This window comes from Xyrauchen texanus, chromosome 33 (assembly GCF_025860055.1).
Source record: "Xyrauchen texanus isolate HMW12.3.18 chromosome 33, RBS_HiC_50CHRs, whole genome shotgun sequence".
Lineage (NCBI taxonomy): Eukaryota > Metazoa > Chordata > Actinopteri > Cypriniformes > Catostomidae > Xyrauchen > Xyrauchen texanus.
Genome location: NC_068308.1, coordinates 11422473 through 11494561, shown reverse-complemented (window position 1 = coordinate 11494561; position 72089 = coordinate 11422473). Strand labels below are relative to the sequence as shown.

General features: G+C 40.7%; 2 protein-coding genes and 1 pseudogene across 2 annotated transcripts; 2 read left to right on the top strand and 1 right to left on the bottom strand.

Annotated features, from left to right (window-relative positions):
• Positions 1 to 15460: 15460 nt before the first annotated feature.
• LOC127627236 (mitogen-activated protein kinase 7-like) lies at positions 15461 to 24115 on the top strand (annotated as a pseudogene).
• A 2604-nt stretch (positions 24116 to 26719) lies between these two features.
• LOC127626938 (serine protease 33-like) lies at positions 26720 to 35913 on the bottom strand. Its single transcript, XM_052103079.1, has 7 exons — positions 35681 to 35913; positions 35526 to 35549; positions 35016 to 35101; positions 30669 to 30748; positions 30066 to 30337; positions 28050 to 28210; positions 26720 to 27596 (listed from the first exon to the last, which is right to left on the bottom strand). The coding sequence occupies exons 1-7, from the start codon at positions 35727 to 35729 to the stop codon at positions 27339 to 27341; spliced, it is 930 nt and encodes a 309-aa protein (XP_051959039.1). The 5' UTR covers positions 35730 to 35913; the 3' UTR covers positions 26720 to 27338.
• Positions 35914 to 57706: 21793 nt separating this feature from the next.
• Positions 57707 to 69256, top strand: LOC127627154 (paired box protein Pax-6-like). The gene is made up of 7 exons (XM_052103412.1): positions 57707 to 57830; positions 62136 to 62297; positions 65973 to 66055; positions 66195 to 66351; positions 66439 to 66509; positions 67083 to 67212; positions 68865 to 69256. The coding sequence occupies exons 1-7, from the start codon at positions 57722 to 57724 to the stop codon at positions 68945 to 68947; spliced, it is 795 nt and encodes a 264-aa protein (XP_051959372.1). The 5' UTR covers positions 57707 to 57721; the 3' UTR covers positions 68948 to 69256.
• Positions 69257 to 72089: the final 2833 nt, after the last annotated feature.

Below are 72089 nucleotides of genomic sequence, written 5' to 3'. Positions count from 1 at the left end.
GTGTCGCACTGATTTTATTACGTTACTCAAAAAATTACGTTACTCAGCACATTAAATCACAACGGCACAATTTGTATGTATTTAGCCTGCCTCTGCCATCCAGCACCCCACTTCCCCTCTCCCGGATTTGTGTACCCAAATGTTGACAGATAACAGGCTGCGTGTGTGACATGACACGAGATTAAACAACTCTGGCAACGCGACGTCGGAAAATAACCACCTACTCTGTATCAAGGAAATGTATTCGATTTCTGAAGCCTCGGTCCTCAACTATGGAGAACTGCTGGTCATCCAGGGCCATGAATTCCATAATTTTCCTCGTAACTGCTTTGGTCTTTTCGCTGCTCATTCCAAGGAATGATAGGAGAGGCTGCTGACTTGTGGCTGGCTCTGAGCTCTGGCTAGCTTTAGCCGCTTTCACTTTTTAGCTTCTTTTTTAAAATGGGCATTTTCAGCTGGGTGATGGTGTTATAAATGTCTAATTAGGTTTGTTGATCCGAAAGTTATTGTGGTGGTTCCCCCACGGTTTACTTTGGCCTTACAATTATTACACATTTCGAACTTTATGTATTCTTCACTCACAGTGAAGATCTTCCACGCCAGTGACATGTTTACATGCGGCTGTGACGTTATTGCCTGCGCCGCTGGCAACAAAACGGACCGGCTTGGAATCGGAAAGACGTGAGGCTGACCGGCCGGTCACCGGTGCATCTCTATGAAATACCTTTTTACTCCTATGCTTTTTATCCTTGTCTTGCTGCATAATCCAGTTGCACTTGAGCTTCAAATCACTGTCTGCTGACTGGAAGTTTTCCATTTGGATCTTCTGGTAGAGAGCAGAATTCATATTTCCCTCAATTATTGCAAGTCACCCTGGCTCTGAAGCAGCGAAGCATCCCCAAACCATCAAACTACCACCACATTGCTTGACTGTAGGTATGAGGTTCTTTTTGTGGAATTTTGTGTTTGATTTACATCAGATGCAATGGGACACCTGTTTTCCCAAACAGTTCCACTTTTGACTCATCAGTCCACAGAACATACTCCCAAATGGTTTGAGGATCATGAAGGTTTGTTTTGGCAAAACTCAGACAAACCTTAATGTTCTTCTGGGTTAGCAGTGGTTTTCAACTCACCACTCTTCCATGGATGGCATTTTTGACCAGTGTCTTTCTGATAGTGGAGCCATGAACAGCGACCTTTATTGATGCGAGAGGGACATACAGTTCCTTGGAGTCGTTGCTGTGCTCTTGGAGGAATTTTTGAAGGTTGGACACTTCTGGCAAGGTTCACTACTGTGCTAAGTTTTCTCCATTTGGAGATAATGTCTCTCACTGTGGATCTTTGGAGTCCCAGACCCTTTGAAATAGCTTTGTAATCCTTCCCAGACTGATGTATTTCAATCACCTTTTTCCTCATTTTTTCTGGAACTTCAGAATTAGAATGAGTTTTATTGGCAAGTATGCTTACACCCAAGGAATTTGTCATGGTGACAGAAGTTACCAGTGCAAAGAGAATACCAAAAAATATAATTATACAACAAATACATACAGTCAGGTCCATAAATATTGGGACATCGACACAATTCTAATCTTTTTGGCTCTGGAATGAAATGAAGATGTGCTTTAACTGCAGTCTTTCAGCTTTAATTTGAGGGTATTTACATCCATATCAGGTGAACGGTGTAGGAATTACAACAGTTTGTATATGTGCCTCCCACTTTTTAAGGGACCAAAAGTAATGGGACAGAATAACAATCATAAACCAAACTTTCACTTTTTAATACTTGGTTGCAAATCCTTTGCAGTCAATTACAGCCTGAAGTCTGGAACGCATAGACATCACCAGACGCTGGGTTTCATCCATGGTGATGCTCTACCAGGCCTCTACTGCAACTGTCTTCAGTTCCTGCTTGTTCTTGGGGCATTTTCCCTTCAGTTTTGCATTTCAAATCCATTGTGTATAGAGCCAAAAAGATTAGAATTGTGTCGATGTCCCAATATTTATGGACCTGACTGTATGTTTATTTCAAATGTTAGTATGTATTTGTACTATATGTAAACAATGAAATAGGAATAAAAAGTAAGACACAACAGATAAATACATAGAGGAAACTGCAAAGAATGCAAAAGAAGTGCTGCACAGGGTGTAAAATCTCGGTGCTTTTTGGTTGCTTGGGATAATTAAGCTCAAAATCAAAAAATAAAATATTCCAAGGCACTCGAATTGTGTAGAAAAGTTAAAAAGCCTTTATTAAATTATGGCTTTTAAAAGTAAAATTGGTGACAGATACACCTACGCGTTGCGGCTTATGCCTTTGTCAGGGTGTGTGAAACTAGTTGGGAAATAATGCTGTTCAAATATGTTATACGGATATATGTGTAAGGTAATTTAATGTATTGTGCAGAAGACCGGGTACCCGCAGGTCCTTAAAATTTAAGGCCATAAAAAGTCTTAAATTTAATTTGCTTTAGCTTAAATTTAGGAGACGCTTAAAACAGCATAATCATCCCTCTCTCTCTCTCTTGCATCCATCATTTAGCAACTGATGCTTGAGTTTAGTGTGAGCACGCACAGAGAAGTGCATTTTTACTGAGCTTACGATGTTAAACATTCATAAACCTGTTAATCAGAAATGCGTCTCTGTAAGCGAGCAATGCGCTAACACTATCGCTTCTGCTTTTAATTGACAATTATAATTGGTTGCAATTTGCAAGTGCTTGAGGTTGGAGCAGTCTTTTGATGCCTTTCAAATCATGGTGCTTATTTCATGGCGCTTATCCTTATTTTACATTACCTTTGACAAGAATTGCAAATCTAACAGTACACAGCTGCAAAGGTACACCCGTTATATCTCTCATCTCCATCTCTATAGATCTGACATATACAGGCATTTTCTCTGCTATCTGAATCAGTCAGTTTTACAACTTTTGTAATAATATACACGGCAATAATAATATAATTATATAAATATTATAATATCTATATTTAGTATATAATCTGTTTTCAGTATACATCATAACTAATTATGCAGCACAATTCTCTTTCATAATTTAATCTGTTAATATTTTCAATACATATTGTCAACTTTAAACTGCAATTTTTAAGGTAACTGATGAGTTTTTATTTAAGATATTTCACACAAAAATGAAAATTGTCATCACTTACATTCATGCTGTTGCAAACCTGTATGACTTTCTTATTTCGGTGGATAATAAAAGGAGATATTAGGGAATTTCAGTCACCATTCACTTACATTGAATGAAAAACAAGATGCAGAGAGAGTGAATGGTGACTGAGACTAAACGTTTTGCTTAACATCTCTTTTTTGTTCCATTTTGTTGCCAAAATTCACACAGACTCAAGGGTGAGCAGTGATGACAGAAATTTCATTTTTAAATTAACTGCCATTTAACTGAATGTTAAAGTATTTGTTAAATGTATCTGCCAAGAAGAAATATATCATTGTTATTCAGCACATGCTAGACCTTATTCACATCAGCGCCATATTCAATTTATTACGAGAATGACAACGAGGCTGTGATGGATAGATGTACAGTCTCTTCAATAGGCTGTACTGCAGTTTACTGTAAAGAGTTTTTGGATCGTTCCTAAGACAAAACATTGGAAGAATATCTTTTCAAGAACACTCAGTAGACCAAAAACTCCAGACAACACAAGTTGTGGAAAACCAGATGGGATCTAGGAGCTTTTTACAGCTTTATACCGTGCATGCCATTGAAGAGATGGTAAGTCTATCCCTCACAGCTTTGTTTCCATTCCCATAAAAAATCAAACATGGCGCTACTGTGAATAAGGTCTATAGACCAATCCTTTTGTTTACAAATATGTCAACGCATGACGAGTAAATGGTGGCAGAAAGCCGACTGTTGTGTTAGATTTGAGATTAGATGATTAAATGAAAGTATGACACAAAACCATCATAAATACAAACATATTCTTAGCAATACAATTATAATAATGAAATTAGTTAATAACAAATGTGTAATCATGTTCCCTACACATTTTTGCTGCAAAGTTGTGAGATGAAATTATCTCCTCAGTCCAGTCAGCTCTGTTGATGGCTTGAAGCCAACAGCAGTCTATGAGAGCCCTCTGAATAATTTTTCAACAATGTAATCCGAAAAAAAGTTTACTTTTTGCACATGGCTTTTGCCACCACTTCAGTGTTTGACATAAGTGGTGATGTTGCCAAAGCATTGTTCTATTGTGTTACGTATTGCTGGAAAGCAAGTGACTAAAGAGAAGGGTCACAATATAGGCTGCATACTTTAGGATACATGCATTCGTAATGACTACATTTAGAGTTTTGATGTTGTATTAACTAAATCAAAACACATAAATGCACAATAAAATATAAAAAAAACATGTCCAGAGACATCAAAGTAGCCTCAGTGGTTTTGTATTCCAGCTAATGAATTATTTAATGTGTTTATTTTAATATTATTATTGCGAAAGTGGTCTTAAATGTTTCTTTTATTTGGCCTTAAAAAGTCTTGAATTTAATTCCTTTGAACCTGCAGAAACCCTGAGAATAAGTAGGATGTCAAATAAATATGAATGAATAGTTAAATATGCACATGATTGTATTGTCACAATGGAGAGTATTGGGAGCAGTTTTAACTGTTCATAAGTTGAATGGTCTGAGGGAAGAAACTAGGGTTGCAGCGGTATACCGGTTTCACGATATACCACGATAAAAAATTGCTTATCTACGGTATTGAGAAAAAAAGAGGAGAATCTCACATGCGTGTGCGTATAATGTGGCCCGTGGCTCATTTATCGTAAAAGCGTTTTTATTTTTCATTGGATATTTCAGTTAACTTGCATTGGGACCTAACGCGTCTCCACAAGCGTTTACCATGCTCATGGTTTTCAGATAAGAGAAACACTCCCAGTTTGAGATTTATACTTGTGCAAATTGGAAATATTCCTCAATATTCTGTGCAATCTGGTAACCATGCACGCGAGTGCGCTATTTCTGTCTCGCTTTCCCCTTTGAACAAACTTAGCGATCTGTAGTTAAATATTCTGCTCAATGAAAAGTGTTATACGGCTACTCTGTGTCCATTCTTGAGGCTGCTTGTGATGTTTGGTTCTACTTTGCAGGTAAACCTTCTCAGTGATTAAATTAAATATAAAAGTACATCTCGGCATCATTGACACACGGAGGGGTAATCACTGACATGCGAAAAGCAAGCCAGAGACAAATATGTAAATTTATTTTTTATTTGTGCAATTTAGAAATGTTTAGAAAAGTCCCTTCGCACCTGTATGTTAATCTAACTCTTGCAGTAATCATTGATCATAGTCATGCAGTTGTGTTATTCAGTTGTGTGCTGAAAATCAATCAATCGAGGAGACCCACATCATGAATCTTGTAGCATGTAAACGCAGTGGCGGTTCTACATTGAATTGCACCCTGGGCGAGACCACCTTTGAGCACCCCCCAAAAAAAAACACACACACACACAAAATTATCCACAAACAGTCATATTTTATTATAACAACATTTCTCTTAAAGAGAAATTTATATTTCTCAATTGCACAAATCCTTCCTAACATCCGACATTGTGCAGAATTGTGTTCATTGTCTTTTGGCAAACTATGACAGTTATCAGAACTTAAATATACACTATATACATAAATGTGCCAAACATATATACAATCAGATATATAAAAAATGTAACAAGTGCAGAGAGCAACAATAATATAACACATTAAGAATAATATACAAATAAAATATAGAATAGAATATATATATTATATATTACACACAAATGTGAAAACACACTAAAGAGAATCTAATTATTACACTATTGCACTAAGAACAGAAAACACAAACTAAAACTAAAACCTGACTTTTCTGGCTTTCCTTGATGCAAAATCATCAATGATATCATTGTATGAAATCTGCTCCCCTATTGAGTGATTGATACTGATGACGGCAAGGCCAGTGAGCCGTTCCTGGGACATGGTCTCAGGTATGACTTGATCAACTTTAGTTTTGAAAAGCTCCTCTCTGCTTGAGCCACAGTGACTGGCAGAGTAAGTGCAATCCTGATAGCAGTCCAAAAATTGGAGTAGATCTCCGATAGATCCTTATCATGCAAAAAAGTGATAAGCTCAAGGAGGCTCATGGTCTTTGATGGCAGTTCAGGGAAGTTCTTAATTTCCTGCACAAGCTCTCTACTGTCCACATCAGAGTGCCCCTTAAAGTGCAGTGTGCTGCCTAGTGCCTTGCATTGCTCTGCCAGCTCCTCACCTGCAAGACTTGAGAAATTTGTCAAAACCCCGAATTTCTTTCTCACATTTTCCAATGTGGAAAATCTCTCCTTGATGGCTGACGTGGCTGCATCAACGACAACGTTGACACTTAATGTGACACTTAATGACAGTTGTCATAAACATGCATAAAAAACCTCCTTCATATTCATGGCATGTGTCATGTAGCAAATAAGTAGTAAATAAATAGCAAATGTCGTCTCTTTGAAACTACCTACAGATTTAAAAAAAAAAAATCCATTGCCTAATTACAGGGCCTAACGTAACCCAACTGATGGAAATAAATAATAACTGAACTTGTAACAGTTTGGTTGCAAAGCACAATATTATGGTGAAATTAGATCTTGTGTTTGTTGACTTAAAACCGAATTATTGTTGTATAAGCATAGCAAGCATCATAGCAAATAGGCTAACAAACGTAAGAGTTGCCAACAATTAACATTAGCCCTTCATTCATGACAACATGGATACCGTAATCATATAACAGAGAGAACATAGTTGCATACCTTTATCTTTTGCTCGTTTCTCCTCTTCTTCTTTTCTTTTTTTTCTAAATTGTGCACCTGATGGCTTTGACCTTTTCCTATCCATCCCTGTTTATTTGGCACTCGACAATCAACAGATTTCCCATCCCCCGCCCCCCAACACTGTCACTCACGTTACGAGTCACGGCCAGAAGTCAAGACTAAACCAATTCACCTTGGTGAGGTGACCACATAATAGTTTTGTATTACTTATTTTTATTAGCCATTTCACACAGAAAAACAAAAATGTGCAGGAACTATAGGCCTGTATTTATAATATTATGAATAAAATGTGCGTTATTTGGAAGAAAGGCGAGCGTGACTGACTTTAGCCCACTAATTTCATTAGAGTATTGCTCTGTTATACAGTGGACCCCCCCCGCCCCCCCCAGTCAGTCACCCAGAGGTGAACTATCCCCTGCCTGCTGCGCCCCCCTCCCCTTTCCCCTTCTCACACACGGCACCTTCTCAGCACGCAGGGGCGCCAATTTCCCAATTCCCCACACAGCGAAATGATAGATAATAGAAAACCTCTATGTAGAAAACCGCTTCGCGGCGCAGAGGATTTTTTTTTATTTACTTTTTTATTATTTTTTTTTAACTGCTCGTGCCGCCCCCCATGTGACATGAAAAAATTCAGCCCCGGGCGAATGCCCGGTTCGCCCGTGCCTAAAACCGCTACTGTGTAAACGGGTCAAGTTTTAGAAAAAAAATTATTAATTTGCGACAAACTTTAAAAGTTCTATAAAAAATATATTATTCAGTTTTAATCATAATAAAAAATAAAACATTTATCTTTGTAGAACAATACAATACTTTAGGCAATTGCAGAATAGTCTCACTAGTCACAGATACACTTCAGAAAATTGAGTACACAACTATTTCTGGGCTTAAAAGATACAAAAACCAAATCAATGCAGAACATTGTATCTCAAAAGCAATACAATGTGGCCCCCTATGCTAAACTTACAGTCCGATATGGCCCCTTTACCAAAATACTTAAAAATATTAATAATTACACACCATCACCTTTACAAATTTGTTTCAGGATTTTACACGAGTAAAAGTAACTGTTATATTTTGACAAAATGTTATAGTTTCATATGAAATAATCTAAAGGTAGAATCTATTAGACCTCATTTTATATCAACAGTGACAGTTGTAGTTAAACTTTCAAGATGTGTTTCAGCTAGTATTTATTTTTCATAAATACATTAATTTATTATTATTATTACAATTATTTATGACTAGCACACTGACCTAACCATGGTAATGAGGAGCCTTTCCTTCTGTGTAATATGTGTATAAATATGTAATATTAGGTAACAAACGGGATAATAATGGGCTCATATAAGTAAATATGTAGATTTTGTTGTTGACATCATCAACAAAAATAATGTCACTTGATGCATGTCCTTGCACTGGAAAACCATGAACAAAACTGTGCAACATAAAAGAAAATGCAACCCAGGATACATTCAATACAGGTTATGTTTAATCTATGGCAGGTCGACACTTGATTTCCAATGTAAAATCTGTCCTGAAGCAAAACCAGTTGAGAACCTCTGAGTTAAAGTTACAGACAGTAGCTGAGCCGTCTGGCCTCACTGTCGCGCACCTACAGTATATGTTAACTGTTAATAATCACAGGACATTACTTCAAAAGCTCACACAGCTGATGTTATTTTTCATGTAGTAGTTCATTTAACATGCTATAATAACATGTAAACTAACATGCTTTAGTTATATAACCATGGTATAGTTACATGATATTTTTTATCATGTTTATAATTCTGTTTATTATAATTCTGTTAGCTTTCTTATTTTTTCTATTTATTTATTTTCAAAAGGGAGACTTTTTCCACACAAATGTACAAAGAGTGGATGCCGCATCATTCTTAAAAATGTAACACATACTTCAATAAAATAAATGGTTTCAAGTTTCAATTATAATAAAGTGTTTGCTCAAAAATAAATAAATCAATAAAATAACCATTCTGTTTTCACTAATAATAGTAATTGTGTAATATCGTGAAACCATGATATTTTCTGAGATGGTTATCATACCGTGAAAATCTCAAACAATTGCAACCCTAGAAGAAACTGTTCTTTTGTCTCACTGTTATGGTGCTCAGGGCTCTGTAGCGATGGCCAGAGGGCAACTGTTCAAAAAGGTAGTGTGCTGGGTGAATGGGGTCCAAAGCGATTTTTCCTGCCCTTTTCCTCATTCTGGAGGTGTATAGTTCTTGGAGGGTGGAAAGGTGAGAACCAATAATCCACTCAGCAGTCCGGACTATCTTTTTGAAGTCTTCTGATATCTGACTTAGTAACTGAACCAAATCAGACAATTACTGTATTGAAGAGCAGAGGACAGACTCAACTGCTGAGTAGAATTGGATCAGCAGCACCTGTGGCAGCTTGAAATTTCTCAGCTGGCAATGGAAGGACAACCTTTGCTAGGCCTTTTTCACAATGGAGTCAATGTGGGTCTCCAACTTAAGATCCTGTGAGATGGTAGTGCCCAGGAACCTTAATGACTCCACTGCTGCCACAGTGCTGTTTAGAATGGTGAGTGAAGTCAATGCTGGGGTGTTCCTCCTAAAGTCCACTATCATCTCCGCTGTTTTGTGCGTGTTCAGCTCCAGGTTGCTTTGACTGCACCAGTGAGCCAGCCGTTCAACCTACCTTCTGTGTGCAGAATCATTGTCATCTTGGATAGAGCAGATGATTTTAGTGTCATCCATAAACTTCAGGAGCTTTGCGGTGCAGTCATTTGTGTTCCGGGAGAAGAGTAGTGGGCAGAGCACACATTTCTTGGGGGCAGTGTTGTTTGTACATGTGCTGGAAGTGAATTTCCCCAGTCTCACTAACTGCACCCTATCTGTCAGAAAGCTGGTGATCCACTGACAGATAGAGGTGGGAACTTAGATCTGGGTTAATTAATTCCATAGGAGAGCAGGGATGATGGTGTTGAAAGCCAAACTGAAGTACACAAATATGATCCTTGCATAAGTCCCTGGTCTGTCTAGATGTTGCAGTATGTAGTGCAGTCCCATATTGACTGCATCATCCACAGACCTGTTAGCTCGATAGGCAAACTGCTGGGGACCCAGAAGGGGTCCAGTGAGGTCCTTCAGGTGGGCCATCACCAGTCTCTCAAATGACTTGACATCCAGGGTGACAGGTCTGTAGTCATTAATTCTTGCAATCTTGGGTGGAGTGCTGGGAAATTCACAGTGCTCCAGTTATGTGTTGAAGATCTATGTGAAGGTGGGGGCCAGCTAGTTAGCACAGGCTTTTAGACATGTGGGTGAAAAACCATCTGGGCCCTTTGCTTTCCTTGTCTTTTGTTTTTGGCACACATCCGCTTCACAGATCTTAAGTGCAGGTTGAGCAGCAGGAGGGGGAGAAGGGGAGTTTCAGGTGGTGAAGGTCAGAGCAGGCGTGGGGTGTAAGACTGTGCTTTTCAAATCTAAAGAAAATGCTTTCAGGTCATCAGTCAGTTGATTCCCTAGTGTTGGGGGATGGTGTCTTGTAGTTGGTCATATATTTCAGGCCACTCCACACTGATGAAAGGTCATTAGCTCAACATGTTTTCCAGCTGTTCAGAGTAGCTTCTTTTAGCTGATCTAATCTCCTTTGTGTGTTTTTCTTTAGACCTTGGCATAGTGTGCTACTGGTTGAGACATTTTAGCCAAATTCATGCTGCTGAAAAAGTTCTATTTAGGTATTGATTTGATTGAACAGCAGTAATCAGGGCTGGGTGTGTCTAGTCCAGCTGAACCCCATTATGAATAGAGTTTCATAGATTTGAGGATTTAATAACTAAGGCGGTAATTGCTTCTTCACACAGGCTCAGTTGGTATTGGATAATTTTTTTGGTTCAATAAATAACATTATCATTAAAAAAAAAATTACACTTTACTCAGTGTTAGGAGGTTCAAGCAGGAAGGACAAGGGGGGCAGTTCAAAGTCTACTTTTAAGTGTCTTCATATCTCAACAAATTATCTGCTTTCAGCTTCACAATAACAGATCAGATTTTCAGCTTCTCAGCCTCACAACATCAAGCACCCAGGTAGCAACTCTAGACTCTCTCTCCCTCTTGTTGCTGGCGTGGTCCCTTTTATACCGCTCTCCCCAAGCTTGCTGCAATTGGAAACAGGTATTAGTCATTATCTGGCTCAGATGTATGCACCCTTACCGCTTTCTCTTTCTCCGGACGAACAATTGACCATGCCCCCACCGCCCGACTCCGGCCTGCCTACCACCCCCCATTTCTGGAAAGGATGTAGGCGACAGCCATCTGCGCTCCCGGTCTTTGGACCACCTTAAACTTAAATGGCTGAAGAGCCATATACCAATGGGTGATCTGAACTTTGGTATCGTTCATGTGGTGGAGCCATTGAAGTGGGGTGTGATCTGAGCAGAGAGTGAAGACCCGCCTCAACAGGTAGTACCAGAGAGTGAAGATGGCTCACTAGATGGCAAGACACTCCTTTTCAATGGTGTTGTACTTAGTCTCCCTCAGTGAGAGCTTGCAACTTATATACGGCACTGGCCATTCCTCCCCCTTCTATACCTGCAAGAGCACTGCCCCCAGCCCCCTGTCTGAAGCGTCCGTCTGTAAAACAAAAGAGAGAGAGAAATCAGGTGAGTGTAAAAGCGGCCCCCCACAAAGTGCGGCTTTAACTTACATAAATGCCTGTTGACTGTGCATTATCCACTGGACCGGGTCTGGAGCTCCCTTTTTAGTGAGATCAGTCAGCGGGCTGGTGATGTCTGAATAACTAGGCACAAACCTCCTATAATAGCCAGCCAGCCCCAGGAACTGTCTCACCCCCCTCTTTGGTCTTGGGTCTCTGGCAGGTCGCAATCACCGCAGTTTTGTGAATTTGGGGACGCACCTGCCCGTGGCCCATGTGGAACCCCAGATACTCTTCTTGGGGTTTGCTGTGAGTCCCTCATGCTGCAATGATCTCAGAACTGCCCTCAGATTCTGCATGTGCCCCTGCCAATTTTACAGTAAATTATGTAATCCAGATTAGGCGTAAACTGAAAATGGTCTGAGGATTCGGTACATGAGTCCTTAAACATAGCTGGGGCCCCAAACAAACCGATTGGAAGAGTCACAAATTGGTGTAATCATACGGTGTGGAGAAGGCCATTTTTTCACTGGATATTGGTTTCAAGGGGATCTGCCAATAACCCTTTGTCAAATCCAGTGTCCAACTGATTGAGCAACTCCTCAATACGAGGCATTGGGTACATGTCAAATTTAGACACCATGTTGACTTTTCTATAATCCACACAGAACCGTACAGACTCATCGCTCTTTGGAACCAGATCAGCCAGGCTGGACCAATCGCTGTGGGACTCCTCAATTACCCCAATCTCAAGCATTGCATCTATTTCTTCCCGGACTACTTTTGCTTGTGTTCAGGTAGTTGGTAGGGACAGATACGTACCACTAACCCTGGCTCAGTCTTGTCATGGTGCTGTATGCGGTTTGTATGACCCGGCAGAGGAGAAAACGTATCTGCAAATTGTTCCTGCATCTTGACCATCTCTGTGACTTGATACGGTGAGAGGTGGTCTCCACAAGTGACCGGGGCGATATGATTGGGTTTTGTGATGGTCCAAAATCCACCCTCTCCAGAACTATCATAGCCAACGTCACAGAGACTGCCTCCCTCCATAATTTCAGGAGGTTAAGGTGTTATATTTAACGTGCGCCCCTTCTATCGGTTCGTTTCACCTCATAATCGAGATCCCCCACTCGTCAAAAGGTCCTTGCCACTTGGCGAGTAATTTGGAGCTCGATGTGGGAAGTAATACGAGCACTTTGTCTCCCGAGCACTGTGCAAATTCCTGTAGCAGAGTTGTTATACAATTGGTATACTTTGACATTCCTGAGCTTGGAGCAAATTCTCTTGTGTTAGTTGCCCCAAAGTGTGGAGTTTTGCTCTAAAATCAATTACGTATTGAATTTTATTCTTACTGTTTGAAGCTTCCCATATGACACTGAGCACGCTTTACTGGTGCCGTCCATACAGCAGCTCGAATGGGGAAAACCCTGTGGAGGCTTACGGGACCTCTCTCACTGCGAATAACAGGGGAACAGCCATTTATGCCAATTTCTAGCATCCACGCATACAAACTTACGAATCATATTTTTTAGGGTTTTATTAAATCGCTCCACCAACCCATCTGTTTGCGGATGGGTTGGTGTTTGAACACTGTGTAAACACTGGTGCAAATCGATTTAATACCCAACAATTTGTAAAGTTCGTGGAGTGTTGTGACATAAATTTAGTGCCTTGATCAGTGACGATTTCTTTCGGATTCCCCACCCGGGAGATTACTACAACACTGCATACTGAGATGTTGCACAGAGGCATTGCTTCCAGATATCACTTTGCATAGTCCATCAGGACTAATACAATACAACCACTCTTTAATATGGCAAAATAAAGATATGAAAGTGCGACGTTTGGCTGGAGTCACTGACCATCAATTACTTTCACTTGGTCAAGGGCATGCCTAAGGGTTTCATCTTTCGACTGCACTAGAGTTAAACCCCCAAATGCCGTCCTCCCTCACGTCATCCTGATATGGAGCTGACGTAGACGGCCCCGGCCCCGCCTCCAAAGCATTGCACGTTTCACATCTAGCCTCTTTTTTGCAGGACCCATCTGCACATTATTCCCTTTAACACATTTTCAAACTAATTTCAAGCCAATTAGTTCCCAGAATTAGTGGATGGGTGAGGCGGGAACAAACTGCCACCTCCACTCATGCACACACTTCACCCGCACCCTTTTGTTTGTGCCCAAAGCCTTGTGTTTAACCAAACATTGGTGGATAATGGTCTGGTTGCAACCCGTATCACCAAGGCTTGATGAGTACTCCCCTTGACAATTACCGGTATCCTGTACGCTCCGGCCCGATCAGGGGCGGCCCAAGGAGTGTCTGGGATCCGCACCACAGTTCCCAGCTCCATAACAGGGCATTAATCCCAGAAGTTCCTTGTATCCCCGTTACTCCAGCAGGCGTGCCCAGGCGCTACACCCACACCTGCGTCGGGGGGCACATCCACCTTAGGGGGAGAGCGATTGTTCCTAGCCCACCCACTGGGCACACGGCCAACCCCAGATCTCGCCGGTTCACTCAATGAGGTCCAGCAAGGCTTCTGGATCATCTACCACCCCCATCTTCATGAGTGTGGCCGGGGGCATGGGGGCTGCTGTGTCTGGGGTCACAGACAGGGCTTTATCCTGCCTCAGGAGGCTCCAGATCACATGCCGGTCCTCTGCTTCAAGCAGGGCCTGATGGTGGGTGTTGTATAGGCCGACGAGTGACTTGAGGACTTCTGCCAACTGAAAGGACTCCATGTGGCATACTTCCTCCAACCTTCCCAGGTGTTGGCACCAGTGTAATGAGGTTCAAGTAGGAAGGACATGGGAGGCGTACGTGAGTCAACTGTTTGAACAAACTGATTCACTAAAATGAATTAGAGTTCCCATTCCCATGAGAGAGAGAGGGCAGTTTTGATGCCTCTGTTTTCTTGGGTGCTGTGTGAGCAAATGCAATGTGACACAAAGCAATGTAGTGTTTTTTTTTTTTTTTTTCAAATAGCATGTTACAGGAACAACTTATGCTATTGTAAAAAGTTAGAAGCTGCCTTTAGTTAGTACTTCTCAACACTAGTTGGGTTTCCATCCAGCTATTTTTATGTGCATTGTGAAATTGTGCATAAGAAATTCTAAATGGAAACACTTGATATGTGAATAAACGTTCTAATTTTGCTTAAAATGTAATGCAGTAGGTGGAGGAGGTGGATCTTCTTGAGTTTTGCATTAGTTAAAATGCGCATTAAGGTGATGGAAACGGTTTATTTGCAAAATGATGACGTGTTTTGACCATTCGTGCATGTGTTATGAGTGTGTTATAGCTTGATATGACTAGCCCACCAAAAGGTCGGAACTTGGCACACAATTCTATAAACACAGCGCTTGTCATTTGGAAGTGTTTAACCCACAGCTGGTCGATAAAGTGTGTCCTTACACTCCGCCAGAACTGTTTTGAGAGTGGGCGCTCCCAGGTATGTGGAGACTGGCGGTGTGTGGGCATTGCAGCTATTTCAGCCCACATTATATCTTATATTACACTTATTCTGCTGTGTCTCATGGATGCATTTAATAAAATTAGATACTTGCTCAAATCTTGCAAATAAAACTGTCCCCAAAGCAGGGAGAGGTCATTCAGCTACTCCATCAGGATGAGGCGGCTCCCTAATGATAATGCACACTACATAGTGGATGGAAACATGCAACAATTCATATTTTTAGAAATGCCCTTAAAAAGTCGAAACATTTTCAATGTAATCCCAGCTGATGTGCGGTTAGGGTCTCAGGGGGGCCCCAGAGAATGTTGCCACCTTAGGCAACTGCCTATGCCAAGATCCACCACTGCTCTCATTGATTGTATAGATTGAAACATTTAAGTACAAGAATTTAATTGTGTCTCCATTAGACACCATACTGTTTTTTTATTTGTTAATAGAATTCTTTTTTATTTTAAGTATATCTATTGATTCAGAATTTAGCAGTCTTTGAATCTGAAGTAATTTATGCATACAGGCCAGCAGGTGGCAATAAAGAAGATCCCTAATGCTTTTGAGGTTGTGACAAATGCCAATTGTACACTCTGAGAGCTGAAGATGCTGAAGCACTTCAAACATGACAACATCATTGCCATTAAAGATATTCTTCAGCCTGTGGTCCCTTACTCAGCTTGTAAATCAGTGTAAGCTGGAGTTGTACAGAGTAGGACACACTCTCTCTTTTAGCTAGAGTATTTAAAGTGATGGAAGTGCCTCTACATTTTTCTTATCCCTCTCATTTCAGTTATGTGGTTCTTGACCTCATGGAGAGTGACCTGCATCAAATTCTCTACTCCCGGCAACGTTTGACCCCAGAACACACACGCTATTTCCTATATCAGCAGTTAAGAGGCCTGAAGTACATTCATTCTGCCAGTGTCATTCACCATGATTTCAAGCCATCTAGCCTTCTAGTCAATGAAAACTGTGATCTAAAGATTGGTGACTTTGGTATGGCACCAGGATTAAGTGCCGCCCACTCCGAAGAGTCATGTTCTTTCATGACAGAATATGTGGCCACCCACTGGTATCGTGCTCCTGAGCTCATGTTGTCCATTCACCACTACAGCTTGGCCATTGACCTCTGGTCTGTGGGCTGCATCATTGGCGAGATGCTTGGCAGGAAACAGATGTTTCCAGCGAAAAACTATGTGCATCAACTGCAGTTGATTCTTTCTGTTTTGGGCACTCCACCTGCGAGTATCATAGGGTCTATAGGATCCTACCGGGTGCGTGAAGAGCCTACCCTCAAAAGCACCAGTACCCCTTGCTATATTGTATCTGCAGGCTGAACCTGCAGCAGTGGACTTGTTTGGTGCCATGCTCCGCTTTGATCCTTGTGAAAGAACCAGTGCATGTCAAGCACTAGAGCACCCCTATCTCGCTAAGTATCATGACTCGGATGATAAGTCGGTTTGTGTGCCTGGCTTTGATTTTGAGTTTGATCGGCATCCTATGGGCAAAGGACATTTAAAAGCCTCTTTTATCAGAAAATAAATACGAGGAACAAGACACACAATGTACCGGTTATTTAATTCCTCCTGTAAGACGTGTCTTTCCATCCATCTTTAGTTTAATAATAATTTTTTTATTTGAGATATTTCAGAAATATGAATCACCAATCACATATCCCATACAGAGATTGCAGTGTCACAGTGCTGGGAATATTTAAAACATGATATTAGAAATAAAAAAAATCAACAATTTAGGAGAGAACAAACATCACGGTTGTTTAAGCCAGGCATCAAGCTGTATAATCAGCAAGTCATTTCTCATCGCGCTTGCAGTTCAAAAGAAACCACGCCACCTGCTTTCTACAATTGCGGCCGCCTGGCTCTTGCAGGATTTTTTTTTTTACATATGTCATGACATCACAGCAAGTCGACAAATTTCTAACCGGCATGCACCTGCCGGTGATCAGTTCTGCACAGAACTTGCTCATCTCAAACAAGCCTATTCTTACCCCGAAGCACAATAATCTCTCACAGATTAACATTTTGAACAAATGCTTCTTTGATGTTACAACAGTAAAATATGCACCTCAGCTAAGGAATAGTTGATGGACTATTAGTAAGTGTGTCAATTATTTTCAGGTATTAGCATTGACCTAGCAATGTCATTGCTGATGTTTTCAGGTTCAGTACTGTTTGTTCATGTAATGTTTTATGCACTTAAAATTAACTAGATATGTTTAATATATAATATATATTATTTATTATTACCTCACCAGTGGTGTCCAGCTCACACATTGAACTTAATTGCCTTCATTAATGTTCATTATGCTGCTAGTGTTTTATGCACTTAAAATGAACTTGATGTCTCAGTGTTTTGAATTGGCCATAACTTTGGTGTTAGATGTAATGTTTATTTCAGTCATGTTATGTTTAATGCACTTTTTGAAAATGTCATGTGAGGCTCTTTTTGTTAGTAATAAATAGGGATGCACCGATACCACTTTTTTGGAAACGAGTACGAGTATGAGTACTTGCATTTCAGTACTCGCCGATACCGATACAGAGTACTTAATAAAAAAAACATGATTTAAATTTACAGGTAACAGCTTTAGTCATATAATTTAATCATGTTTTTGGCATTGTCACGAAGCACAACATGTACTGATGTTTTAGGTATACCCCATGTCTGGAGCATTTCCTCAAACACATGCACTATAGCCTGGCCGGTGTGCAAGCCGCGGAATTGTTTCGCATGTAATATGGCTCGTTGCGGCGTGAAACTCTCGTCTATCCACTGGCAGGTTAGGCTAATTAGCGACACGGGGCTAACACTGCTTGTCCAAATATCCGTGGTGAAACTAAACGCAGAGAAGGCTTGCAGTAGGCTGTGGATATGTTTTTGCACGGAGTCGTGTAGTTTAGGCAGCTCCGTGTCAGTCATGTAGCGGTGGCTTGGGACATCATATCTGGGCTCCAGAACATGGAGGAGACGCAGGAATCCCACATTTTCTACCTCCGAGAGTAGCTGGTCACTCAATGCAATGTACTCGATAATTGCCTGTGTTATTTTCACAGCACGTGGATTGTCTCTGGACATTTTATCTCGTCTTGCAAGAGTTTGCTGCAGCATGGGTTGTGTTGGTTTAGAAGCGAGGGTAAACTCTTTGTACTCGTTGTCATGTTGGGATTTTAGGTGCTTGATTAAATTACTTGTGTTCAATGCGCTACCTTTTGAGCCTCCTCTGGACAATTTCGCTGAGCACAATTTGCAGTCCGCCTTTGTTTTGTCGTCTTCATTCACTTTGAAATAGTTCCACACGGCTGACATGTCTCGTCTCGCCTCGCCTTCTCCCCCCTCTGAACTGCAGCCGGGGCCTGGGGGCGGGCACTCGGCGCCTGTGATTAACCCCTTACACGCCGCTCAAACATAGACATTTCTCAGACCGTGGTATCGGTCCCTGGTATCGGGGGACTTTTAACGAGTACGAGTACTTTAGAAAATGTGGTATCGAGGCCGATACCAGATACCGGTATCGGTGCATCCCTAGTAATAAAGAAAGTAATACATTTTCTTCCTTTTGTACTTTTATATTAAAATTATTATCCTACTCAAATGCATGTGACATAAAATAGAATTAGGTGGAAAGTAATCAGGTTAGATTACCCCAAACTGTAATCTATGAGATTAACATGTAATCATCCCAAGTTTAGAATTATTTTTGCTGTTATTTGGAATAACACATTTTGCTGTTTTGGAAGGAAATTGGTACTTTAATTTAGTGTCATTCAACTGATCACAAAGTATAGTTATGACATTAATGATGTAAGAAACAGCACCATCACTATTTGAAAAAAGTCATTTTTGATAAAATTTATACAGGCCTCATTTCCAGCAGCCATCACTCCATCACCTTATCCTTGAGTAATCATGCTAAATTGCTAATTTGGTACTAGAAAATCACTTGTCATTATATCAAACACAGTTGAAAGCTATTTGGTTCATTAAATTAAGCTTAACATTGTCTTTGTGTTTGCCACAGTATGCAATAGACTGGCATGTCTTAAGGTCAATATTAGGTTAAAAATTGCAAAAAAGAAATGGCTTTCTCTAGAAACTTGTCAGTCAATCATTGTTTGTAGGACTGAAGGCTATTCAATGCTTGAAATTGCCAAAAAACTGAAGATTGCATACAAAAGTGTACACTACAGTCTTCAAAGACAAAGGACAACTGGCTCTAACAAGGACAGAAAGAGATGTGGAAGGCCAGATGTACAACTAAAAAAGAGGATAAGTACATCAGAGTCTCTAGTTTGAGAAATAGACGCCTCACATGTCCTCAGCTGACAGCTTCATTGAATTCTACCTGCTCAACCCCAGTTTCATGTACAATAGTAAAGAGAAGACTCAGGGGTGCAGGCCTTCTGGGAAGAATTGCAAAGAAAAAGCCACCTTTGAAGCAGAAAAACCAAAAGAAAAGGTTAGAGTGGGCAAAGACACAGACACTTGACAACAGATCATTGGAAAAAGTGTTATGGATCTTAACCCCATTGAGCTTTTGTGGGATCAGCATGACTGTAAGGTGCGTGAGAAGTGCTCGACAAGACAGCCACATCTATGGCAAGTGATACAGGAAGTGTGGGGTGAAATGTCACCTGAGTATCTGGACAAACTGACAGCTAGAATACCAAGGATCTGCAAAGCTGTCATTGCTGCACAAGGAGGATTTTTTGATGAGAACTCTTTGAAGTAGTTTAAGAAGTTCAGAATTTGACTGCACGTTGTGATGAGTTGAATGCCACTTTGGTGGATACAAGTTCTTATTTCTTTCCATAAGAGCAAAATCTGTACATTATTCCAAACTTCTGGCCGCCAGTGTATAGATAATTTGTACAATTTACAGGTATTGACAGAGTTTACATTGATATGTCTTAACAAACACTAAAATGGTACTGTCTCCTAAGATGGCTGTTCCTCAAGCAATCTTAATGTGTGTTGGGCAAACATTAACGAGAGAGAAGTTGCACGGTTGTTTTTACATCATCCGTGCAATATGTGATTAGTATTAATGTTTATTTTTATCAACAGGTGACTGTAAACAACATAAAGGATATTAAAATAGACTTGGAATGAAAGTGGATGGATCTCATCTTTTAACACATGTTGGAACTTTACTCGCATAATGTGTATTGACTTTCGTGTACAAATTCAAGTTCAACAAGATTTCAAGTTTTGCAAAACTTTTACCTTCTAACTCGCATCCAATAGGTACATTACACTGGTCTGCAGCCATTCTGTATAACAAAGAATGTTGTGAAAAACAGAAAAAGTTAAACCAACATCAGAGTTGACGTTGTTTAATGCAATGTAAATATGGTATTTAACGGCTCAACTTTGCGCTAAAGTTGGAATTTTCTGAACTTGTCACTCGCAACTGCGATCTCTCATCAATGGTCATGGCAGCTCGTCAAAACAACATGCTAAAATCCCAAACACAGTTTCTAAGTGTTGAAACAATGTTCACTGAAAACTGGTCAGGAACCCAGGCTGGTGTGGGAATGTCTCAGCACCAGCAACCAATACCATACCATCCACAGAAATCAGACTTCCCCCAGACTTGAATCATCCTGCTCACACATAATTTCTTCAACAGACTCACACACATCCTCAAACCCAGAGTCATTTACGAATACAATCTCAACCCCTCATACACACACAATCACAGTCAAATTCTCACATCCTGCTATTGCCAATGGAAACATTTATCACCAAACCATCATCCCTGAATCCAAGCAGTGTTTCCAGCATTAGGGTCTCGGACACCAGCACATCTCCCTCTAATCCAGAGACTGTCAATGGTGCTCAAGCCCTGGATAAACTTTGTGGTTTAGGGGAGCATCAAAATGTCTCTGATTCACATGGCCCTTCTGTTAAAAACAAAGAAGAAGCTAAGTGTGTTGCTTCCCCATGCAAATCTCTCCTGCTACGATGTTGGCCTGACAGCCTCCCTAGCATTTGCTAAGGTGACTTGCTAAGTTGTTGCTTATTGGCCCAAGACAAATGAGCCCTACTCCAAGTCTCTAAGTTCTGGTCCCTAGATATGTTTGTGGACCCTCTGTCAGAGTAAGCCGTGCAAAAATCTAAATCAGACCACTTAGGAAAGTATAAGCACGCCTCTCCTCAACAGGACGTATTTGAGGAATCAGTTATGTCTGAGCATTAATGGTTACATGCTGAATTATAAGACTTGGGGTTAGAGGTTTTTCAAAAACCCCCCTAAAAGAAAATAGTGTTTCCAGACATACAGAAGCCCCATTTATATATTGCAGTTCTGTTATGTGCCACAGAAATTTCACACCACCATAAGTCAGCATAGTTTGAACAGCTGAACTAGATCAAATACACAGTTTTTTTCAATGCTGGTTGAAATATAGTTTTAGCGTCTCTTTCTTTTGTTCTATTATATATCATTGTGGCAGGGCAGGGGAGAACCGCTGCCAGTTGCGGGGGAGACCCCTTCTGTTCCCTGAGAACGCGGCGGGGCGTTCCGTCCGCCAGGGGCTGGAGGACTGCCTCCGATCCACCCGGAGAGGCACGGCTGTCGTCTGTTAGAGGGTGGAGGAGTGGCCGAGGAACAAGCTACGGCGTATCAGAGAACTGGCGAGTAAGTGGTTTTTTTTTTTCATCTCTCTCTCTCTCTCTCACTGCCACTCCGTAAATTTTACAGTGTTTTTTTGGGGGGGTACTACACTGTTACAGGAAGTACCCCCACTTTTTTATTATTTCTGTTTCCCTCCCCTTGTCCCCTCCCTCATCCAGGTAGACGGGGATGACCTGCCGGCAGACAGGGCGAAAGGCACGGCCCTCCCCAAGGAAAGGTGGGGGGGGGTGTACGTCATGCCGGGGGCTCCCCAGCCTGAGAGAACGAGAGAGAAATGTGGCAGGGCGGAGGGCAGGGCCGGGTTGTGATTCTACACACCCGGTCCCTTATCAGGCTAATCAAGCCTCCGAGAGGGATAAAGGCCAACTGCGGAGGATGGTGCGGTAGAGAGAGATAGTTTACGGACATGTCCGTCGTGTGTGTGTTTGTCTTTTGTTTAAGTTTCTCATTAAACTATTATTTATGTCGTCAAGCCGGTTCTCGCCTCCTCCTTTCCATTGAACTGCGTTACAATCATACACACTTTACAAATTTTCCTTCCTAGGTTGAGGACATTTTTCCCCCAGTTTTCTCAGTGACACCTAAAGGCAGTGGAGCTGGGTATGGTGTTGGATTTGACCTTGATGACCTACTCACACAGTCTCTTACAGAGCTCCAGCACCCTAACTTCAGGCAAAGGTTAGTCAAAAGTCCTGGGGCCTGATGTATAGAAGTTGCATACGCACAAAATTGATTTTGAAATGAGCGTACACAGTCTCCCCAAACACAAATAGAGATTTATAATAAATAAACTTGCCGTTAATATGTGCGCACCATCTGCACACTCTTGACCTTGCTTATGCACTCTATTACTGGTGTGTGCAAATTGCCGAACAAACTGAATAGACTGATTCTAACCTTTTTCGTTTAATACACCACGTTTAGTATAAAAAGTATGGAGTTAAGCACTTTTTATCACACACATTTTTCATTACTAACTGAAAAAGCATTACAGTCTGTCTAAAATATTGGTTATGATGCACTTCTTTTTAAAGACTGTTCCCATTGTATTATACAGAGGAAGTGTGCTTTTAAATGAGATTGAGGATTTGTTTGGCTTGTGATATTTTCAATTCCCAAAGGCCATCTGCTTGGAATTGTTTAATTACAGAAAACACGTTCTGAGATAAATGACAACATTAAAATAAAGATAAATCTTTTATGCACATTTGACACTGACTGAAGTGGAATGGCCTGGTAAAACAGCCGGGACCATGTCAGAAACATTTAGTAGTTGAACGGACCATTAGGAAATCTGGTAGTATGCTGTCGGTTTAGGTCTTATCAACACAGGTGCAGCACTGCACAGCATATGCATAAAATGTGCTGCCTTCCTCACATAATCCTGACCTGAAGTGCAATAACTCTGTCCATAGTTTTCTTATGAAAAACATGATGCACATAAAAATATACCTTTGCCATTCAGCATTGTTTTTCTAATATAAAACAAAAGATAAGCTGGCACGTTTTATTTTTTAAAAGCTCTTCAAGTCAATATCAGACAAAATATTTTTACACTGCAAAGATAATTTTCTTAATCTTTTTGTTTCTCCAGTCAAGACATTTTTTAAAAAAAACATATCTGACAAAATTACCTTTTTAAAAATGATTAAAGCATTATCGAAGAAGCAAAATGCATGTTACATGAGATCAATAGATTAAAACAATCAGCCAACATGGTGCGAATAATCCAATCCATTTTTAAGATATAGGCCTGTTATCAGAAAACACCTCTTAATATCTTGGAGCCTAAAATAAAGTGTCTTAGGTAAAGTGATCATTGTTTGAATGATGTCTAAACAAGACAAAGGCTACGAAATGCAAGTTTACACTGTATTATCTCTTATATTCTTAGTTTCTTGTACCGTTAAATGCTGTAAAATCACATGTCAGGATGGCAATATGCTTATGAAAATGATATGCAGATGAGGTTATGCATAGTAAAAACAGGCGTTTAAAGCTCCATATATGGTTATTTCAGGAAAGTAATGGGGTGAGTAATAAAACATGGGCATTTATGCACAATCTTCCGCTAACGGGTTTGTAATGTTAACTTTGTTCTGGCTCAAGAATGGGTTGGTAAATCTGAAAAGTTTCTTGCATATGCACACTTTTAGGATGACTATGCAAAGTTTTATATGTGAGGGCCATGGTGATCACGAAGTGCATATACAAATGCTTGCTCCATTTTGTAATTTCTATCACTGCCAACCCTTATCCGGGACTCATAGTATAATTACAAATCGATATACTTAATGTTGACTCTTACGTACCTTTTAATTTAAATGTACTTATTTCTCTGTTTCCATCTGTTTAGTCAGAATGACTTGGCCCCCCTCTCTACATCCCTGCTTACTGATTGGCTCGAGGTACTCCGCAAGACCCCTGATGACATGGAATCACTTCGACAGGAGCTCCATCTTGGATCTCCCTTGATCCTCTCTGACAACCCAGAACTCCCTGATACCTGATTCTTCCATACAAATATCTTGACCAACACCTTGTAGAGCCACATTAGGGCACAATTGAACTTGATAGCTGTATTGAATACCAGTGTACTAAACCTAGAAGAATTGGCAGGGTGAATCTCTTTTCCATAGGCTCCTAATAATTAAGGGCTTCACCTAAAATCTAACCCAGAAAAGTACCTTTATCTTGAATTGGTTCATATACAGTGCATCCGGAAAGTATTCACAGCACCTCAAAATTCTACAAACAATACCACATAATGACAACATGAAAGAAGTTTGTTTGAAATCTTTGCAAATGTATTAAAAATAAAAAAACGAAACAAATCACATGTCCATAAGTATTCACAGCCTTTGCCATGAAACTCAAAATTGAGCTCAGGTGCATACTGTTTCCACTGATCATCCTTGAGATGTTTTTATCTTTGCCAAACTGAGCTATCAGAGGAGAAGGGCCTTACTGTACCTTCACACCAGAAGCGGCGAGAGCGTCAAAATTCCCTCTGGCTGCCCTGCCTTCGACGCTCGAGGACGCTCGTGGACGCTCTGACGTAGTTGAAATAGGCGGCAACGTTTGTTCAGAATGCTTTGTTTTGTGAACTATATTTAAAGGGGCCGCAATTTAAACATCCAGACATGTCGACCATTTACTTTTTGCCGACCTATCACAAGTAGCGTATATCCTCATGAATTCTTTAAAATGTGAAAATAAGAAATCGATTGATGGCAGAAAGTAATTAAAATTATAGTTGTTTGTTATCAAAATAAAATACATTTGTAATAATAACTGTGGTCTTGGTCATATATTACGGGGAAACCCGTCACGGCAATAATTAGTTTCTCCTCCATTTTATCTTCGGAACGAATGTTTGGTGGGAACCAAAGTTTACACGGTTATGTTCTCTAGACTTCGCTAGAGCGGAGCACATCTATATTCCAATAGGTTGCCGCCGAACCGCGTCACAGCTCGTTACCATAATGTTGGCTGCACTTGAACTTCCATCTGACGCCCACGCCGCCCAAGACTCGCCGCGCCGCTTCTCGCCGCCGAGAGACGCTGGCTGTCATTGAAAATGAATGACTTCCGGTCGATTTGACGCTCTCGCCACCTCTGGTGTGAACGTACGGTTAGTCAGGGAGGTGACCAAGAACCCGATGGTCACTCTGACAGAGCTCCAGCATTTCTCTTTGGAGAGAAGAGAACCTTCCAGAAGAACAACCATCTCTGCAGCACTCCACCAATCAGGCCTGTATGGTAGAGTGGCCAGACGGAAGCCACTGCTCAGTAAAAGGCACACAACAGCCCACCTGGAGTTTGCCAAAAGGCACCTGAAGGACTCTCAGACCATGAGAAACAAAAGATTGAACTCTTTGGCCTGAATGGCAAGCGTTATGTCTGGAGGAAACCAGGCACCGCTCATCACCTGACCAATACCATCCCTTCAGTGACGCATTGTGGTGGCAGCATCATGCTGTGGGGATGTTTTTCAGTGGCAGGGACAGGGAGTCTAGTCAGGATCGAGGGAATGCTGCATTCATCTATGTACAGAGACATCCTTGATGAAAACCTGCTCCAGAGCGCTCTGGACCTCAGACTGGGGCGAAGGTTCATCTTCCAACAGGACAATGACCCCAAGCACACGGCCAAGATAACAAAGGATTGGCTACAGGACAACTCTGTGAATGTCCTTGAGTGGCCCAGCCAGAGCCCAGACTTGAACCCGATTGAACATCTCTGGAGAGATCTGAAAATGGCTGTGCACCGACGCTCCCCATCCAACCTGATAGAGCTTGTAAAGAAGAATGGGAGAAAGTGCCCAAATATAGGTGTTATAAATTTGCAAAGATTTCAAACAAACTTCTTTCACATTGTCATTAAGGGGTATTGTTTGTACAATTTTGTGGAAAATAATGAATTGTCCATTTTGGAATAAGGCTGTAACATAACAAAATGTGGAAAAAGTGAAGCGCTGTGAATACTTTCCGGATGCACTGTAAACTATTTACATATGCCAACTTTAAGTATAATTCAGGGTTTAGATCTTGAGGGGTTTTTAATTCTAAGAATGTGTGCCATCACAAGCAATTAAGATAATCCAGGGAGTTCAATTCTGTTGTATCAGTTGTGTTATGTCTCATTCACTTTGATATTCATGAATCCTGGAATGTCTGAATATGATCTCATTTAGCTGTTTTTAAGGCAACGTTCAAGCAACTGTCTTATGTTTATCCATGGTTATTAACTGTACACTACAGCAAGTCACCACCAGGGCAGCAGTATTGTGTTGGATGAAACACAACAAGGGCAACATAGCAGAAGGTGCCTGACTGTAGATATTAATGCAGAGTAGAAAAAAGTTTCATTTGATTTTGCATGAATGCCTTGTAGAAAATAGTTAAACTTGCTCAAAAACATGCTAATTTGCTCAGTTGTTACACCAGCAACAAAAAGGAGTATTGTCTTCAATAAAGCTGTCAAAGGGATTCATATGCCCTTTAATAATGGGTTTCTAACATGATGATTTGAAGTCACACAACAATGACTTTCACATTTCTGTATGCAGTGTTTGACTAAAATAAATATGCAAACCAAAACAAAATCAATTACAAAAATTACTTTATTTACAGAAAACAAGTGACCAAAAGATACAAAAATACAATTGGTTCGATAGATAAAGGTATTAAACCAGAATCAAATTGCATTAGTGTTCAGATGGAAAATTTACATGATAAAACGTTATGTAACATTCATAATTACTATGCAAAATGGGGGATCATTTCTTTTAGTGTGCTTTATACTTGAGAAATTTCACAATAAATCTCAGCTGCCATTGAGGTAACTATCCCAGGCTACATTTGCATAATCTCGACTAATATCTCAACTAAAATTGTAATAATTGTGTTTGATTTGTTAACTGTAGGCTTTTTCTGTTTAATTTTAAGAGTGCATGTGCACAGTATAATCACTCATTTATTCCTATTGCCACTCTTAACACAGTTAATAATTTCAGACTTTCAAAGATTTCAGAGAGTACATGCAAACATTTTTACATTATTTAGCATGTCGGGAATATTTATTACAAACCAAATAGGAAAGTACATACAATGAAGTTTTGTAAAAGTAGAAATTCATAAAAAGCTAATTTAAAGGACTGTAATCCTATATGTTATGACGATAATTGCCTCTTTTTGGGTGGGCTTTTAGCATAAACAAGGGTCAAGGTGTTTATCTCAGCATTTGTACCAATAACACTAGAATTGCAGTCCTGATAAGTACCATGACCCTGTCAGCCCAATTTTGACTTGATCCACTCTTCAGCTGGACTCCTCCAGCATTGGACAGGATGAAGCTAGTAAAACTAGAGGTTTTGGCATAGACTCCTGGTCGGTTTGCTTTAGCACAGCCAAGACCAAAGCTCACAATTCCAGCCTGCACCCAGGTACCATCACTAACCTGACACACCAGAGGGCCACCAGAATCACCCTAAAAAGATGTTTGAGAAAATGTTTCATTATTTTCATGGAAACAGAAACGCTTTTCAAATGTAAGCAATACATAAATTTGGAGGGTAGAAAATTTAGGTCAAAATGCACCATCATTGAATTAAAGATGAAGTGTGACATTTTTGCCTCCACCAAATGGAACTGCAAAAATAATCATTATTTGAGCAGATTCCATAAATCTCTCCTGAATCTCAAGGTTATTATAGTTTTGGGTTTTAAAATGAGTTTTAATTTTTATTTTGTTTTCAAGTTATTATTTAGTTTAGTTTCAGTTATTCAAGAGGGGACCCTCTCCACGTAGAATAAAAATGTGTGCTCGGGATTTTATACATTGGTTTCAAAATTACAATTAATATCTATAGTAAAAAGTAAAGATTAAGACTTTCTTAATGGGGAAAAAAATGACATCCGCTTTAAGTTCTGCTCTTCTCACCTGGCATGAGTCCTTGCCCCCTTCTTGGAAGCCAGCACACATCATGTCAAAACGGATGTCAATATTCTCTGTGGGGTTTATCAGAAACATATCCTGACAAGTCTTCGAGTCAATGATAGGCACCTGCACTTCCTGTAATGGCCCAAACCCCTGCAGAGCAACTAAAAAAAAAGATCAAGGTTTAAAGAGCAAGATAAAAACAATAACTTCTTTCTATTTTCATTTACAAAATGTAAATGATGGGTGAATGGAAACAAATAGCAGGGTTTCCACACTTTTTCACCAATTCATTTTCATGTTATTCCTTGGTATTTGTTTTAGGTATTCAGATAACTGGATAAGGATTTTCTAAAACTATTTTATAAGAAATCGCACTCACAAAGAGCAAATTCTAGCCAATAAGATATATGAGAACATAACTAGAATAATGTACATTAACATACAATACATTTCAGTTACTTTTCCAAGAATTTTAAGATTTAACTCATTTATAAATTCCCTTAAATGTCTGGGTTTTCCATGGCAAACCTGTAAGGTAATGCTACAGATTCTGTCCATAGACAGTAAATTAAAAACCTAAGAAGATTCTGTTAAAGGATGACATATATACATTTGTCAAAATAAACACATCTTAAAGTCAACATTAAATCAATAATGACCTCATCTTAAGTCTTTTTTTCATAATTTAGTCTCTAATCCAATCATTGGTACAGTTTCCAGCACAAAAATCAAATATGGCAGATATGCAGAAGGTTGGACATCATGGAATTTAATCCCACGTCTGATGTAATTTACGTCCAACCTGCGCTGCAGTCGCCAGATTAGACTTTTGGGCACTGGAAACGGAATTGATCAATGATTTGATTTAGGGATGTTAATGATTAATCTAATAATTTGTTAATAAATTGATCAATTAATTTATTTCAGGACAAATGTGTTCAGTAATCATGCCAGCAGACATTGATAAGGCTTCCACACAGACATCCGCCACTAGAGGGCAGCGTGTAATCATGTCATGTCTTGTCCGCATTAGAGAAGAACCACAACCAGTGTCAGTGCTTTATCTTTTCTGGATAAACCATAATAGCACGCTTAAGTAAAACATGACAGCAAGCAGTGTTGATCTCCTTGTCACATCCCAACCTAAAACTATGTCAGTGATTGCCGGGAAAGCACGAAGGCACATTCAGCTGACATCTCACCAGCACCAGATAATAATATAAATGAAAATAATTGATCTATTGTCACACATTATACATACATTTTTTGTATATATACAGTGAAATTATTTATTTTTCACATATCCCAGCTAAGCTGGGGTCAGAGTGCAGGGTCAGCCATGATACGGCGCCCCTGGAGCAGATAGGGTTAAGGGCCTTGCTCGAGGGCCAACAGTGGCGGTGTTACTGTGTTTACACAGCTTATTATGATTTGAAAATTTCAAATAAAACAAATAAGTCCAAAGGTCCGAAATATACCACGCTCCACAACGTGAACTCAATTTTGAATCTTGCATTCAAGTTATTAACAGTAATTAAACAATTCACAAATTCATAATAAACATAGCCTAAATGTATTGAAATACACTGAACTAAGAATATTTTTAAGAGGAAGATGCCAATACTTGCACTTCTTAAGTGTATTAATTTAAATTCTATTTAAACGGTAGTTTCTGCACATATTATTTGGAGTCCTCCACGTGCGTTTTGTGGTATTGTAATGATTAATATATTCATTTATCGATAATTTCCACGACAATCAATTATGAAAATCCCCAATTTGATTTTAACTTAAATTTCAGACTGTTCATCAAATAAAAGCTCGACAGCCCTGATGCCCCACGTAGGACATTTTTTTTATGTTCCACAAAGTCATACATGTGTGGAATAACTTGAGGGTGAGCAGATAATGATGGAATTTTCATTTTTAATAGAAGTACTCTATTATGACCTGTGCATGGAGAAATGTCAGGTTATTGTACTATTTTAAATTAATCCTCATCCTGCAGTCACTTACCTCCATCTCTGATGTCACCCCATCCAGTGATCATGCACTTCATATCACTGCTGAACTGAGAACTGGCTGTGGGCAAGCAGATCGGCTGAATGCGCTCAGTCCATGTAACAGGTGAGGCCAGTTCCACAAGGGCAATGTCCTGGCCCAGCTGAGGGTCTGTGTACCCTGTCGGAACCACCACCTGACGGACTCTATGAATGGTCTCATCTGGGTTCCAACCATGCAGCTGCTGCCGGCCTACATAAATGATGTAGGAGGAGACGTCATTAGGGCTGGAAAGAGAAGAGAAATACATATATAAAGTCTGTAATGAAATCACAATGTAAACAAATCTTTTTTGATGTTGTTCACCCAAAACAAAAGAAAATTCTGTAAATTACTCACCCACCCTCATACACAAAAGGAGATGTTAGGCAGAATGCTAATCCCAGTCACCATACATTTTCATTACAACTTTTTATATTACAATGAAAGTTAACGAGGCTGACATTCTAGTTAGCATCTTTTGTGGTCCTCAAAGTCATATGGTGTTTTTCATTTTTTTTTACAGAATATCTCTTTATAATATGTAGTGGTGTTGAACAGAGGCGTACTTAAACTCACTTGGGAAAGCAATGCGCAGCAGACAGAACCCAGTTCTCTGAAATGACACTTCCTCCACAAATATGTCCTTGACTCTCAGTCTACAACATACACATCATCCATCGATCAGGTGAATATTTATAAGATAACAAAATGCAAATCTCCATATAATTGTGCTTAGTTACGATAGCAATAAACAGGTATCAACTTTTAAAAGGGAGGAGAAAAGACTTCATATCTTTCGGTGTTGATATCAAAGGCTGTTCTTCCAATCAAACCCCTGCATTTTTTTTTATACTGATCAAATATTTGGCCCAGTTTTTGTGCCATGTTTTAGTTCAGTGGCCAAAAAGTGCACAACACAACCAAATTAGCAAAGCAAATAAAAGCTGAAAACACTACGGAAAAAACCACAACACAACACAATTAAAATAAATATTATTTAACCATTATATTTTAAGTCGTGTGGCTGTTAAATGTGATAATGAGGCTGCTGGGAAAATGCAGAGAGTTAATACAAGTCAATTCAATAAAGCATTGACCAGTGAACTGAGTGTTTCCCATTGAGCGTTTCGCCATCCGTGCGGGGGCTACAGCCTGCATACAGCCCATTTTTGCTGGAGCAGGACACCTTATAACAGCTGCCGGTATGCATGAATAGCTGCAGGAACTGTGACGTCATTTTCGCATCATTACTCATTACGGATTCGAGCAAATGTTGAAGTTATGTGCATCGAGTTCAGGAAGAAACCCAACCCTAGAACTCTTAAGGACAAATAAAAACTGTGTTTTTATAGCTTTTCTGATCATTTTGTTGAGGCCTAATTTCCTTGTGTTCTGTCTTATTTCTAGGGATGCTCCAATCGATTGGCCACCGATCAGTATCAGCCGATATTCGCGTCCTATGACTCGATCAGTGATCAGTAAGTTGGCCGATCGCATAAACCGATTGCTCATGTCGCAAAAGATGTGCGGCAGCACCGTCAATGCAATGGCATCACAGAGTGTGGGGAAGACTGAAATGGTTTAAGACAACAAACTTGATTCAGCAGTTAAGAATGATGCAGTGGGAAAGAAATTACAAATATGAAACGTTTGTGTACTGTACTGTTAATGTGCTGTTTCATACGCGACAAGCAAAGGGAAAACAGCGCAAACTGTGAAATGGTGCTTATTATCGTTAATGGTGGCAGCTTCTCTGTCTCCACCGGGCATAGGCATCTGAGTAATAACGCAAGTTACAAGATGTGGTGTAATACAAACAGCTTCATTAAATATCTCCTGATTAAAGGCATAAACAATAGTAGCAACTGTAGGGTCCAGAAACATGTGCTTTTCTTTCATCTCTTATCCTCATGCGAGAGCGCTTGTTTCCCTCATTAAAGTTCAAGCAGCAACAAGTGATAAAGTAACTATTAGTAAAATCATCCAACTTAATGAAAAGGTAGGGAAGTAAATTATAATTAAAATAATTTATACAATATTAATATACCATAATATAATATTAAATAATATGCAAAAATAAAATAGAAATAAAATAAAGAATAATAATTATTCTATGAAATACGACAACGAATCAATAACCAAAAATGTCACATTAAGCTTAATTGCAACTATGGGTCATCAGTTTGTCTTCAGTTTGACACCAAGCTTAACTTAATATAGAGAATATTTTGTAAGCATATTTAAAGTCTTTTTTTTTTCTAAAGATTTTTTAATAAACCTTTTAAAAATGTTGTCTCCAAAAACTAGGCAAAGTCCATTCATCCATCTATCTTCAACCGCTTATCCGAAGTCGGTTCGCGGGGCAGCAGCTCTACTCAGAGCTCCTCACGGATGACTGAGCTCCTCACCCTATCTCCAAGGGAGAAGCACACCACCCTTATGAGGAAACCCATTTCGGCTGCTTGTACTCGCAACCTAGTTCTTTCGGTCATGACCCAGCCTTCATGACCATAGGTGAGGGTAGGAATGAAAATGGACCGGTTGATCGAGAGCTTTGCCTTCCAGCTCAGCTCTCTTTTCGTGACAACAGTGTGTTAGAGCGAGTGAAAAACCGCCCCTGCTGCCCCGATTCTCTGGCCAACCTCCTTCACTTGGGCCACTACCTCCTTCCCTACCTGGAGTACGCACTCCATCGGTTTCCTGCTAAGAACCATGGCCTCAGATTTAGAGATGCTGATCCTCATCCCAGCCGCTTCCCATTTGACTGCCAAGCGATCCAGTGAGAACTGAAGGTCACACACCGATGATAACATCTGCAAAAAGCAGCGATGAGATCCCCACCCCGACTATGCCTCGAAATCCTGTCCATAAATATCACAAACAGGATTGGTGACAAAGCGCCGACCCTGGCCTCCCCACATGTAACGAACTCGACTTCGTGCCGAGGACCCGGACACAGCTCTTGCTTTGGACGTTCAGGGTTTGGATCGCCCCAAGAAGAGACCCCACCCCCCACCCCGTACTCCCGCAGCACCTCCCAAAGGATCTCCCATGGTACCCTGTCATTCACCTTCTCCAGATCCACAAAACACATGTAAACCGGATGGGCATACTCCCAGGTCCCCTCCAGGATCCTTGCGAGAGTAAAGATCTGGTCCGGCGTTCCACGGCCAGGACGGAACCCGCATTGTTCCTCTTCAATCCGAGGTTCGACAATCGGCTGAACTCTCCTCTCCAGCACCTCTGAGTAAACTTTACCAGGGAGGCTGAGAAGTGTGATATCCCTGTAGTTGGCACACACTCTCTGGTCCCCCTTTTTTGAAGAGGGGAACCACCACCCCATTCTGCCACTCCTTGGGCACTGTCCCAGACTCCCACACAATGTTGAAGAGGCGTGTCATCCATGACTTCCCCTCCACATCCAAAGCTTTCAGCATTTCTGGTCGGATCTCATCAATCCTGGGGCTTTGCCACTGCGGAGTGTTTGACTACCACAGTGACCTCCAGGAAATTTAATCTGATACCCCATCACCCTCCGGCTCTGCCTCTAGCATAGAGGGCGTGTTGGGATTTAGTTTAGTTCTTCATAGGCAAAAACTAGGCAAAATAATATTTACATTTATGCATTTGGCAGATGCTTTTATCCAAAGTGATTTACAGAGCCCTTATTACAGGTACAATCCCCCCGGAGCAACATGGAGTTCAACCTGGAGTTAAGTGCCTTGCTCAAGGACACAATGGGGGTGACAGTGGAGATCGAACCGACAACCTTCCGCTTAACAGTTTAGTGCTTTAGCCCACTACGCCACCACCAGTCCATGGTTTATTACTGGGAAGAGGACATTTCTATTAATAGTGACAGTGTGCAGAAAGATATAGCCAGTTATGACAGATATCCTGATAAAAGGTCAAATGATCTGTATCGGTTGTAAAAATCCTGATCGGAGCATCCCTACTTATTTCCGATGTGTTGTGGTTTACATTCATTGTTTTGTCTCTTCATTTTGTTGTGGTTTGTCTATTGTGATGTGGCTTAATTCTGTTGTATTGAGACTTAATTTCTGTTGTGTTTTCAGCTTTTATTTGCTTTGCTACATTGGTTGTGTTGTGCACCCCTGACCACTGTATTTTAAAGATAATCCACAAATGTTATCGTTTATGCATTTACAAAAACTGTACATTATCCTTTTGATCCTATGACACATTAAAATGTTTTCATGTGTTTGGGCCAATGCAGTGTACGGTAAAATTAATAACATTTAATGTTTGCCTTTATTATAATCTTTTGTACTATAAACAATTTTAAACTGTGTTGTTGGGTTACAACTTAATGTCCAATGTAAAATGTAAGCCCTAAAGCAAAACTATTAAGTATTTGAATGTAACCAAAGCCTCTGGGCTATCCATTATTCAAAACATTTACAATTAACATCTATGTGAACTTCTGCAGTCAATCCATGATGAACTTCAAAGACATTGGTCATTAATCTTACAGTTCAAACTAAACAGATGTTTAAACACTGACCCTTAACACTTACTTAGTTTACTCATTTTAAACCATGACTTGCACTATACATAAGTAATATTTACATTATATTCATGATGTTAGCCAGAGGGGAACTGGCCCCCACAGTGAGTCTGGTTTCTCCCAAGATTATTTTTCTCCATTAATCAACATCATATGGAGTTTTGTGTTCCTTGCCACAGTCGCTTTCAGCTTGCTCACTGGGGTTATTAATACAATTATTATTTAATTACTTATTTTTATACACGATTAGGAATCGTATTTTATCTAATTGCAGCTATTTTGTAGTATTTTATCTTCTGTAATGCTGCTTTGAAACGATGTGTGTTGTGAAAGGCGCTATACAAATAAAATTGACTTGACATGATAAGTAGTTTCATAATGGCTGCCATTATTACCTGAATATCCACCTGCCAAGGCCAAGCTCCATCTGCCGCAGAAGAACCTCCAACAATCCTGTTAAACATTTGTGGCCGACCACATTCTGAGATAGAGAAAATTTTCAGTAAGCATCTTATTTTACTTGTTTGTTTTCCTCAAATGAACAACACAACACACAACAACAGGCTTATTTGTTTCAAAGGATATTGATAAGTTACTAATATGATATGGGACCTGCTCCATTATTCTGGGTCACTTAGCCACAGAATCTAGTTTTATTCAATACATTAAAATGAAAGTCTCGCTCAAAATGTAAATGATTATATCTTGGCAACGATTCGGAATAGAAACATAATAATGACATCATTAGAAATAGATTTTCTTTATTAATTCATTGCTTAGGCCTAAAACTTATAATATGTTTGTGTCAAAATGATGGAGCAGATCACATTAAACATAGATTTTCACTAACAGATTTCCCTTTTAAAGACAGAAACAAACAAAAGTAAATTATGTCACTCTCTTACCTTGAGCCGCGACCATCCATAACCCTGAATGTTTCGCAACATAAAGGGAAGCAAAAATGAATTTACAATCCAACGTCAATGTTTAATGAACTACAAACACGATTATTTTTCAGAACAACAAACTGAACAATGGAAACACAAAGCTATGCACCTACCAATCAACACCAAGAAGGCAATCCAACAATACGATGTGCTCCGCATCATATAAAAACCCTACTTCTGGTCTCTTAAGAAAAGTCAATCTTGATCAAAGCAGGAGTTGATAATACCGTGGGGAAAAACGCAAATCTTTAAAACGATGATTTTACTAGACGAAGTCTAAAGATTACTGACCATCAATCCGTCGGACGTTTCGCTCTTGGAAAAAAATGTTTTTCGATTGTTCGACCAACCTGTTCAACAATAGCCAATCAGGAGCGTCTGCCTCGCCCGCTGTGCGCGCAGACCCCGCCTTTCTTCTCACCTTGAACAGTTTTGGTGTTCCTCTTTGGTTTCGGGAATGTGTCCGAGAATGTTGCAAGGCAAGGTGAATTCAGAAACAAACTGACAACCGAACTAGATGTAAAATGTCAAAATAAATCTGATTTAAATAATATAACAATGTCTACAGTTTTACCTAGTTTTTAAAAAATATAGCCTAAATATCGTTACATAAATATTGGCATAAAAGTGACTTTTAAGTGGCAAAAGGTTGTAGTGGTTTTCGAAAACATGTGTCTGTATTCACAGCATTCTCATGAATCATGGAGAAACTCTACATAAAAAAACCGGTTTGACCAGTTTAGAATATCTCACAGTCATACGCAGGCCTACACAGGCAATGTCAAAGACAGGTTCCTATTATAAACAAAGCATAATTCCCACCTTTTGTTGTGTAAGTTGTGAATATGACTTTATCATATGTTGAAGTAGTCAGCATTGACCTTCAGTATCCAGTGTAATCATAGCTTACTGGCTTCTTCCTCTATTTATGTTAATCTAGTAAACAAAGATGATAAACTAATAGTGGTGTTTTGTGGATCTTGGTTCCATTTCACATTGAACTCATGAGAAACATGCTTCCTTAAGTCATGACTGCATGGACTGGTGTAACATAAAATGAAACTTTGTATTTTTTTTTGTAATTATTATTATTATTTTAACTGGGTTTGTGTTTGTCTCTTTGTTAGATTTTTGAACTTTCAGTTTGTCCATGTACAGTAGGTCTACTTATATGTGTTACTTTTTCAAAGGCTGACACCAATATCTAGAACAGGGTGGCTGATGACCATTAAAATGTCACTAATACAATTTATTGTCACCAAAAGAGATTTGAGATTTGAACAGTTGTTGAAATGAAATGCACCCTTAGTTACAGTTGAAAATTCACAAAAGAAAGACACAAAGATAGAAAGTGAAAGAAAGAAAACCGAAACCAAAGTCGTTGGTAGATTTTGGAACATACCTAAGGGTAAATTGTCATTTTTTTGTTTGTTAAAGGTATATTCCGGGTTAAGCACAATTGACAGTATTTGTGGCATAATGTTAATTTCAACAAAAACAAATTTTGACTTGTCCCTCCTTTGCTTCAAAAAAAGCAAAAATCTACAGTGAGGCACTTTCAATGGAAGTGAATGGGGCCAGTCCTTAAACGTTAAAATACGCACAGTTTCAAAATATACAGCATTTTAGAATTTACTTACATTAACTACAAGTATAAATGTTCATCGATTTAGAAATAATTAAGACCAATACATCATTTCAAACCTCTAAATCTCATATTTTGATGTGTGAAAGCTTCATGATCAATATGTTATAACAAACGTATTTTCATAATTTATGTAAAGACTAAATATAAAACAATTGGTATCATACATTCCATATTATGAAATAATTCTGAAAAAAACCTACAAACATGTAAGATCCAATATAATTATCATTTGATAACTTCACTAAACAACCCCCATTAGATCCTTTAGTCCAAAAGTTTACTTCATATTTCTTTACAGCTATGTAATGCATGTCAATGTATTACCAGTTTATGCAATCTGAAACACTACAGCACTCAGAAATACTGTGTTTTCTATTCAACCAGGAAGACAGAGGCCACTATAGCTCCAGATATGATCCAAATATGGATTGTAGAAGAAGAGGATACTACACCAGAGCATGAATAAAAGCTCTGTGTAAAATTTTATATTAATGTTTAGACCATTGAAATATGATAAAATAGATGGTTACGAAAATATATGGTTTGGCTATATTTTTCAAGCGATAATTGGAATTTTTTATTGATTTTATGTCTGTATATTTGAAGAATTGTGCATCTGACACTGAACCTGTTGTCTGCAATAGGCTGCATATTCTATAAATATTATGCTTTCTGCTTTATTTGTGCCATTTTCTGGGGAGGATGGTTTCTTGCAGAGGGTTTCTCTCCCAGTGCACAATGTACTTCTCGCTGCAGCCTTAATTTTTCCTCTCCTGAAGCTTCAAAAGTGCCGTGTGTCATCATTATCCTCACTGGTAAGGCTTGGAATTGGGGTACCGCCATGTGGGATAATCACCATGCCTGTGTGTCATCTTTTCAGGAGTTTGATGTGGAATTCCACAAGACTGTTTTCTTGGACTATTCCACCTGAAGCAGAGATGCCGCCAGAGCCCCATCAGGCCTTCACCAAGGTGGTCGATTGGTCGCTGAATTCGCCATAGAATTCAGCACTCTGGCAGCGTCCTGTGGATGTAACGACATGGCTCAATGGGATCTGTTTCTGCATGGGCTCTCTGATAACATCCTCACCTTGGACCGTCCTACGCACTTGGACGACTTGGTGGGTCTTGCCATCCATGTGGATAAATGGCTCGCTCTTCATTGCCACCGCCGGTCTCCACCCTCCCAGACAACAGTGCACCTAGCCAGTTCCACACTGCCCAGCCTATCGTCAGAGCATTCGTCTGAGGAAGAGCCCATGCATGTCGGGAGGACACGCCTCCCTCCTGAGGAGAAACAACGCAACCTCACCCAGGGTCTGTGTCTGTATTGCACCACATTTCTGCTACGTGTCCAGTAAAAGATGCAGCCATAGATTAAATCCCCAGGACAGCCGACACTTCTCCTGGCACGACTTCAGTGGGGTTTGTCAAGTCAAGCATTTCCGGCTCTGGTCGACTCTGGTGCTGAGGGGAATTTTATGGATGTTGAACTGGCCTCCAAGTGGAATATTCCTACTGTTTTCTTGGAGGAGCCTATCACCGCTCGCACCATCAGTGGGACTCCCCTCTCTATGGTCACCCACTCCACACTGCCTCTCATGCTCATGTCTGGAAACCATTCTGATAGCATCATGTTTTTCTCCTCATGTCACCTTCCTCTTCAGTCATGCTTGGACACCCCTGGTTGGTAATCCAAAACCCACACATTGATTGGTCCACGAGCTCGTTGCTGGCCTGAGTCCTTATGTTCTGTCTGACTGTTTGACTTCCCCTGTCGAGTCTTGTTCTGTGTCACAGGATAAGCCAGCGGGCTTGTCCGGGGTACCGGTGGCTTACCACGACCTGAGGGTCTGTTGGTCCCGCACCGCTTTCCTCCCTCCTCACCACATGTACGACTGTGCGATCAACCTGCTTCCGGGTACTTCTCCGCCTCGGGGCTGGCTTTATTCGCTTTATGTTCCAGAGAAGAAAGTCATGGAAAGATATATCAATTAGTCTCTGGCAGCCGCTATCATTCGTCTTTCCTCTTCACCGGCAGGGGCGGGTTCTTCTTTAAGGAGATGAAGGATGGTTCGCTTAGACCTAGCATTGATTATTGAGGGCTGAATGACATCACAATAAAGAATAGTTATCCTTTACTGTTGATGTCCTCAGCTTTCGAACTCATGCAGCGGGTGACCATCTTTAAAAAGTTGGACCTATGCATTGCTTATCACCTTGTCTGAATCAGGGAGGGGGATGAGTGGAGGACAGCTTTTAACACCACTTTGGGGCACTTTGAGTACTTGGTTATGAATTTCAGCTTGCCCAATACCCCACTGTTTTCCAGGGGCTTGTTAAAGATGTGTTTCATGACATGGCCAATCGGTTTATATCTATCTGGATGATATTCTGATCTTCTAGCAAAGTATCCAGGACCATGTCCAGCACATCAGGAGCGTGCTTCGGCAGCTGTTAGAGCAACAGCTCTTCATTAAGGTTGAGAAGTATGTTTTCCACGCACAGTAGGATCTGTTCCTGGGGCTCATCATTTCATCTGAGGGAGTCCGTATGGATCCCAGCAAGGTCAGGGCCATCTCAGATGGGCCAACCCCAGATTCCCGGAGAGCTGTACAGAGGTTTCTGGGGTTTGCAAATTTGTATTGCTGGTTTGTTCGGAATTTCAGTCAGCTTGCTATACCTATGACGGATCTCATCTCCACCAAGGTTCCTTGGGCTCAATCTGCATTTCTAAAACTTAAAGAGGTTGGCATGTAGCAGTCCTGTCACAGCGTTCTTCCTCAGTTGAAAAGATGCACCTGTGTGCTTATTTTTCACATCATCAAAAACCCCAGAATGGAATTACAATGAGGGCAATCGTGAATTGTTGGCTGTCAGGCTGGTGTTGGGTTAGAGGCGCCATTGGTTAGAGCATAGGTCGGCAATCCGCGGCTCTAGAGCCGCATGCGGCTCTTAAGCGCCGCCCTAGTGGCTCCCTGGAGCTTTTTCAAAAATATGAAAATGGAAAAAAAATTGTTTTAATAGAATTTCTGCTGGAGGAAAAAAATGACAAACATTCTTAAAGTTTTTCAACGTTGTAAAAATTTGTGTAATAAATATTTAATTTCAACATTTCTGTCAACGAAGAATTTACGTCATAGACTGCGACACACGTTTCTGTCAGATCGGCGTGACAAACAAACAAACAAACCGGCGGGTGTGTCATGGGCCATGGATCCCAAGGGAAAAAAGAGAAAGATAGCTGAGGAGAACAGAGGATTCAACAGTTCTTGGACCGAATCATTTGCTTTCATTGCCAATGCGGAGGGATTGCCTGCATGTTTGCTTTGTAATGAGAAGTTGTCAAATAACAAAAAGAGTAATGTGGAAAGACATTTCCAGGGAAAGCATGCTACATTTGCAGTCAAGTACCCAGTTGGGAGTGAGAGAAAAAGTGCGATTGCATTACTTCTGGAGAAATTAGAGGAGCGCAAATATAAATTTAAGAAGTGGATTGCATCTCCAAACTCCACTACTGCTGCTAGTTTTGTTGCAACCCGGGAGATAATAAAGCGTGGGAAACCGTTCACAGATGGTGACTACATGAAGGATTCATTCATTAAAATATCAGAGCACCTATTTTCAGACTTCAAAAACAAAACCGAGATAATACAGAAAATTAAAGACATGCCTCTCTCCGCAAAGACAGTGAAGGAAAGGGCCATTAAAATGGCAGGCAACATCACCAATCAGCAAATCAAGGACATTAATTTAGCTCCAGCATACTCAATTGCCTGTGATGAGTCGTGTGATGTGATCGATATTGAACAGGTAGCGCTGTTATGCAGGTATGTTAACTCTGATGGGCCTCAAGAAGAAATGGTCGAATTAATACCACTGAAAGGACAAACACGTGGGGAGGACATATGTGAGGCTGTGCTGAAGTGTTTAAATGACAATGGAATTAACACCAACCACCTGATTTCAGTGGCTACAGATGGGGCACCCAGTATGAGGGGATCGCAAAAGGGGTTTGTGACTTTATTACAGAAAGCGTTGGATCGAAATCTCCTTGCATGTCACTGCATCTTGCACCAAGAAGCACTGTGTGCACAAACATTCCCACCAGAGTGTATGGAGGTGATGAACCTTGTCATCGAGATGGTGAACAAGATAATTGCAAAAGCATTGAACCACCGTCAGTTCTGTGCATTGCTAGATGAAGTTGACAGCGAATATTCCGATCTCCTGCTACACAACAAAGTACGATGGCTGTCCAGAGGTGAGGTTTTGCGTCGCTTTGTTGCTTGTTTAGAACATGTGAAAACATTCCTGAAAAGCAAATATAACACTTACAGCATGTGTTGCATTCATTATAAGGGTTATATAAGGCTTTTAATTTTTTGCAGCTCCAGACAGATTTTTTATTTTTTTTTTGTCCAATATGGCTCTTTCAACGTTTTGGGTTGCCGACCACTGGGTTAGAGGGATCGGGGGTGTCTTTCATGGTGTGGACCAATCATAATTATCTCAAATATATTTGCACGGCTAAACTTCTAAATTCCAGGCAGGCACGCTGAGCACTGGTTTTTGGGCTTTTCGACTTTGTGCTTTCCTATCGGTTCGATGACTTCTAAAAACATCAAGCTCGATGCTCTGTCTCGATGTTTTGAAGTCGAGACCTCCACTGAAGCCCTGGATGCCATTCTCCCTCAATCATGGTTGGAGGGCATGGTATCCTGGGAAGTGGAGTCCAAAATCTGTTCCATTTTACGCAAGTCCGCCATTCCCGCAGAGTGCCCAGCAGGTCTGCTGTTGTTCCTCGATCAGCCCGCACACATGTCCTAAGATGGAGACTATCATCCAATGTAGCCTGTCACCTGAGGGACGACCGTACTCATGGTCTTGATTAGACAGAGTTTCTCCTCCAACCTCTGTCAGTACCTTCGAGGCCCTGGTCTTACATTGACATAGATTTTGTCACCGGTTTACCCCCCTCCCATGGCAACATGGTCACTCTGACCATGGTAGACTGGTTCTCGAAGGTGGCTCATTTTATTCCCCTCCCCAAATTACTGTCAGCTAGGGAGACAGCGGTTGAAGTTGTTAACCATGTCTTTTGCATCCATGGCCTCCCTTTAGACATGGTTTCTGACAGGGGGCCCAGTGTATCTCTAACATCTGGGTAGAGTTCTGTCAACAGCTGGGGGTGAAGGTGAGTCTGTCTTCTGGGTGTCAATCCCCGACTAACGGTCAGGCAGAGTGGGCAAACCAGGACTTGGAGAGGACGTTGCGGTACATGGCTTCCCGGAATTCCTTGTCTTGGAGTTCCTAACTTGTCTGGGTGAAATACACCCACAAATCCTTGTGCTTATCTATGGGCTTATCGACCTTCCAGTGTTGCCTGGGATACCAGCCACTGTCACGGTTGGTGAGTCACTGGTTTGTCCTGTGTGTTTGTTTCCATTTTTCCTCGTATATGGCCAGCTGTCACTGATCAGCCATATCAGCATTGCTTTGAATACCCTGGCACTTTCGGCCTATTAGTGACAGCTGTTATTCATTTTCCCTGCTCTGTTTATACCCCTTAGTGTGTCCGTTTCTTTGCCAGATTATTGTGTTGTGTCTGAGTACCTGACTCTGTCTAGCCTTGATCTGTCTATGCACTGTGTGTGTGTGTGTGTGTGTGTGTGTGTGTGTGTGTGTGTGTGTGTGAGCGTGTATTTATCACTTTGTGGGGACCAAATGTCCCCATAAGGATAGTAAAACCCGAAATTTTTGACCTTGTGGGGACATTTTGTCGGTCCCCATGAGGAAAACAGCTTATAAATCATACTAAATTATGTTTTTTGAAAATGTAAAAATGCAGAATGTTTTCTGTGAGGGTTAGGTTTAGGGGTAGGGTTAGGTTTAGGGGATAGAATATAAAGTTTGTACAGTATAAAAACCATTATGTCTATGGAAAGTCCCCATAAAACATGGAAACACAACGTGTGTGTGTGTGTGTGTGTGTGTGTGTGTGTGTGTGTGTGTGTGTGTGTGTTTCCTCCTGTGCCAGTCTGTTGGTTGGTCTGATCTTCACCAGTATGTGGATTACTCTTCACTTCATTTTGCTGACTGCTCGTCCATCCACTCAGCGCCAGGGGGTCCAGCCATGCCTCACCATCCCTCACCTCATGTCAAGTGCACGGCTTCCATCACTCCCTTTCATCACATGTCAAGCTCCACTTCCTCATCGCTTCTCACCCCACTGCAGTTGGTGCCGGACGATCCCTGTTTCTCTGCCTGTTTGATTACTGCCTTGTGTTAATAAACTGACTCTGTTTATCTCTGCATCTTGGGCTCTTCCTTGACTCCGGTGACAGTGTGATCATGTTGCTAGAACAGAGCTTTTATTGTGTTATGATATCTGGGGCATTGTGTACAGCTAAGTTTGTATTAAATGTTAATTTGATTTATAGGTTATAGCATTATTGTTCAGATTTAGAATTTATTTGTGATATGATGTACTTGACATAAAAGTTTTACATGCACAGTTAGAATTGTATTTTTTTCCAAAACTTGTACTTTTATGGGCAACAGCAGTACCCTCAAAGGTCCACACACTGTACCATTTACATGTCCATTAGAACATATTTGTAGTTAGTACCATAAGTATCTTATCTGTCCCTAAAGAGAATATGTGAGTACCTTTACTTTATTTAAATGAGTTCACATTTACGTACTATATAGTGTGCTGTTCAAAATTGTTCATAATGTTGACAAATTATGCATCTGTATAATTTGTCAACATTATTAACTCTTTTTTTTGACTAGACTATATAGTAAATGTGAAAACTGTTGTACCCCAAAAAGTTTTTGCCAATTGTTTTCTGACAGTATTTATTTCATAGGGAAAATATTGCCCCTTAATCAAACAACTAATTTCTAACACTGCTTCCTCTTATGTTGTGCTGATGCTGTGTCTCTCTGCCTCTCAGCCTCTCTTTTGCTTCCTCTCATGCTCTCTCTTGCCTCAGGCATTGTATCTACTTTTACAGCACAATTGAAGGTGACAGGGACAGAGGGGAGGGAGATGCACCACAGTGTCACCAGGGGCAACACAACACTAGTAAAAGAGCGAAGGAGAGGCAGCATAAGAGAAAAGAACATTGTAAAGACACTGCAAGAAAGTGTTGAAGGAAGCATTGGTTCCAACGAGTTCGGGAAAAAAGTAAGATTATCTAATAGTCACAAAAAGAAGGAATCTTGATTTAAATGGCAAGAACACATAGAAAATTGTATAGGAAAAAAATGCTCATGTAAACATTCTCTGAAGTTCAGTGATTGCATATGTAGGCTAATAATCTTTCTGCAGGCTGTCCCAGGATAAATGACATGAGTTATTTGACAAAGCTTTTCCACTCGGCTTTGTTTTAAAGACTTGATGAATATTTGTCATGGCATGGTTGCTATGGTGACCACCCCGTCTCCCTCTATAGCATCCTCCCTTCACACACACTTTCACCCCAGCACTATAAAAAGATAGAGAGAGATATTTTTATGTAAAAAATATGCATGCCTTAAAGCTATATTAATCTTTGCAAGAAAATCCACACGCAAACCTTTGCACACTCGCACACGCATGGACATATGATCCCACTGACTCCCAAATACAGACATGCACAAGAACAAGCGCACAGTCTCATATTAAAAAAAAACTAAACAATTTAAGCCAACAATCCTATACAATTTCTAATATTTATGACATAGGATGGCTTAATAGTCAAGTGCTTCTAGTCAAGCATTTAGATATACTTGATTGAATTTATATTTCTTGTGATCTTAAAACCTTTTGATCTAAAAGCTTATGCTTAAATACTTTAAATTAGTTGTGTAGAAAATTATTCATTCTGACTCCGTATGAATGTTTTAACAAAGCTAATGCAAAAGCCATCTTATGTTATTTCACAAAAAATCTCAAACTCCCTTTTCTTGTGCTCTTCCTTCCCATCGTCTTAAATGAGTCAGTAAAATGTAAATACTTTTCAGATAAATACCAAAAAGATTTCAAAAATGTCACTTTAGAGCAATAGAAGGTGTTCTTAATATGTAACTGCTTGATACAAGATGTGTGTATTATAGAGATAGTCAAGAGATCTAAAGTCTCACCAGGCAGAAATGAAGTGATCTGGCATACCCCGTTCCCCAACCCAAAACACACACACACACACACACACACACACACACACACACACACACACACACACACACACACACACCAGTGAGGTTTATTTATACCCTCATCTAACTCACATTGCTCTTTTTTTGGCCGTCAATTTAACATGTTAATTCGGGCCACTTAATGATATAAAAATAAAGCGTAAACATATTCTTTTTAATGCAATTAACCATGCTCTCTGGCCTTATGTAAATTCAATTAAATGGAATTTTCCTACCATTGAAATGTTTAAATGGATTCAGACTTCTAATGGATGTTGTTCACACAATTTTTACTGCTTGCTTAATTAACTTAAAATGAGCTAATGCTACACAACTCTTTAGCATTTGGTCTCAACTTAATTTTATTGTGAACAATCCATCTGTGTTCACTTAATCCAATTGTGTTGGGACCATGTGAATAATATTTGTTACATCAATGTATTGCTGAAACCAGGCATATGATTTTCAGTTCCCGGCATCTTGTGCATGGGACTGATTGGGAGAATACGTTTTAAAATTAAGTGTTATTTTAATGTATTTCTACGCAAAATGAAACAAGTAGGAGACTTGTTATTGTTTAATGTTCTGTTATGTTGGGATTTAGAGGAGTTTCTGTCATTTTGAGGTTACCATTATTGTTGGGCTTGAGTCCACCTTACTCGAGTCCAAGTCGAGTCCGAGTCTTAAAACAATCGAGTCTGAGTTAAGTCCGAGTCTAACTCAAGACAGAGTCCGTAACAGGCTGAGTCCAAGTCGAGTCAGAGTTCCGAATTAATCTGTATATGAATCAGAATTAAAATTGTAACCGTAAACTCAATATCAATATTTTAAACTTATTTTAAACTTCACCACTTCACAAAGAAAAACAGTTTGTCAATATAAATGTAACAAAAACCCCTCTGTTGCATTTCATATCTACATTTTATGATTAGTATCCTTCTGAACAGACTTCAAAGTGGTTTCAGAATGAAAGCATATGCTTTAGGTGTATGAAGACAAAACTGTCCTTCAACACAATTCTTATTGCATTCTGTTGACATTTCAATTATTTGTTGCTTTCCTCTACACTCAAACGTAGACTAAAGAAAGTGAAAACTGCATTAGTCATTACAACCAAGGTTATTATATTTCAATTTGATTTAGTTTTATTTAAAATGATCCCTGTGTAAAGAAATAATAGTCTATTCTGAGATTTCTTTCTAAATCTTTTTTCTCTGTCTGCCAACTGATTTGGGAAAATCCAGTACATACAGATGAGTAAACACAGTATTAATTAGCACTCACTGAGAAGATGCATCTCCCAAGTGTTCTTGTGAGTAGCTTGTGGAAGGCTATACCCAAAACGTTTGACCCAAGTTAAAGAAATTTAAAGCAATGCTACTAAATACTAACAAAGTGTATGTAAAGTTCTGACCCACTGGGAATGTGATGAATGTAATAAAAGCTGAAAAAATTATAATAATTCTCTACTATTATTCTGACATTTCACATAAATGAACACAGAAAAGCAAAACATATATACACATAATTAATCTTAACCTCAATCGCCCTCCCAATCCCCAATCCCACCCTGGCCTTAACTGTTAACATGTTATTTCTCCTCTACTCTGTTCACCTCGGCACAAGGTGCTTATACACTATTGGATACTGCACGTCGTGCCGCAGGTAGTTCAGTGAGATGAATGGTGATGGTTGTTAAGTGAAACCTACCTGTGAACGAAATAAAGAGAATTAACTAAATAAAGGTAGTGTTTATTTTGAATAACACCAACAACTCCCTAGTGGTCGCAAATGATATAGACACACACACGCACAAATAAATAAATAAACAAATAACAAATATAATACTAATAACAATAATCACCCATCCATATATGACATATACCCGTCCCATTTTCCACGAACATACTGTACTTCCCCATTCTTCTAAATTACCCCTCCTTCAAGGCCGCCACCCATCCCATCTCTGACCACCACTCTTGAAAATAGGGGGATTCAGCCGACCTCCAGCCCCTTAAAATGATCTGCCTGGCAATCGTGACACTGGTTAAGACACAACACTATATGTGTCTATTTTCAATGTCGAGTCTTGCGCGAAATTATACCGACTGCCTAAAACATTGCACACCAGACTCCTGGATCTCAAACCCCTCAAAAGACATAGGTTATGTCTCCATCCTCTGATTGGCATCGCTAGCAGATGGGTGTTTCTTTAAGACCAAGCCTATACAATTTAGAGGGGGTCCAATAGAACTGATGTAAAATCTTGAATTGCATAAGGCTCACCCTTGCGTCTCTATATGCAGACTTGGTATTCTTTAGAATCCTAGCCCAATCTCCCTCCTCAACTTCAAAGTTTAAATCTTTCTCCCATAATCTCTTGAGAGTGGTTGAGGCTCAATTCCCCAGACTCTGAATTAACAGGAAGAAATACACTGATGTCTCATGACCTTTTCTAAAAGCAGTAATCACCACTCTCATAGTATCTGCCGCTTTAGGGTGGTGTATGCGATTCCCAAAAATAGTAAAGAACAAGTGGCGCAGCTGTATATAAAACTGAGATCTGGGGATCCCAAAATGTTGAACCAAATTTTCAAAGGATCTCAACACACTACTCTCATATAGGTCACTGAGTGTAGTAACCCCCCTCACAATCCACTCCGACCAGCAGAAAGGGGGCTTATTTATACTGTACATAGTTTGGGGTTAAGCCATAAGCTTGAGGCAAAATTTTGATAAATATCTGAATTAAACACTCTGGACACTTGGTGCACAGAATGCAAATGCAAGATAATGGGGTGTAATTTAACTTCTCTGGTTAGATTGATAAAAAAAAAAAAGGCTTTGCAATGGCATAATAGGGGCAAAAACATTCTGTTCAATACAAATCCAAGGAGGGCCTCTTTCAGGTTTTAACCAATGAGCCAAATGTCTGAGACCGAACGCAATGTCAATCGGCCTATATAGCTAACTGAAATGTAATCTGGGACGCTAAACCATTACAAATGAATGACTTCACTATGCTCTCAAATTCCTTGAAATAAGAGAGTGGGACATCTATAGGGAGAGATTGTAGCAGGTAGTAGAATTCTGGAATACAGTTCATTTGAATAACATTAACCTTCCCAATTATCAATAAATGTAATGAAGTCCACCTGCCCACATTGCTTGAAAAACTTTTCATTAAAGAGTCAAAATTAACTATATATAAATCAGACAAATTTGCAGTGAATAAAATACCCAAATTCTTAATGCCCAGTTTGGGCCATTGGAAGGCGCCCGGCTGGAAAGCCGTTTCTGGGCAGTACGCTGTCAGAGCCATAAATTCGGATTTAGACCAACTGACTTTGTATCCTGAGATTTTTAGAAAAGGAATTCATAATTCTGTGGAGGCAAGGCATAGATATAGTGGGATCAGAGATGAATAATAAAATATCCTCTGGGTAAAGCAATAGATTATGCGCCAAATATCTGCAAGACCAAGATTTTGTACATGTCTGAGAAGCATCAATTTTGCTCTAGGAGCTTACACACTTTTGCTTCACTATGATCAAGGACTGTTTACATCAATAGATTAAAGTCTCCTCCCAATATTATATTATGAGGGGTGTCAACGGCTTGCAACATCCCTTCAAGATCTATAAAAAAGCTCTGATCATCAGCGTTAGGTGTGTAAATATTAGCAAAAATCAACCTTTGCCCCTGAATTTCAACTAGAACAATAATGTCTCTTCCAAATGTATCTTTACTCTGTTTGAGACATTTGAGTTGTAGATGTTTACTTATCAATGTAATGACTCGCCTGCTGTTCCTTGAGCCAGCACTAAAGAAAACATGTCCATATCTTCCCAAATTTTTCAGCTTCCAGTGGGGAAAGATGCTTTTCTTGAAGAAACACTATATCATTTTTCTTATGCTTAAGAAAATAAATAACCTTCCTACTTTTTATGGGGTGTCCCAACCCATTCACGTTCCACATGGAGAAAGACAATCCACTCATATTGACATCTGACATTTTTATATTTTAGAAAATATAGATTGTGTGTCAAAAACAAGATTATAAAGACAACATTCCCCATTAGTGCAACAATCAAACCCAGAATTCCCCCGAACCGAGCAAACAGAAAAAAGATAATGTGTGCATTAACCCCGCACACAACAGCGCCAACTGGCGTCCATCCCTCTTGTTGTGGGCATGCTAATACCCTGCAGCCATCCTAAGTATCCATTTTCAATTTGGCCGGGAACATCAGTGCAAAAGCAATCCTCCATCAATGCAAACGTTTATTGAAGGAGTGTTACTACACAAAACAAAGCATCACAAAAAGACACAAAAATGGTGCCGTTTCCTCAGACAGTCAAGTGTATGTTTAGAGAGACGAGCTCACTTGACCCCATTGTCACTCACCCCATTGTCTCTATGAAAGACAATGCTTGCTGGGGACATGTAAATACTTTGCAGCCTTTTAAATTCAGTGTACTGTACAGACAACAACACAACAACTGTTTACAGAGCTAGACACAGCATAGTAGAATGCAGGGGTTTTGAGATTTGTTATTTATTTTATTTTTTATTTTCTCCCCTATTTCTTCCCAATTTGGAATACCCAATTTCCAATGCGCTCTAAGTCCTTGTGGTGGTATTGTGACTTGCCTCAATCCGGGTGGTGGAGGATGAATCTCAGTTGCCTCCGCATCTACCCCATGTGACTCTACCCTTCCTAGCATCTGGGGCAATTTGGTTGCTTAGGAGACCTGGCTGGACTCACTCAGCACGCCCTGGATTCGAACTCGTGTCTCCAGGGATGGTAGTCTGCATCTTTACTCACTGAGCTACCCAGGCCCCTTGAGATGTGTTTTTAAAAACGTGGGGCCGGGCGTGCGTAGTCTCGGCCCGGCCCCGCCCTCCTCCTCGTCACATGTTCAATTGGGCTAATCAGCCGAGGAGAGGGATAAATGAAGTGAGACGTGGCAGTACAGGAGATAGAGAGCCACATGCAGCTGCAGTGTGTGCATTTTTGTCTTTTTGTTTAAGTCCTTTTAAATATTATTTTAAGGCCAATGGGAATTAGGCAGACTGTATTTGCATACCCCGCCCCAGACATACGGGTATAAAAGCGGGCAAATATGTCGAGTTCATTCAGGAATTTTCTAAGGAGCTGGAAAGCCACTACAGTGGCTCGGCTCAGCGACATGGCCGGGAGGACACAACGTCATGTTCCCTCCATCAGGGAATGGAGGTTACATCTGTAACCTAGACGTTCCCCGTCTGTCGCTCACTTTGACGTTGTGTCGAAGAAGCGAAACTAGGGGTCCAATTCAAATCACGCCATGCACTGAGCCGTGTACGTGTACTGTTGACACAAGAGCGGGCATGTATATTTACATGCAAAGGTGACCATTTGTGTCAGACTGCATGTACCCTTCCCCAATGCCCCATATAAGATGTTGGAACCCTTTTCATTACCCTAAGCAGGGGTATAAGGCGACGCTTGCCAATCTGGGAATGGGCCTCTTTTCTCTCTATGTTTCTCGCAGAGAGCTAAAGCGGCTGGGGCCCTTACACACATTGTGGGAAGGGGTTTTACCCAGTTTCCTATTCTTTCAGGGGGAAAAGACTCTGCGGAGACCACACCTGCCCAGGAACGGGGCACATGTGGAAAAAATGGTGCGGTGGTAGATCCATCCTCAAGGAGGGGGGAGTTGCTACAGCACGGCATCCGGAGGGCAGCTGGCACTTCCTAAGGGAGACGCAGTTCCACTCGCAAGGGGACCGTACCGTGGAAAATACACACAGGAGGAGTCCACGCATTAGTCCGGACCTGTGGAGCACCTATACCAGTACGGGTAGATTAAGTACCCATAGTGGATTGGGTCAGCGAATTCCTCAGCTGAATTGCAGACCCATAGGGCTAGGGAGGAATCATCCAGGGATCCGAATATATGGAATCTCCTTGGAGAGAAAGCACACAATTTTACCTCAACCGAGGGAAAGGCGCTAGGTGCAAGCAATCCACCCAGTCAGTTCATCAGTGTGTTACAAAGTTCTACCGGCTCGGACCTGAGAAGACACGGGATGATAATGACTCAACCCTGAGATTGTAAAATCTCGCAAAGGTATTAGGTGTTGCTCTACATACCCACTGCTCTACATATGTCTGCCAGGGAGGTGCCCCTGGCCAGTGCCCACGAGGACGCAACACTCCTTGTTGAGTGAGCTCGGACCCACAAGGGGAGGGGCACGGCCTGGGTGTGGTCGGCCAATGAAATGGCATCCACCACCCAGTTGGAGAGCCTCTGTTTGGAGACAGCGTTCCCTTTCCGCTGTCCGCCAAAGCAGACAAAGAGCTGCTCAGAACATCTAAAGCTCTGCGTGCGGTCCAGGTAGGTACGCAAAGCACATACCGGACACAGCAACAAAGGGGCTGGGTCTGCCTCCTCCCGGGGAAGCGCTTGCAGGTTCACCACCTGGTCTCTGAATGCCGTGGTAGGAACCTCGGGCACATAGCCCGGTCGCGGTCTTAGGATCACCTGGGTGTCTGCCAGACCGAATTCCAGGCAGGTGTCACTAACAGAGAACGCTTGCAGATCCCCGACCCTCTTGATGGAGGTGAGCGCGATCAGCAGGGCCATTTTTAGAGAGAGGGCCCTGAGTCCAACTGATTCTAGCAGCTTTAAGGGGGTCTCTGAAGGCCCGTGAGGACCACTGAGAGATCCCAGGAGGGGAACAGGCTTAGCCGGGAAGGTTTTAACCTCCGGACGCCTCTTAGGAACCTGATAATCAAGTCGTGCTTACCCAAAGACTTGCCGTCTACTGTGTCGTGGTGGGCCGCGATAGCAGCAACATACACCTTCAAGGTGTAAGGGGACAGCCTCCCCTCCAACCTCTCCTGCAGAAACAGGAGCACTGACCTAACTGCTCACCTCTGTGGGTCTTCAGCCAGGGAAGAACACCAATTCACGAACAAGCGCCACTTCAGGGCGTAAAGTTGCCTGGTAGAGGGGGCTCTGGCTTGGTTGATTGTGTCTACGACGGCAACACACTGTATCCAAAGCGACTTACAGTGCAATTATTACAGGGACAATACCCCCCCGGAGCAACATGGAGTTAAGTGCCTTGCTCCTCGTCCTCCCTGACCTTGCACAGCACCTGTGCAAGAAGGCTCACTGGGGGAAATGCGTACTTGCGCAGCCCTGAGGGCCAGCTGTGTGCCAGCGTGTCTGCCCTGAGGGGAGCCTCTGTTCGGGCATATCAGAGCAGGCAATGGGAGGTCTCTTGGGAGGCAAACAGGTCTACCTGGGCCTTGCCAAATCATTCCCAAATCAGCTGAACCGACTGGGGGTGGAGCCTCCACTCTCCACTGGGCCAATGTTGTCGTGACAGCGCATCCGCCATCGCATTGAGGTTGCTGGGGATGTGAGTGGCACGCAATGACTTGTGTCACGGCTGGCTCCAAAGGAGGAGACGACGAGCGAGTCGCAACATGTGGTAGGAGCATACGCCGCCTTGGCTATTTATGTATGCTACCACGGTGATGCTGTCTGACCTGACTAGGACATGTTTGTCTCGAACTAACAGGGGAAACTTCCACAGGGCAAAAAAATACAGTCAGCAACTCTAGGCAGTTGATGTGCCAGCACAGCAGGGCCCCTTTCCAACAGTCCACAGCTGCGTGCCCATTGCACACGGTGCCCCAACCCGATCTGGAGGCGTCGGTCGTGACCAGGATGTGTCGGGACACCTGCTGCAGGGGCACTCCTGCAGAGGTCAAAAAGCAGAGGTCTGGCGGGGATGATTGTTTGGCAACAGGCGGGGATGATTGTTACCCGGTGTGTGCCGTGGCGCCATGCTCGTCTCGGGACTCGAGTCTGAAGCCAGTGCTGAAGAGGTCTGATATGCATCAACCCCAGCGGCGCAACCACCGTGGAGGATGCCATATGCCCCAGGAGCCTCTGGAAAAGTTTTAAAGGGACCGTTGCACCTGGCCTGAAGGTGGTGAGGCAGTCCAGCACTGACTGTGCACTCTCGTTGGTGAGACGTGCTAACATCGAGACTGAGTCTAACTCCATGCCGAGAAAAGAGATACTCTGAACCGGAGTGAGTTTGCTCTTTTCTCGGTTGACCTGAAGCCCCAAGCGGCTGAGGTGCCTGAGCACCTGGTCTCTGTGAGTGCATAGTAACTCTCAGGAGTGGACCAGTATGAGCCAGTTGTCGAGGTAATTGAGTATGCGGATACTGGCTTCTCGGAGCAGGGCAAGAGCTGCCTCTGCGACTTTCTTGAAGAAGCCAGTCCAAGATCGGTTGTAAGCCGACACCTTTCTTGGGTATGAAGGGCTGTATAAACCCTTCTTCATCTCGGTTGGAGGGACAGGCTCTATCGCATCTTTGAGTAGAAAAGTAGCGATTTCCGCACTCATGGATTTGGCATGTTCGGCGTGTACTGCGAAGAAGCGGACCGCCGTGAAGGGGGGCAGGGGCCTGGCAAACTGAATTGCGTAAAAGAGTCGGATGGTCCGGGCCAGCCAGCATGATGTGTTGAGAAGTGAAAGAGAAAGTGCTGAGAAAAGACTCGAAGAACTTACCTTGCCCCGCACTCCCGGCAGGGGGCGGATTTGTGATTGAGGAGGAGGTCCTGTAGCGGCGTCCTCTGGACTCTTCAGAACCAGCCGGCCGGGGAACAGTCGTATGGCTGAGGGCGGAGGGTCCACTTCCAGTGTCCCGAGACTGTTGAGGTGTGGCGGCAGAGTTCCGTGAGAATGGCTTTTGCGGGCCAGGTGACCCAGAGACAAAGGAAATAGCTCTTTTATTGAGAATGTGGGTACCGCAGCCCCATGTTGATTCAACAAAGGATTCTCCTCCCGGCCCTCCACCAGGAGACAGAGCAGTCTGCTTACCTGCTCCGGAGCTAACGTCTTGGTCCCTGGGTCGATCGCCTCAGGAATGCCTGGGAGCCTTACGGGTCCTCGAGGGGGTCCGTGAGGTGGGGGATGTCGACTTCCTGCGGGGTGCTCGACACATGGGATGAGCGCTGGGCCCGGGTTGAGGCGGAGCAGCTTGGCGTTTCCTCACCGCAGGAGGACGCCCTCGGCAAGCAGACGGGGCATGGCCCAATGGCGGCAGGCTTGCGGCGGGGCAGAATATGTGAAATAGCCTCCATCTGTTTCCTCACCAGACAGGGGCATTGAGGAAGCGCACTTTGTCGGCCTCACGCATCTCGACAGATGACGTTCCTGGACCACGAGTGACTGAGTGACTGCGCTGTGACCTTCGTGGCTCTCAGGAACCAGTCATCCAACCGCGATGGCTGTGGGGAGGATGGAGGGTTCCAGTCCAGCCCCACGCTGGTAGCAGCCCGGGCAAGCATATCGGACATCTGCCCGTCGGCCTCAGCCTGGGCATGCAGGTCCGAAGACGGCAGCCCAGGGGAGTCCTCAGCATCAGACGGCGAGCTCTTCGATGCAGCGGCGAGCTCATCCACCTCAAGCTCTAGAGGATAGGCAGACTGGCCGTGAGGCGAGCCGCTGTTGCCTCGAGCATGGACGGGAGTCAACGAGCGTGCCAGGGGGCGGGTGGTCCGAGGGGGCGTACCCGGCGGAGCTGCACCTGCTGCCATCCACAGATCGCCTCCATCACCAGCCGCACCGTCCTCAATCCCGTGGGAAGAAGGAGCAGTGCGGTGGGCGGCTGGAATTGCGTGCTAGCAAGCCGCGACAGCAACGTTGCCATGGTCATGCTCTCGCAGTGAGAACATGAACCATCCACAAAAGCTGCCTCGGTGTGATCGCAACCCAGACACACGGGACAACGCCTGTGTCTTTATAAAAACGCGTCCTGAAACGGACGTTCAACGCCAGCTGCGTATTTGCTCTTTTAGAGGAAATAACTCTTTCAGAGAAAATCACTCTTTTAAGTTTCTTGCGCTGTCGAAGCGCCCAGGGGCAAACTGCACTGGCGTGCAGAGAAGGAGAAAGCCGCTGTAATGCGCCATCGAATCCAGGCAAGCGTCAGAGGAAAACAGGAACAGGTGTGTGACTCGCAGCTGACTGCAACACGACCATCGGCTCCGAAGAAGATTTCTGAATAAACTCGACATATTTACCTGCTTTTATACCCGTATGTCCGGGGCGGGGTATGCAAATACTGTCTGCCTAATTCCCATTGGCCTTTTTTTATAGATCAGAGGCACATTCGGCGCTCAAGAGAGACCCCTAGTGTTGCTTCTTCGACACAACGTCAAAGTGAGGGACAGACGGGGAATCTTGGTTTATGTTAGTTTCAACAAATAATAATACATTTTTTTAATCAAATGTTGTATATGTTAACATTAGTTTATGCTGTATGAACTAACATGAACTAACTATGAACAATTGTATTTTTTAACATTAACAAGTATTAATAAATGCTGTAAAAAATATATTGTTCATTGGTTCATTAGTTCATGATACATTATGCATTAACTAATGATAATGAAAGAAACCTTATTGTTAAGTATTACTAAAATCTGTTCTTAATTATGTTTTAAATTATATTTTAATTTAGATGAACTGAAATTAAATGAGAAAGATTCTGTCAAGTTAAAACATTTTATCATGTCAAGTTTTTTAATTGAACAGAATGTAAAGACTGCATTCATCAAGAACGTGATAACATTCCTTTTTGAGTAAATACAAATTCCACTCTCAAATCAAATTTTTTTAACCTCTGCAGGCAAATTAATATTAATATGTGTTCAATTATGTGCTGAGCCGATCCCCACATTCACTTTTCCCTTTATAGCTCCATTATCTCTTGTGGTTTTATTGCTGTTCTCTCTCTTTCACTCGCTCTACTTTCCCTGGCATTAAGTTTAAACTTGACAATGATGTTGACTCGCTGTGTCACTCTTCCTCTCTCTGTCCCATCCTCTCTCTCTCTCTCTCCCTCACTTCCAGGCCAAAAGTGCCTGAAGACGCAATTCTCTCCTGAGCCCTCTCTCTCTCTTTTTCACCCCGTCTAACTCTGTACATCTCTCTTTCTCCATTCTCTTCCTCCCTATCTCTTCTCACTCCACACACACACACACACACACACACACACTCACACACACACACACACACACACAGAGAGAGATCATAGTTAATAAAGCAAGTGAGCAGGATACCTTTAATAAGACTTCTAAACAGGGATTATATTGCTGTTGCTTCAATGGATGTGCGTATATTGTAACGATTGGTGAGTTAGATTTGTACTATTTTTCTTGTTTATATTTTTTTGTTCAAGCATATAAAACTCAGTTATGCTAAGTTGATAAATGTGAGTAAAGATACAAAAACAGATGTAAAGGCTAGAAAAGAAAACATATAGAGTACAAATATTTCAAATGCAGTGAATATGTCTCAGAGTAGGTTCATGTTTGAAAGTCAAATGCTGCATAGGCACTAAGCTTAATGATTTTGCTACAAAAAAATTAATGTCCATGTAAACACACATTGACCTTATAGCAGAAATGTCACAATATATGAGGTCAGTTTAAAAACGCAAACAATTTTGATATACAAAATGATTCATGAAACAGCATTTGAAAAGGTAAACCATTGTTTTTGTAAACAGAAATTGTGAAGACTGTATAAACAACATTTAAAACCTGCTTCGAACTGACAATTATGAGAAATACCTTTTGTCCAGAGAACACAGTTTCACGTTTTGTTTTAAATCAACCTTTAACATATAGTTGACCCTTGCCTAAATGTATGCTATAGTGTGGTTTTACCCAACAAAATATGTTGATAATGGAAAGCTAGATTTGAGGACAAAAATGATTTAAGTTTTGAAGTAGGTGTTCTGTTTTGAAGTTAAGTGATGAAATCACTGCCAGAGAAAACAAGCATTTGTGTAATTGGACTATTGACTCAAAACCTTATAGATACTGAGATATAGCGCTTGTGACAATATGTGACAATAGAGGTCTGTCTATTTTTTCACTTTTTATTCACAAATATTGAACATTCCACAAAATCTGTACACTCTGTGCAAGCATATGTTGACATCATGTATAAATACTAAAATATCAATAAATATACATTTCCAGTACCTCTCTCTTAGTTTCTTTCTCATTTATGTGTTCTACTGGCAGGAGGGTGGCTATGGTGTGCTCATGTAAAAGACTCTTTTTCTATCTGTCAGAATGATGCTAATTCAACCAGCCATGTATAAACTTATGCTTATTTGTTTTGCCTTCCCTCTGTCAATTAAGGGTCAAAGGTCATGCTCTTTCTTGGGAAATCTAAATGATATTATAGAGTCTTGTCTTTCTTTTTATCCAGATGCTGTATTTGGAAAATTAATGATGTTTGAAAGGTTAACCATGCTGAATCTCCAAAGCAGTTCAAACTGGAGTGGACCCAATGACTGGTACCATCAAGAGGACACAGTTCCCACCCAGCACAGCACTGGTGTGATTTTTAAAGCCTTATAGCAAAGATCATTATGCAATTTGTCACCTTTCCTCTTTTGACTGTTTATGTGAAGACACATAAGCATTAAAGACATTAAAGGGGATTCTGTTTTTTTCCTTTGATATTTGCAACAAGCAGTAGTTTTCAACTGGTTTTGATATAAAATGCATATTTTTACATTAGACATCAAGTGGTGACCCAACACAGTAGGCCTACAAAAAAAAAGATAAAACGTCTTTAAATGTAAATATTTAAACAAGTTATTAATGTAACCACAAGTGCACTGGCCCAACAATACAAATTATGAACATGTCATATGTGACGCTCTTGTTCTACCCGCTCCTTACGGGACTCGAACCTAGATCTCAGGCGTGGGAGGTGGGTCGCTAGTGCACCTCTTGAGGTCAGGAGAGTGAGGTTTACACACTGCACAGCTATCTACCAGCTGGCTCCCATTACACTCAGCCCCCTAAACCTCACTCCCATCCGGGTTACGGCACCAATGTGACGCTTTTGTTCTACCCGCTCCATACGGGACTCGAACGTAGGTCTCTGGCGTGGGAGGTGGGTGCTCTAACAAGGAGGCTAAAGGCTACAGCCTCTAGGGTCACACTGCACAGCTATTAAAGGAATATTCTAGGTTCAATGGAAGTGAATGGGGCCAATCTGTAAATGTTAAAATTCTCACTTTTGCAGAAGTATAGCCTCAAGACATAAACAATATACTGTGTTAACATGATTTTCGTGTGATAAAATCAATTACTAACATTTTCTGTGTAAAGTTATGCCAATTTTACAGCTTCATTGTCATGATATTATAGTCAGAAAACCCTAAAACGACTATAAAATGACAATTTATACAACTTTATGACTACATGAGCTTTAACAGAAGAAAGAATGTGGGTGCTTTTATAAAATTATAAGCTTCACATTTATGCCTATGAACCCTCCAAATATTGGCCCTATTCTCTTCCATTGTAAGTCTCTCACTGTAACCAAAATTTTTGCTTTTTTTTTTTTAAGAAAAAAAAAAAGTCTAAATTAATTTGTGTGGTAATCGACATTATGCCATATACAGGTGAAACTCGAAAAATTCGAATATCGTGCAAAAGTTCATTAATTTCAGTAATTCAACTTAAAAGGTGAAACTAATATATTATACAGACTCATTACAAGCAAAGTAAGATATTTCAAGCCTTTATTTGATATAATTTTTATGATTATGGCTTACAGCTTATGAAAACCCCAAATTCATAATCTCAGAAAATTAGAATATTACATGAAATCAATAAAAAAAAGGATTTTAAATACAGAAATGTCGGCCCTCTGAAAAGTATAATCATGCATATGTACTCAGTACTTGGTTTGGGCCCCTTTTGCATTAATTACTGCCTCAATGCGGCGTGGCATGGATGCTATCAGCCTGTGGCACTGCTGAGGTGTTATGGAAGACCAAGATGCTTCAATAGCGGCCTTCAGCTCTTCTGCATTGTTTGGTCTCATGTCTCTCATCTTTCTCTTGGCAATGCCCCATAGATTCTCTATGGGGTTCAGGTCAGGCGAGTTTGCTGGCCAATCAAGCACAGTAATACCATGGTCATTGAACCAGATTTTGGTACTTTTGGCAGTGTGGGCAGGTGCCAAGTCCTGCTGGAAAATGAAGTCAGCATCTCCATAAAGCTTGTCTGCTGAAGGAAGCATGAAGTGCTCTAAAATGTCCCGGTAGACGGCTGCGTTGACTCTGGACTTAATAAAGCACAGTGGACCAACACCAGCCGATGACATGGCTCCCCAAATCAACACAGACTGTGGAAACGTCACACTGGACTTCAAGCATCTTGGATTGTGTGCCTCTCCATTCTTCCTCCAGACTCTGGGACCTTGGTTTCCAAATGAGATGCAAAATTTGCTCTCATCAGAAAAGAGGACTTTGGACCACTAAGCAACAGACCAGTTCTTTTTTTCTTTAGCCCAGGTAAGACGTTTGACATTTGATGCCCATGTCCAGGACCCGTCTGTGTGTGGTGGCTCTTGATGCAGTAACTCCAGCCTCAGTCCACTCCTTGTGAAGCTCCCCCACACATTTGAATGGCCTTTTCCTGACAATCCTCTCCAGGCTACGGTCATCCCTGCTGCTTGTGCACCTTTTTCTTCCACACTTTTCCCTTCCACTTAACTTTCTATTAATGTGCTTTGATACAGCACTTTGAGAACATCCAACTTCTTTTGCAATTACCTTTTGAGGCTTTCCCTCCTTGTGGAGGGTGTCAATGATGGTTTTCTTCACAACTGTCAGGTCAGCAGTCTTCCCCATGATTGTGAATTCAACTGAACCAGACTGAGAGACCATTTAAAGGCTCAGGAACCCTTTGCAGGTGTTTAGCTGATTAGAGTGTGACACTTTGAGCCTACAATACTGAACCTTTTCACAATATTCTAATTTTCTGAGATTCTGAATTTGGGGTTTTCATAAGCTGTAAGCCATAATCATCAAAATTATATCAAATAAAGGCTTGAAATATCTTACTTTGCCAGGTAATGAGTCTATATAATATATTAGTTTCACCTTTTAAGTTGAATTACTGAAATTAATGAACTTTTGCACGATATTCAAATTTTTGGAGTTTCACCTGTATGCTGTCGATTGAGCTTAACTTGTATTGAACCTGGAATTTTCCTTCAAAGTATTCAATTTATGATACTGCCAGATTTAGTTTATAAATGTCTCTTTAATTTCGATAGTTTCTAAACAAGTCTAAGCAATATTAACTTTTACCTTGAATAGATTTTTTGATTATGTCACTCATCCTGTTCATGTTGGCATCTGCCCAGGTCCGGATTGGCTAATCGGGAGCACCGGGAGAATTCCCGGTGGGCCGTTTTTTGTTTTTTTTGGGCCGTGAGGGCCGGTGTTGTCATGGCACTGTGTTGAAATATGGATACTGTCCCTAGGCTGCCAGCACACAACAGCCCACTCTTTTTTTTTTATTTATTTTACCTCAGCCCCACTCTTTTTATTTATAATTTTTTCGCAGCACACCCATAGAGTGCAGGTTAATGATGTAATTATCTTTTGACTCCCCCGACAGCAGTACCTTGCTTAAAAAAAAACGTCACTTGTAAACTTCAGTCAGTGGTGGTTGTACAATAGAAAGCACAAAGGTGGCGCTGAAAAGGCAAGATTAAATGAGCTCTTCAAAGCTTTTCAACCTGAGCAGCTTTTTCACCAGCACACCAAATGAAGATGATGAGAGGGCCGGTAAGCTAACGTTAAGCTAGTTAGGAGCAGTGCAAGATGCTTGCGGCTGTGCAAAACAATGTTGCCTGCAAACCACCGTTCATGTTTATGTATCAAACTTTTTCTTGAAGTTCTTCAGCAGCAGCAGCCTCTATTGCTCATTGAGTGAATATAAGAGTTAGAAGAATGTTAATGAAGAGTATGGTGTAGAGCTGAAACGATTAGTCGACGTTATTGACAACATCTACAATAAAAAATTGGCGACAAACATTTTCGTTGTCGAATAGTCGTTTGATCTCATTTAACATAACACAAGATCAATAAACTGTTATTATGACGCAAGAGAGCAGCACTGCAGTTCCCGCCTGACTGAGGAGAGGAAGAATTACACAGATCACCATCCAGATGCACCCTAAACTTTCCAAACAGCTTCAGGTGATGTAGATCCCAAAGTATTGGGGAATTATACAAAAATATCCAATAAGTAAACACAGAACCACTCTTGTTGTGGAATAAGTGGAACTGGATGTCTTAAAAGGAAACACCCTCAAAGTTACATCTTAAATGCAGATATATTTAATGCGTTATAGCTTTATTAAAGTTCAAATAATATGGAAGCAGGTCTTGTAGTTAACTACAAACTCTGAAACTGGAATTTCTCTGAGCGGTGTCTCGATCTAAGGGGGAGAGATTGAAACTGCACCCGGCTGAGAGACACACTGTCACGGAGATGCCCGTCTCTCTAGATTATAACACGATGGCTCACGACTTATTGAATCATTATAAATGTGTCACTATGCATTTCTTATCGTGAAGAAAATTGGCAATACGCAGTTTTATTAATTAGAGAGAGTTTGTTTTTTAGTGAGTTAAAGATGGATTGAAGTGAACAAAAAGGTGAGAGAGGAAGTCTTCGCCCCATTATACACTGCAGCAAAATATGTTTTTGATTTGTTTTGTTTTGGCTTGTTTTCCAATAAAAATATTTAACAACCAACCATTTGCATTTCACCACTGCTTGCTAAACAATTATTTACACTCCTTAGTAACTGTTATTTATTCAGTGTCACATGGATGCCTGGTGGACACAAATGTGGGGATGGCAAGAGGAGGACAGGTGGAGGGAGATGAGAGGGAGGAGACTCAACTGAGGCTGCAGCTGAAGAGGAAACTTCAGCGCAACAGAACCAGCTTCACAACAGAACAGATCGAAGCCCTGGAGAAAGGTGAGAACTCAGAGTGCTGTGATTGTGAAGCATTGATGGATAGACAGATAATGGATAGGCAAACCTATATATAATACATCAGATTGTCTCATCCTATTTCCAATATCATAAGAAATCACTAGTGTTGTATTATTATGAACTGGTATGTAGGTCAATGATAAATACATGTGTCCAAGGAAAATAAAATCTAATTTACCACACTTATTTCAAATCCTTAGAAATGTAATATTTCATGCATTTTTCTAAACCAGTGTTTATGACAACACCAACATTTAAGAAACCAGCCAATAAATGTTATTTAATTTTTTTATATAGTTAAAAAAATTATATTTAATATTTTTTAATATAATGTGTTATAAGATCCAGTAAAAAGTAATACAATAATCTTAATCATTGTTTACTAAATAAGTTTTCAAACACATTTTCAAGGTAAAAAAAAAATATATATATATATATATATATATATATATATATATATATATATATATATATATATATATATATATAAGAAGAGGTGTATATAAAACATTGTCTGTTTGAATTGAAATTATAATTTATAAAATATAATTTGTTATAATCATCTAGTAATAATGAATAGAATATTTTGCACACACTTTTTAAAATAAAGTGTTAGATTGTGAAAAAAAAAATTCCCCTTCTATCTCTCACTCGATGTTGTGTCGATGTAGTGACACTAGGGGTCTCTCTTGAGAGCCTCGGTTACCTCTATCTTTGAGAAAAGGCCAATGAGAATTGGCAAACAGAATTTGCATGCCGCTCCCTCGGACATGTGGGTATAAAATGAGGGAAGCACGCGTCTGTTCACACAGATTTTTTCTTCAGAGCCAAGCAGTTGTGTATCAGCGAGCTGAATAAATCCACTGCTGTTCCACTCACCTCTACAAGAGCGCATGATGTTGGAGACACGGCGCAAATCAGCAGTTTTTCTCTTCTCTGCACCCCAGTGCAGACTACACCCCTGTGCGCTTCAACAGCCTGTCTAAAAGAGTATATATACAAGTTGAAAGACTATGCCCGCAAAACGCCTCCACCTGGCGGGATCGAATGTCACTCTCTTCCAAGGCCTGTAGGTTGATGTCGTCTCTGGAGACCAAGGCCTACAGTGGTGCTGGACATGCCTCCTCCACCCTGCAAGCCATGGACCTCCTGCAAGTCCAGCAGGCCAAGGCGCTAAGTGATCTGCTCTTGGGTAGTCCTGATCCTGATGTACTGCGGGAACTGCACTCGGCGACCGGCATCGCCCTCAGGGCCACGAAGGTCACGGCACGTGCACTCAGGCGAACACCACCTGTGTCTGAATCTGGTAAGCAAGGTAAGTGCTTCGAGCTTCTCCTCTGCACAACCACCTTGGGACGAAGCAACGCTATCCGACATACGTCACACATGATTGACCCATTAGTGCCACTCGCCCCGAGCTTGGACGCGTGGCTTACGCTTTCCAACCCGTCTCGTTTGCTGGCCAGAACCATCCGACTCGGCTATGCAATTCAGTTCGCCAGACACAGACCCTTTCTACGGTTCGCTTTCGATGGCCAGGTGCATCAGTACAAGGCATCAGTACAAGCTCTTGCCCTGTTAAGGGGTGTGGGCATTCGCATACTCAACTACCTCGATGACTGGCTAATCTTAGCGCACTCTCGACAGTTGCTCTGTGCACTCAGGGACCTGGTGCTCACACACCTCAGCCGTATAGAGCTTCGGGTCAACTGGGAAAAGAGCAAGCTCTCCTCGGTTCAGAGTATCTCTCTTCTCGGCATGAAGTTAGACTCAGTCTCAATGACAGCGCACCTCACAAGCGAGTGCGCGCAGTAGGTTCTGAACTGCCTGAGTATGTTCAGACCAGGCACAGTGGTTTCACTGAAACAATTTCAGAGGCTCCTGAGGCATGTGGCATCCTCAGCGACGGTCGCGCAAATTCGGTTGATGCAGAAGAGACCGCTTCAGCACTGGCTTCAGACGCGAGTCCCGAGATGGGCATGGCGCCACTGCACGTACTGTGTGACACTCACCCCTTCCTGCCATCACTTATTCAGCAAATTCAATCAAAAAAATTCCCCTGAGGAAGGACCTTCTTTCTCAGGGATGGGGCACCCTCTGGCATCTGCGCCCAGACCTCTGGAACCTCCACAGCTGGCCCTTGGAAGGAATGCGGAAGATATAAATGGTCTAGCACCAGCCGTCGTAAATACAATCACTTAAGCCAGAGCTCCCTCTACCAGGCAGCTTTATGCAGTACAGTTGCGCTTATTCGCAAATTGGTGTTCTTCCCAATCTGAAGACCCACAGAGGTGCCTTGTCAGGTCAGCGTTGCTCTTTTTCCTGCAGGAGAGGCTGGAGGGGTGACTGTCCCCCTCCATCTTGAAGGTTTATTTAGCCGCCATTGTGGCTCACCACGATGCAGTGGATGGTAAGAGTTCTCTCTGCCACCCGGTCGCTGTGTTTGTAGAGCTCCTCCCTGTCGAGGCCACCTTGCCACTTCCATATTTGTCTGGTAAGCCCATGTGACGTATTTGCCACATGTTCACCTCCCCTGCTGGGCAGGATGTGGTCGGTAAGTCGAAAAGAATAGGATTGGAAAAGAACGCCTTCCCCAATACGTGTTATAACGTTAGATGGCCCCAGCCACATCTAACACTCTATGGAGAGAAAACGTAGAGAGAAAAATAGCTGCGCCTGGCGTGGCCTGCTCACATGCTAGTTACATTGCTTCCCTCCCTCAGGGATGTGGGGAAATATATGACATATTTTGGGGTATTGGGGAAGGTTACATGCACCTGCTATTTTCGCACGCAGCAGCTTGCTTGCACCTGCATCAGGGGTCCTTGAACATGTTTCAGTATTGTAGCATTTTTAGATGGGGACCCCTAGTGTCACTACATCGAGTCACAACGTCGAGTGAGTGACATAAGGGGAACGTCTCGGTTTCTGTCATAACCTCCGTTCCCTGATGGAGGGAACGAGACTTTGTGTCCCTCTTGCCACAACCCTGTACTAAGCCGATGAAATGGCCAGGACCTTACTTTCGGCTCCTCAGCTCAAAACCTGTCTGAACAGATGCACACTTCCCTCCTTTTATACCCGTATGTCCGGGGGAGGGGCATGCAAATTCTGTTCGCCAATTCTCATTGGCCTTTTCTCAAATATAGAGGTGACCGAGGTTCTCAAGAGAGACCCCTAGTGTCACTACATCGACACAACATCTCGTTCCATCCATCAGGGAACGGAGGTTATGACAGTAATATAGACGTTTTTCTTTCAGCCTTTTAATGGTACAATTATTTTATTTTTTTTGTCCTGACATTTTTCTATTTATGCCTCACAAAAATATACAAATTTTAATTCAGAAATTTAAAATGTTCATGATGGAAGAAATTTATACAAGTAATTGTTTGAATTGCATTTTAATGCATTTTTTAATTCATAGGAATGAAGGTATTAAATAATCTGGACACAAAAACATCACATCACTCTTAGCGCACACACACACACACACACTACACTACTTCTGTCATTAAAACCCATTGTCTATCTGTATATTTTTAACATGTTAATTTGAACACAAGAAAATGCAATAATATTTATGTGAAACTATTCAATCTGTTCAAGATGAACTACAAACTTTAAATGTTTCTATCGATACATCTCATCTAACAGAGTTTGAGAGAACGCATTATCCAGATGTTTTTTCCAGAGAACGACTTGCAAACAAAATCGACCTTCCAGAGGCACGGATACAAGTATGTAGGCTATTCTTCCTTATTATTTTTGAGGAAAGCTATTTTTCATGTCCATGTGTAAAGTGTTTAAATCAGGACCACAGTAAAATATGTCATTGATTTAATTTGCCCCAATCATTCTCCGGGTCTTGATTGACAGGTGTGGTTTTCAAATCGAAGAGCCAAATGGAGACGAGAAGAGAAGCTGCGAAACCAGAAGCGGTCTGGGGCCGGGACTTCTTGTACTAAAACACACGCTGCACTGACCACATCCTTTAACTCAACTTTCAATCATCATCAGCATGCCAACAGTGCAGGTGTGCTTGGAGGTTTACATGAGTGAGACACTTGCATAAAGGGAACTTCAGAATATAATTGTGCATGTCTTCTTTCTGTTTGTTTAGTTTCCATGCTCAGTCAGAGCGAGAAAGCTCTTCCCAGATATAATGCTCTCTCAGTCTACTCTGGGGTCCAGGTGAGGATTCCAATTCTCATTTTATGATATTAATATTTCTATTTAGCACACCATTGTAAATTTGTGGCACCAAGCAGTATTTGGACACTTAAGATACATAAAATATATGAATGCCATGGATAGTGTTGGATAAGTTACTCTAAAAAGTTATCCACTACTAAAATTGTGGAACATGCCCATAGTTAATCAAATTAACTATGGGCATGTTCCACTAACGTTTTATAACCAGAAAGTGTCCAAATACTTGTGTAAATGTCTTAAGTTTGAACACTATATCTATTGTTTTATTATTTATAACCTGTGCTTGTGTCATCTTAATTTAAAATGTGTGATTTTGCCAATTAATGCTAAGCCATTCATACATTTCAGCATAACAAAATGTAGTAGTGCCCTCTGGTGGTGAGAATGGAACTGTCATCAATAATAATCAAGAAAATCTGCCTTTCTTCTTTATAGTGCAATACTATATTGAATATATAATTTACCATTATCTGTTATAATATATATAAATCAATATAATTTTTTTTTTACTATTTATTAACAATATGGAAACTCAACTTTGTCATTCTTTAGCAGCCTGCTGCTTCTCCAGCTGCCTCTTACTTGTGCATGTTGCCTCCATCCCCGACTGAACCTCACTCATTTGAGATGTCCTACTCCTCTCCTCATCTGCCACCTCCTCCTTCAGCTAACACCAGCACGGGTAATTCTATTTACTCTTCCTTGACTTTCTAAAGGTGCTATAATCTATTAGGCACATTCCAGGACCATAACAATTGCTATCTGTAACTCATCCATTGTATGTGGTTCAATGTATTGCAAGCTAGTAAAATACTTTTTTAATTAAATCAGATGTATTCTTTTTATAATCATACAAAACCATTTTGGAATTGAACACTGTGAGTAACATTTTACAATAAGGTTGTTACGTATATATTAACTTTGGTTAGGGCAACAATTTTGTACATTTCATTTTTATACTGATATATTACATTATACAACAGCTAGTTCCGGTCCTCAAATCTGATTGGACGAGAGGTGTTCCAAGAGTACTGATAGCTCACACCGTCAGCATTGGGTCGCTTTAGAGTTTTTATTACTCCGCTCGTGTTCGTGGCATTACAAACTTCCATGTAAGAGAAGCTAGATTTGTCTTGAGCGTTCAATGAGCGAGTTGAGCTAACGTTGACAAACTGTGTTGTCAGTCAGTGTGTAAATTTCTTTGAAGTCATCCAGAATTGTCAGTCACACCATGGTCACTCAGATTGCTACTACACTATTTAAGAAATAAGAGTTAAATGAACAGCTTCAGCATTACTGCTGATCACATCTGAGAGTCACAACAGACAGGGGAATCAAACACACTCAGGGCGCCTATTTGATACAAGTTTCCATGTGGGAGAAGACGTAAACTTTCAACATGGCGTAGGTGAGTGTCAAAATAAGAGTTCCCCATAAAATTTACAAGAATGAAACTAGCATCCTCCATGTTTTCTCTCCATCAACAAAACACTTGAATGTGAGTGAAATACTCATAGGATAATTCCGATATCAAGTATGAAAGCATCACTCCATGATTGTAGCGTATTACTATAACACTACAGCTGAGGAATAGAATTAAACTAGCAGATGCAGCATGTTCGTCACTGTAACAGACACAGGTAATCACATGCTCAGTCTCTCTCTCTCTTTCTCTCTTCTCTCTCTTGTTTCTCTAATAACTCTAATAACTAGTCGTTACTAGATCTAAAGTGTGGTTATCAAGTCCTAAGTTTTGATTTATTATTTATTTACTTGTTTTTTAACTGTTGCATAATCTAGCAATATCACTGATATCAATAGTGCTGTATCCATCTATCAGCATGGTTGTGATTACCTGTACGGCCGAATCACAGCCGTGCTGATAACTGGACATATGGCTTATCCCTTGCTTGTGTGATTTTGCTTTATTATAAGTTGTATATGTTAACATTAGCTTGTGCATTTTTAACTTACTAACAATGAACTAAAGCATTTTTATAAATTAACATTAGTCATGATTAATAAATGTTGTACAATTATTGTTCATTGTTATTTCATGACAGCTAATGCATAATGTTAACAAATAAATCCTTATTTTAAAATGTATCATACTGTTAATTTAGCAAATGATGCCTTAATTTATTTAATGTAGGGTCAAAGTAAAAACCTGGTTATTTTACTTACTGGATTCTGTGATTACAATTAATTTTCTTGGATTCATATTTTTACTTCTCTTTTTTTCTTATATTTATTTTCTATGAGTTTATTTAATTAAGTATAAAATATAAACCATAAAGTGTTTCCCTTTTTCTGTTTTTGGTTTGATCTCTACAGAGATTTCTGTGCCTGTCCAGGTTTCAGGAAATGAAGAAAATATGGGTCAGAACCTTGGCCAGTACTGGGCTAGGCTGCATTGAAAAAGCATGATAAAGAGAGGTAGATTTTGCATTGCAAAATCACAAAATATTGATATTAACAAAAAGACAGGAAAAAAAAACCTTTAAAACAAATCCCTCTAAATTTTGAGGAACGTTTTCCTATGTTGGTTGAACCTTACAAACTGTGATAATAAACTGGATTAGGAAAATAATTGACATGTACGTAAACAAATATTATTTTAGCCATATTTTTTTAAAGATATTTAAGATCTGATGACAGTGTGCAATATTTGCATCAATGTCACCCCAGCATTTAGCTTCAGACATATGGGAATGTATATGATGAAAAGTGATAGCCAAGCATTGTGTGATGACCTTTGCGATGTGATGAATGTGATGAATTTTTAAGCAATTGTCGTTTCAGAATCATAGACATGAGTTCCTGGCAGCACGTCTATTAAAATGGGAAGCTTATTATAGTATTTAAGAACACATTTCTGCTTTCTACTTTTATAATAATTCCCGATTACTCAGCTGTAATGTCTTCATTAAAGTCATTCATGTCTTGTGGTTGTTTTCATAATCAGATTTGTGCTATATCATTTCTTATGAAATATTCTTCTTATGAAACATTTATTAATTTTTGTCACCTCAGTATGACAATGACAATCAAGGGAAATGCCTCATTCAATCAAAGCAGGGACTGAGAGCCAATCATTATATATGCACTAAAGCAGTAACCAATGAATGAATGACCAATCAATGAAAAAGTGACAATCACCACTGTTATACCATAAAGCATCAATGGATACAGTATGCAAAACTTCTGACCAATACATTTCCAGCATGCCTCATGGAACCTCTGTTAATCCAAAGTATTGTTGTTTCAAAACAGTAATGTTGTTTTATTTCTTCTATTATTTTTCAAATGTATATATTGTCTTATATATACAGTATGCCTATGATAAAATATGTTTGAACTTTAGAATAACTATCTCTGTACCTTAACTACTTGATAGCTTAGTGTGTGCCTAAGTGTGTGTGTATGTGTGAGTGAGAGAGGGAAAAAGAGAGGTGTAGAAATCTACAGTGGAGTTCAAAAGTCTTAGACCACTAGTAAAATGTGTTTTATCATTTTCTCATTTCATATAAGATTATACATTACAAATTAAATTATCAGCATACCAATCTGACTGAAAAGTTGAACAATAAATTCATGAATTCCACTACTTTGTGCAAAACCTGATAATCCATGTTATCCATCAGGATTTAACATTATTCCAAAGAGCATCGTGTGTGTTTCAATGGAAGCAAAGAAATCTGACCTTTCAGTTAACATGGTGAATGTCACAAATTTGCTTGCATTGATTAGTGACCTAGAAACAGTGCTGAATATTGAATATTTCTTAACCATTTTACATCACAACTTTTCTTTCCTTAATTTGTTTTTTTTAAATCATACTTTTTTAAATGTTATTCTATTTATAAACAGATTTAAATGAAAAGAAAAAAATCACTATGGTCTTGTGGACCCCACTATATGTGTGCATTTTGTGTTCACTCCTTTCAGTCAACCTACAGTATTTCATGTATGCATTTAACCCTATAATAAAAACATTTATCTGGCAATCATATAATGCTAGTTGTAATTGTGTGAAATGCACTTGATTAAAATAAATATGCACTTTATTGATTGATTTTAATCTATTCTTCCAGGTGAGCATAAAATCTGAAAGGATTTATGCATGTTTTTTCACTAAATAGGTACATACATGTAAATGGTTTCACATCTATAAGAGACACTTGGATTGCATAACACCAGTCATGATTTATATACTATATATACTTATTACACTGCTGTCTTGAATACTTGATTCTGATTGGTCAATGGTGCCATCTAGTGGTCTGTTATTGCTCTGTAACAACCGCATATTCACATATCAGACCGCTCATCTTGGTCCTGCAAGCCTTCTCTCCTGCTTCTCGGATCATTGTGCGATCTCTATAATAAAGATAATAAAATAATTTATTCTCAAAGCAATGTTTCATGGCCATTTATTTGTTTATTTGTGAAGTAGTCTTGTAATAAGCTGGATAATGAGGTTACAGATGGTCATTTTCACCAAAAGAAACCACCAGCAGAACACAAACACAAACCTGTTGATTTCAGCTTTTCAGTGATTTCTATGTTCTTAATTTATATAATTTTAACTTAAATCAATATTTTTTTCCATGTATTTATTTATATGGTTAGTAGCCATGTAATAAATATGTACAGTCAGTGGGATGTTATCGCACAATGATATCTGTAGCTACTGTACGGGTGCATGCGGTAAAATACACGCAGTTGAAACAATAGAAAAGCTGAAGCATTCAGTAAAATGGCAGAGGATAAAATAATGAACTTATAAGAATAATAATATAAATCAATACTAAACAGGCTAGCAAGCTACAGACACTTGTGCAGTGTGCCGGCAGCAACCAGAACAGGAGAAGGAAGTGAAGTAGTCTGTGTGCGAGCAAGGTGGCCTACAAACCTGACTCAGTTACACCAGTTCTGTCTGTAGTAATGGGCCTATATTGCAGCAAATTATTTTGAGAAGCTTGTGGAAGGCTACCCAAGCCACTACTGGTCAAAAATCTTTGAATAATAGTAAAGTCATCATTAATATGGAATAACATAAATGGAACTAAGGGAATTATGTTGTGACTAAACAAAATTCTAAATAAATCAAAACTGTGTTATATTTTTGCATCTTCAAAGTAGTCCCCCTTTGCCTAGAATTTGTAGACATGTACTCTCGACATTTTCTCAACCAACTTCTTGAAGTATCACACTGGAATGCTTTTTAAACAGTATTGAAGGAGTTCCCATCTATGTTGGGCACTTAGTGGCTTCTTTTCTTTATTGTTTTGTCCAAGTCATCAATTTCAAAACCTTTTTTCTTTTTATTATTATTATTAAATTTTAGTTTTGTAATGAAATAAATTAATATGATGGCATAATTATATTTTTGTCTACAAATCTAATTTCAAACATTTAAGCATATGCCTTCAAATCAAAAGATTTTTATGATCATGAATAGTAAAATGGTCTGCACATATGCTTTATGCTACACCTTACACTGTGACTCATTCAAGGTTATTTTATATATATATATATATATATATATATATATAT

Bases quoted from the DNA above. Each gene is read 5' to 3' on its own strand.
- LOC127627154 (XM_052103412.1), top strand. From the start codon at position 57,722: ATGATGTTTGAAAGGTTAACCATGCTGAATCTCCAAAGCAGTTCAAAC. The intron at 57,831-62,135 runs GTGTGATTTTTA...TTATTTATTCAG, and splicing joins TCCCACCCAGCACAGCACTG to TGTCACATGGATGCCTGGTG. The intron at 66,510-67,082 runs GTGAGGATTCCA...GTCATTCTTTAG, and splicing joins CAGTCTACTCTGGGGTCCAG to CAGCCTGCTGCTTCTCCAGC.
- LOC127626938 (XM_052103079.1), bottom strand. From the start codon at position 35,729: ATGATGCGGAGCACATCGTATTGTTGGATTGCCTTCTTGGTGTTGATT. The intron at 30,338-30,668 runs GTGAGTTTAAGT...TTCTCTTTCCAG, and splicing joins GCTGCGCATTGCTTTCCCAA to CCCTAATGACGTCTCCTCCT. The intron at 28,211-30,065 runs GTAAGTGACTGC...CTTTTTTTTTAG, and splicing joins GGGTGACATCAGAGATGGAG to TTGCTCTGCAGGGGTTTGGG.